General features: G+C 39.8%; 1 protein-coding gene and 1 pseudogene across 1 annotated transcript; both read right to left on the minus strand.

Annotated features, from left to right (window-relative positions):
• Positions 1 to 29,180: 29,180 nt before the first annotated feature.
• Positions 29,181 to 30,239, minus strand: LOC119056407 (magnesium transporter NIPA2-like; annotated as a pseudogene).
• A 13,618-nt stretch (positions 30,240 to 43,857) lies between these two features.
• LOC119056408 (60S ribosomal protein L29-like) lies at positions 43,858 to 45,090 on the minus strand. The gene is made up of 2 exons (XM_053663510.1): positions 44,813 to 45,090; positions 43,858 to 43,987 (listed from the first exon to the last, which is right to left on the minus strand). Exons 1-2 carry the CDS (start codon positions 45,088 to 45,090, stop codon positions 43,858 to 43,860), a joined length of 408 nt encoding a protein of 135 aa, XP_053519485.1.
• Between the last annotated feature and the right edge of the window lie 26,999 nt (positions 45,091 to 72,089).

Genomic DNA, 72,089 nt, shown 5'->3' on the forward strand with positions numbered 1-72,089 from the left:
ATGACATTGACCATACATATGCCTATTGGCCGTCTGTATTTCCTCTTTGGAGAAGTTTCTGTTCATGTCCTTTGTGTATTTTTAATTGGATTGTTTATATTTTTGGTGTTGAATTTTAGAAGTTGTTTATAAATTTTGGATATCAACTCCTAATCAGATGTATTGGTGAATATGTTCACCCACTGAGAGAGTTGTCTTTTTATTTTGTTTTTGTTTTCTTTCCTGTGCAAAACCTATTTGGTTTGATGTAGTATTTCTACTTGTTTATTTTTTCTTTAGTTTCCCTGGGGAGATGTATCTGATAAAATATTGCCACGAGCATTGTCTGAGATTTTACCATCTCTACTTTCTTCTAGGATTTTTATGATTTTGGGTCTAATATATAAGTATTTAATCTATTTTGAATTTATTCTTGTGAGTGGTATTAAAAGGGGGTAAATGCAGACAATTGTACTTGAACAACAATAAAATAATTAAAATAAAAAAGAAAACTCTAGTTTTATTTTTTAAAATATATCAGCCCTATTTTCCTATAACCAATTATTGAATTAACTATCTTTGGCCCATTGTATGTTCTTGCTTCCTCTGTGGAATATTAATTGATTGTAAAGTTGTGGGTTTATTTCTGGGTTCTCTATTGTGTTCCATTGATCTAAGCGTCTCCTTTTATGACAGTACCATGCTGTTTGGTTCCTATGGCCTTATAATATAGTTTGTTATTAGGTAGGATGATTTTCCCAACTTTGTTCTTTTTTCTCAAGATTGCTGTTGCTATTTAGGGCCTTTTATGGTTCCATATAAAATTTTTGAAATATTTGTTCTAGTTCTGTGAAACACACCATCATTGGTATCCTGATAGCAATTGAGTTGAATTAATAGATTGCTTTGGATAGCATGGACATTTATGATGTTAATTTGTCCTATCCATGCTTTCACTTATTTGTATTTTGTTCAATTTCTTTCTTCAGTGTCTAATATTTTTCCAAGTTCAGGTCTTTTATATTCCTAGTTAGATTTATTCCTAGGCACTTTATTCATTTTTAAGCAACTATGAATTTGATTGTTTCTTACTTTTCCTTCCTGATAGTCATTATTGGCATAAATGCAACTGGTTTTTGAGTATTAATTTTGTATTTTGATACTTTACTGAGTTCACTTATCAGTTGTATTTGGTTTGCTAATATTTTGTTAAAGACTTTAGCATTTATCTTCATTAGTGATATTGGCCTATATATTTTTTCTTTGTAGTGTCTTTATCTGGTTTGAAATTAAGATAATGCTGGCCTCATAAAATGAGCCAGGGAGTCTTCCCTCCTTTTCAATTTTTTTGGAATGCTTTGTGGAGGGGATGTGTTAATTCTTGTCGGATGTGTGGTAAAATTCACCTATGAGGTCATCCAGTCCTGGTATTTTTACAATTTTTCTTATTGTTGTTCAAGTACAGTTGTCTCCATTTCCCCCACCACTTCTACCTGTCCCACCCATCCCCACCTCCCACCCTTGATTCTACCCCCCTTTGACTTTGTTCATGTGTTCTTTATACATGTTCCTGACAACCCTTTCCCCTTCCCCTGCCATTATCCCTTTGCTACTCCCCTCTGGTTACTGTCAGTTTGTTCTTTATTTCAATGTCACTGATTATATTTTGCTTGTTTATTTGTTTTGTTGGTTAGGTTCCACTTATAGGTGAGATCATATGGTATTTGTCTTTCACTGGCTGTATTATTTCTCTTAGCATAGTGATCTCCAGATCCATTTATATGGAACCATAAATAACCTAGAATATCTGCTGCAATTTTGAGAAAGAAGAACAAAGTAGGAGGTATCATAATACCTGACATCAAACTACATTGCTAGGCCACTGTAATCAAAACAGTCTGGTACTGGTATGAGAACAGACAAATAGAACAATGGAATAGAATAGAGAGCCCAGAAGTAAACCTATGTCTCTATGGTCAATTAATATTCAACAAAGTGAGCAGAAGCATGAAATGGAGTAAAAATACCCTCTTCAAAAAATGGTGTTTGGAAATAGGGAATTTTTTTTAATTGAGAAGTTTTTTATCACTCCAATTCTACTATGTATAATCTGTCTATTCCGATTCCCTAATTCTTCCTGATTTAGTTTTGGAAGATGGTTTATTTTTAGAAATGTATCCATTTTGTCCAGTTTGTCCAATTTGTTGGCATACATTGTTCATAATATTTTCTTAACAATCCTTTGTTTTTCTTTGGTATCAGTTGTTATTTTTCCTCTTTCAGTTCTGATATTATTTATTTGGGTCCCTTTTTTTCTTGATGAGATTGGTTAAAGGTTTGTCAAACTTCTTTATATTTTCAAAGAACCAGCCATTGGTCTCATGACATTTCCTATTGTTTCTTTAGACTGTATTTTATTTAATTCTGCTACAATTTTTACTATTTCCTTCCTTCTACTCACTTTGAGCTTTGTAGGTTGTGGTTTTTCAAGTTTCTTTAAATGTAAAGTTAGATTGTTTATTTGGGCTTATTCTTGTTTTCTTGAAGTATTCCTGTATTGTTCTTAATTTCCCTCTTACCATTGCTTTCCAAGTGTCCCACAGATTTTGGGTTGTTTTGTTCTCATTTTCGTTTGTTTTAAGGTGTCTTTGGGGCTTTTATTTGATCTCATTGTTGATCCATTCATTGTTTAATAACATATTATTTAGCTTCCATAGCTTTGTGTATTTTTCATTTTGGAGTTGATTTTTAGTTTCATAGCATTAGTGTCAGAGAAGGTACTTGTTATTGCTTCAATCTTTCTAACTTTATTGTGACCTGTTTTGTGTCCTAACATGCCAGTTCTAGAAAACAGCCCATATGCTCTTGAAAAGAATGTACATTCTGTTGCTTTGGGGTGAAATGCTCTGAAGATATCAATTAAATCCATTTGATCTAGGGTGTCATTTGAGGCCTCTGTGTTGATTTTTGGTGTCTGGAAGATCTATTCATTGGAGTAAACAGGGTGTTAAAATCCCCTACAATGACTATATTTCTATTGATCTCTCCCTTTATGTCCATCAGTATTTGTTTTACATATTTAGGTGCTCCTTTGCTTAAATGTTTATTAGGATTGTATCCTCTTGATGGACTGTTCCCTTTATTAATAGGCAGTGCCCTTTTTTGTTTCTTACTATAGCCTTGGTTTTAAAGTCTATTTTGTCAGATTTAAGTATTGCTAACCAGGCTTTTCTTCCCTTTCCATTAATATGAAGTTCTTTCTCTATCCCTTTACTTTTAGTCTCTGTGTGTCTTTCATTCGAGGTGGGTCTCTTGGAGGCAGTATATATGTGTGTGTGTGTGTGTGTGTGTGTGTGTGTGTGTTATTTTCTTACCTATTCAGCTACCTTATAGCTTTTGATTGTAGCATTTAAGCCATTCACATCTGAAGTTATTTTTGATTAATATGTATTTATTGCCATTTTATTTTAAATATTCTCTCTGTTTTTTTTCTTCTTAAAGCAAGCCCTTTAATTTTTATTGCAGTACTGATGTGGAGGTAACAAGCTCCTTTAGCTTGTTCTTTTCTGGGAAGCTCTTTATTTCTCCTCAATTTTAAATGATACCTTTTCTGGGTAAAGTAGCCTTGATTATAGGTCCTTGCTTCTCCTTTTTTAAAGTTGATTATGCTATTATACTTGTCCTGTTTTTTCTCTCCCCTTTATTCCCCTCTGTCCTATACTCCCTCGACCATCATTCCCCCAACTTAGTTCATGTCCATGGGTCATCATATAAGTTCTTTGGCTTCTCCATTTCCCATACTATTCTTAACCTCCCTCTGTCTATTTTCTACCTACCATTTATGCCTCTTATTCCCTGTACATTTTCCCACATTCTCCCCTCTCCACTTCCACTTCACTGTTGATAACCTTCCATGTGATCACTATTTCTGTGAATCTGTTCTTGTTCTAGTTAATCTGTTCTTGTTCTAGTTGTTTGAATACTTCAGGGTTTTTTTTTTTTTTTTAGGTTCCGTTATTGATAGTTGTGAGTATGTTTTCATTTTGCTGTTTGTATTTTTTATCTTCTTTCTTATCTTTGATAAGTTTCTTGAGTATTTCATATAATAAGGGCTTGGTGATGGTGAACTCATTAAGCTTGACCTTATCTGGGAAGCACTTCGTCTCCCCTTTCATTCTAAATGATGGCTTGCTGGATAGAGTAATCTTGGATGTAGGTCCTTGTTTTTCATGACTTTGAATACTTATTTCCAGGTCCTTCTTGCCTGCAAGGTTTCTTTTGAGAAGACAGCTAAAGTCATATGGGAACTACTTTGTATGCAAAACTTCTTTTATCTTGCTGCTTTTAAGATTCTCTCCTTGTCTTTAATTGTGGGCAATTTAATTATAATATATCTTAGTGTGTTCCTCTTTGGGTCCAACTGCTTTGAGACTCCGAGGTTCCTGAGCTGGTATGTTTATTTCCTTCACCAGATTGAAGAGGTTTTCCTTCATTGTTTTTTTTTTTTAATAAGTTTCCAATTCCTTGTTCTTCCCCTACTTCTTCTGGTACTCCTATGATTTTCATGTTGGAATGTCTGAAGTTATCCCAGAAGTTCCTCAACCTTTCTTCATTTTTTTGAATTGTTCTTTCTCCATTTTGTTCCCTTTGAATTGTTTATTTCTTCCTTCTCTTTCAAATTGTACATTTGAGTCCCAGCTTCCTTTTCTTAATTGTTGGTTTCCTGTATATTTTTCTTTATTTCACTTTGTATAGCCTTCACTTCTTCCTTTATTTTTCATCTGTACTCAGTCATTTTTGTGAGCATTCTGATTACCAGTATTTTGAACTCTGCATCTGATAGGTTAACTATCTCCTTGTTGCTTACTTCTTTATTTGGACTTTTAATCTATTCTTTCATTTGGGGTCATATTTTTTTGTCTCAGGTGCACCTGTTACATTGCAAGGGGTAGAGCCTTGAGTATTCTCTGGGTGGGGCACCTGGTGGGGGGGCTCCCTTCTCTGTGTTGTGGTGTTATATGTGGGGGAGGAGTCAGAGAAAGAACAATTCTGCTTGCTTGGCTCTTGTCCTGCTTTTGGTCACTTTCCCATTATTTTCTGGCTAATTGGGCCTTTCTGGTGCTGGGTCCCAGGTTGGTGGGTTTGTGTATGTTCTAGGTCCCTGTGGGTACTCCAATGGACTCTCTTGTGATGCTAGGAGTTTCTCTCTCTGCTGTAACCACTACAGGCTTTCATAGCCAGAAGTTTTGAGGCTTTATTTCCCTATGCTTGAACCCTGGGTTGTGCATTCTGTCTTGGTTGCCATTTGTTCCTCCTGGTTTATCTGCATGTGAATGTGGGACCACCCAGTCTGCCAGCCACCACCTTGCCATGCGTCCTCTTCACCCTGGCTTCCCATCTCCTCCTACCAGTCTGGATGAATATTTATTCTTTAACTTTTTGGTTGTTTGACTTCTATACAGTTTGACTTTGAGGCAGTCCTGTTTATTTTTTGTTTTTAAATTTGTTGTCCTTCATTTGGTTGTGTGAGGAGGCACAGTATATTTACCTATGCCTCCATCTTGGTCTGAATCCTTCTCGTATTTCCATGATGCAAATGTTGTTGTGCTTTATGTTGTTCCAAAGTTTTCTTAAAGTCTCCTTAGTTTTTAAAAAGATTTTTTATTTGCTACTCTGCTCATGTGTTTTTTCTACCTTGTCTTTCAAATTACTTATTTGATCTTATGCTTTATCTAACCTGCTATTTATTCCTTCCAGTGTATTATTCATTTTAGATAGCACATTTTTATTTCTGATTTTTCTTTTTTTATAGTTTCTATGTCTTTTTTCCATGATATCGAACATCTTTGTAATTATTACTCTAAATTCTACATCTGATAAATTCCTTGTCTTCATTTGATTTAGCTCTTCTTCTGGGGAATTGTCTTGTTCTTTCATTTGACACCTGTTTCTTTGTCTTCCTATTTTGTCTGCTTCTTTGTGTTTGTTCCTATGTATTTGGTACATCTGCAAAGACTCTGGTGCAGTCCTAAGTCAGACAGTGCCTGTGACTGGCTCTGGGCAACTTGTTTGGAGATATCAGCAATCCACAGCTTGTGGCTTCCTCTCCTGGTTTTGGATGTGTGCAGAAAGAACCAAGTTGTGCTCAAGGCTGGTTTTATCCAGCACTGGTCCTGGGGAAGGTCAGTTTCAAATCTTCCAGATACCTGCTTTTGCCTGCAGGCTTTCTGTTAGGTTTAACGATGAAATTGCCTCCAATTGTACTCCTTAGCAGCCCAGGTAAACCTCCAAATGGTGGTATAAGAGGATTCTGGTGAGTGGAGCTATTCCTTCCCCCCAGGCTGATCCTGCATCTAGGGTAATGCTCTGCTTGGGGGCAGATGGCCTCTGCTGTATAGGGGAATGACTCAGCATGGGGATCCTGGTGCTGACCCTTCAGATCTCTTTCCAAAGCCACCAACTCCAGACTCTCTTCATGTGGCTTTAGTCTTCTCTGCCCTCCCTCTGCTAGAGCCCATTTGTGGATACAAATGAATTTTTGTGTGCTGGCACTTAAGCGGCTCTCGGCATCTCTAGCCATCTCCCTCTCACAGAGAGAAACACCATTTCTTTTCACATCTGGTTGTGTTTTGGGTGTCTTTCCTCATTCTGGTACTCTAGACATATTGGAGTTTAGATCCTACACATATTCTCAGTGGGATCCTCCTCTTCCCCTGGCCACTGATGTATCCCTTTAAAACTTCAGTTGCAGCCTGTGAAAGCCCAGCCAGCCCTCTCACATCACCACACTTTCTACTAGTCTCTGTGGTCTTTTTCATAAGTCCTTGTTTATAAGGCCTCTCTCCAGATAGTCTTCAGTTGGTTATTTAGGATAATTTTTCTATTATTTAGTTGTAATTCCACTTTGGTCTTGAGAGGAGGTTAGTGTGGCTTCTATCTACTCTGCCACCATCTTGGAGCCTCTTCTTTTTAATGGTTTGCCAAATAACCTACATATTAATGAAAACTCCTAAATTACTACGTGTTCAGAACTGTAGGATGTATACTATGCACAACCGACATCATCACATAATCACTATTACCACCACAATCACAATCATTACTATCACCACTATAATCACCACCATCATGGTAATTACTATAACCACCATAACTACAACTACAACCACCAACAAACATCACCACCATCACTAGCATCATTATCACCACCACCACCATCATCACCAGCCTTACCACTACTTCCATAGCTATCTATAGTAGCACTTTCTGAGCATTAGTGTGCCAGGAACTATACCAAGCACTTAACAGACACATTCTCATTTATTCTTCACAATTAACCTTTAAAGTAGGTACTATTATTATGCTAATTTTGAAAAATGAAAATAGTGATGCCTGGAGAGGTTAAATAATTTATTCAAGGTCATACAGGACATGAGAGAGAGAGAAAAAAAACATGAGCCTTGAACCCTGCCCTGAGGAAGTATATGGTCTGTTGAGAAGAAAATTAAATTTTATGCAACAATAGTGTCCTTGAAAAGACATTCTGTGTAAGTGCCAAATTGCTGCAGATGTTTAGGAAACAGGAACTGATGGGGACCCCTGTTAGTTTATTTTGTTTTATAGATTTAAAAATTATTAAGATTCTTCCAAGCATTGTGTGGGTACATGTGGGAGGTAGAAATCTCAGGCAGTTCCTTAAAGTGCACAAGATTTTCAGAAAAGACAGGTTTTTCAGGGAAAACAGAACTTGAATGAGACTTGTGCCATTGAAACTAGACTTCTGAGGTTGTACTAGATCTAGGGCTGCTCCAGAAACAGGGCAGCAGCAGTAATTCTGGCTTCTCTAAGGCTCTACTGTTAACATAACGACCACTCATGGAGGTTTAGACTCTTGCTCCTGTAAATTCATTCTCTCTCTGTCTCCACTATCTCTTTTCCTCCCCTGTTCAAATTTCCAAGAGAGAGAGAGAGAGAGAGAGAGAGAGAGAGAGAGAATCCTATTGGTATGCCTATACCTTATCATCCTTATTTAAGCAGAGCTTTTGCACCTGGAAAACTCATTGATCACTGGCCAGATTATTGACTGTCAGGCCTATATTAGGAGTTCCCACTAATCCAAATTGCTTTAGCCAAAGGATCTTGATCATACAGAACATGTTCACCTATGCATAAGGAGCCCATTGAGGTTTATGTCCCAGGGGAGTTCTGGGTGTGGCAGGCACCTTGACTGGCCTGCTGACTGTAGCTGGGAAACCTTTATGAAGGAGAGGAACTTGGTGGGCAGGAGTTTTAAAAGGAGAGTTTCAGTTTGGGAGAAAAATATCTTACAGAAACTTACAGAGGGTGGCCTGAAATGAGCTTTTGGTAGCAGAAGAAGTAAGAAAAGGAACAGTGGGAACTAGGGTAAGTTACGTTAACACAATCAAGGGCCTTACAAGTCAGGCAGAATTGTTTGGACAATAGTTGTGAGGCACTAGGGCAGGGATGTCAAACTCATTTTCACTGGGGACCACATCAGCCTTGTGGTTGCCTTCAAAGGGCTGAAATAATTTTAGGACTGTATAAATGTAACTACTCCCTAACTGTTAAGGAGTTGAAATTACATTCGGTCCTTTGAAGGCACCTGCAAGGCTAATGTGGCCCCTGGTAAAAATGAGTTTGACATCCCTGCTCTAGAGACAATTAGGGGTTTTGGAATATGAGAGTGATGTGAAAATTGTACTTGAGAAAAACCTATGTGGCAGATATGAAGCATTGGTTGGAGTGGACAACCAGAGTTGGGGATCCCATCAGGAGGTGGCTATCTTCATCTAGAAGTGTGACCAGGACACAGAAAATCTGAACTCCTTCTCAGAGAGATGTTCATTTCCTGTACTTAGGCCCATTTCAGGGTTTCTAGCCCTCCTGCAGACTCAGGCAATTAACATGTTCACATGATACTTTGTTTATTACACAACTCACATAATCTGGTTTGACAACAAAATACCTATTTGAATAAGCTCAAATCATGGAGTAGGTTGGTAATGAGTTACAGGTTGTTTTAAAAGTAGCTATTTTGTTTACTGAATTTACCTGCTTGCTAAGTTTCTGAACTGAACTTATACAGCTCTTGCTGTCATATATTCCCTCCTATATCTTGTTTTATTTCTTACCTTTTTTAATAACTCCTGATCTTTTATTCTTTTTTTTGTGTGTGTTATGCGCAACTACTGAAACACTACCAACCCTTTGAGGTTCTCCCAGAGACACTGCACTAAACACCCAAGTGAGTTTAATTAGCTTTTCTTCAAGAAAGCACTTCATTGTCTCTAACAGCTTCCTTAAGATACAAGATTTTAAAATCTAACAACACACATGATGGTTTTGCTTCCTCTGAACTGATACAAATTATTTGATTTCCTATTGTGTTTTGAATGCATTCACCATGTTACATAAAATATTAGGCACTGGGAGGAGGCAAGATGGCGACGGAGTAGGACAGAGCAGATTCCAGTTCTTTGTACACATGGGAGAGATTCCTGTCCAATTGGTGGAGGAGAAGCCAGGCAGCCAGCAGTTGCTCAGCATATATGAAAATAAGGGACTAGAAATCTTGATGGTCATGGAGGAACCAGACGAGACACAAACAACTTGGAAATACAAAAAGACCAGAGCTGGACCCATAAAAGAGGCTTCCCAACAGTAGAGTCAGAGAGACAAATTTCAATTTGCTGTAGGAGAGAAGCCACAAGTTGCTGCATATTTGAGTAGGTGGAAGCAAAGAACGACAGGATAACTGAAAGAGACTGCACCACTGAATTTCACAGGCATTCCATCACAGAAGTTCACACCATAAACCCAGGGAGTCAGAACAGATCAATCTAAGAAGCTGAGGCTAACAAGAAGAGTCTCACAAACAAGGGGAAGACAAAGAAACAATCCCCAAATGAAAGGAAAGGAGGAACCCTCAGAAAGAATGTTAGATGAAATAGAGGCAAGTCAACTATCAGATATTGAATTCAAAGCACTGGTTATCACACAGTTCAAAGAGCTCACAATGAGCTACCACAAACTACAGGGGAGCTACAACCATCTCACCACAAACTATATCAACATGAAAAAGGAAATGGAAACTTAGCAAGGGCCAAGAGGAAATGAAGAATACAATTTCTGAATTGAAGAATAGAGTAGAAAGTATTAAAAGTAGAGTCGATGAGACAGAAGATCTGACTAGTGACTTGGAGGACAAAATAGAAAACATCTCACGGAAAGAGCAGGAAAAGAAAAAGAGGCTCAGAAAGAATAAAGAGGGATAAAGAGAAATGCAAGACAATATGAAATGTAATAATATCCGAATAATACAAATACCAGAAGGAAAAGAATAAGAACAAGGGATGCAAAAACTATTTGAAAGAGTAATGAGAGAAAATTTCCCTAATTTGATGAGAGAAAAAGTCATACAGATCCAGGATCACAGAGAGTCCCAATCAAGAGGAACCCAAGGAGGCCCACTTCAAGACACATCATCATCAAAATGGCAAAATTCCAAGACAAAGAGAGGATCTCAAAGGCAGCAAGAGAGAAAAAAGAAATAACATACAAGGGAGCCCCAATAAGGGAAGCTACTGACTTCTCAATGGAAACACTCCAAGCAAGAAGAGAATGGCAAGAAATATTCCAAGTAATGAGAACCAGAGGCCTACAACCAAGGCTACTTTACCCAGCAAGGCTCTCAATCAAGATAGAAGGCCAAATAAAGAGCTTCCAAGACAAAAGAAGTCTAAAAGAATATGCCTCCACCAAACCAGCTCTACAAGAAATATTAAAAGGACTGCTTTAAGGAAGGGAAGGAAAAGAGGAAGACAGAGAGGAACACAGGTACAAAAATGGCAATGAATAAGTACCTATCAATAATAACCTTAAATGTAAATGGATTAAATGCTCCAATCAAAAGACACAGAATAGCTGAACGGATAAGAAAGCATGACCCACACATATGCTGCCTACAAGAGACCCACCTCAGGATGAAATACCATCACAGACTAAAAGTGAAAGTCTGGAAACAAGTTTTCCAAGCAAACAGACAAGAAAATAAAAGCTGGGGTAGCAATTCTCATATCAGACAAAATAGACTTCAAAAAGAGGGTCATAAGGAGAGACCCAGAAGGTCACTTCATTATACTCAAGGGAAGAATCTACCAAGAAGACATTAATATCGTAAATATATATGCACCCAACATAGGAGCACCCAAATATATCAAGAAAATCTTAGAGGACATCAAGAAAGATATTGACAGCAACACAATTATAGTAGGGGATTTTAACACCCCACTGTCAAAAATGGACTGATATTCCAAATGAAATAACAAGGGTATTGTGGCATTAAACAACACCCTAGATGAAATTAACTTAACTGATATTTATAGAGCCGTTCATCCCAAAGAAGCTAAATATACATTCTTTTCAAATGCACATGGAACATTTTCAAAGATAGACCACATGATAGGACAAAAAACAAGCCTAAAAAATTTCAAGAATATTGAAATCATACCAAGCATCTACTCTGACCACAAGGGACTGAAATTGGAAACAAACCCCAAAGGAAAAAACCCAAAGCACCCAAAATCATGGAGAATGAATGGTATGCTATTAAACAACAAATGGGTCAAGAATGAAACTAGGGAAGAAATCAAAACATTTCTGGAAACAAATGAAAATGAACTCACAACAACCCAAAACTTATGGGACACAGCCAAGGCAGTCCCGAGAGGGAAGTTTATAGCAATACAGGCCTACCTAAAGAAGATAGAAACATTTCAAACAAGCAACCTAACCCCACGCCTGCAAGAACTGGTGGAACAACAAAAAAGACAGCCCAGAGCAAGCAGAATGAAGGAAATAACCCAGATTAGAGCAGAATTAAATGACTTAGAAACTAAAAGCACAATTCTAAGGATCAATGAATCCAGGAGTTGGTTCTTTGAGAAGATAAACAAAATAGACAAGCCTTTAATCAGGCTCATCAAGAAAAGAAGGGAGCAGACACACATAAACACAATCAGAAATGAAACAGGAGAGATTACAACTGATACCACAGAAATAGAAAGGGTTGTAAGAAATTACTATGAAGAACTGTATGCCAAGAAATTTGAAAATCTAGAGGAAATGGACAAATTTCTAGAAAAATATAATCTCCCAAAACTCAATGAAAAAGAAGTAAAAAAACTGAATAGACCAATAACAGCAAAAGAAATTGAAGCAGTAATCAAAAAACTCCCATCACACAAAAGCCCTGGACCAGATGGGTTCACAGGAGAATTCTACAAAGCATTTAAGGAAGAGCTAACCCCTATTCTTCACAGACTATTCCAAAAAATCCAAAAGAATAAAAAACTCCCAAACTTCTTTTATGAAGCCAGCATCATCCTACTTCCAAAACCAGATAGAGATACAACAAAGAAAGAAAACTTCAGGCCAATATCACTGATGAACATAGATGCTTAAATTCTCAACAAAATATTGGCAAATCGCATCCAACAATATATCTAAAAGATTATACACCATGACCAAGTGGGATTCATCCCAGGGATGCAAGGATGGTTCAATATTCGCAAATCAGTAAATGTAATTCATCACATAAACAAAAGCAAAAACAAAAACCACATGATCATATCAAAAGACCCGGAAAAAGCTTTTGATAAGGTACAAACCAATTTATGATAAAACAGCAAAGTGGGAATAGAGGGAGCATTCCTCAAAATAATAAAGGCCATATATGAGAGACATCCAACATCCAACATCATACTCAATGGGCAAAAACTAAAATCTTTTCTACTATGATCAGGGACAAGACAAGGATGTCCACTTTCACCACTTCTATTCAATATAGTATTGGAAATTTTAGCTACAGCTATCAAGAAAAGGAAATAAAAGGCATCCAAACTGGAAAGGGGGAAACAATACTGTCATTGTTTATGGATGGCATAATAGTGTATGTGGAAAATCCTATAGGTTCTACTCATAAACTGCTTGAACTAATAAATGAATTTGGTAAAACAGCGGTTTAGAAAGTCAATATCCAGAAATCAAAGGCATTTTTGTGTACTAACAATGAATCAGCAGAAGCTGAAATCAAGAAAAAAAACACCATTTGATATAGCAAAAACAAAAAATAAAATATCTGGGAATAAACCTAACTAAGGAGGTAAAAAACCTGTATGCAGAAAACTACACAGCACTGAAGAAAGAAGACAGGGAAGACACAAACAAATGGAAACTTATACCGTGTTCATGGATTGGAAGAATTAACATCATCAAAATGTCCATACTACCCAAAGCAATATACAGATTCAATGCAATACCTATTAATGTACCAATAGCATATTTCACAGACATAGAACAAACCTTCAAAAATTTATATGGAACCATAAACAACCCCGAATAGCAGCTGCTCTTTTGAGAAAGAAGAACAAAGTAGGAGGAATCACAATATCTGATATCAAATTGTATTACAAGGCCATGGTAATCAAAACAGCCTGGTACTGGCATGAAAATAGGCACGTAGACCAATGGAACAGAAAAGAGAGCCCAGAAATAAACCCAACTCTCTACGGTCAATTAATATTCAACAAAGGGGACAGTAACACAAAATGGACTAAAAATAGCCTCTTCAACAAATGGAGTTGGGAGAACTGGACAGTTATGTGCAAAAAAAAAAAAAAAAGAAAAGAAACTTGAGCACCAACTTACACCACACACCAAAATAAATTCAAGGTGGATAAAAGACTCAAATATCAGCCATGAAACCATTAAAATCCTAGAGGAAAACATTGCCAAGAAAATCTCAGATATTTCATGCAGCAACTTTTTTACTGACATGTCCCCTAGAGCAAGGGACATAAAGGAAAGAATAAACAAATGGGATCTCATCAAAATAAAAAGCTTCTGCATGGCTAAAGAAAATAGTATTAAGATGAAAAAACAACCAACTGTATGGGAATACATAATTGCCAATGATACCTCAGGCAAGGGTTTAATCTCCAAAATATACAAAGAACTTACACGACTACACTCTAAGAAGACAAATAACCCAATTAAAAATGCGAAAAGGACTTGAACAGACACTTCTCCAAGGAGGACATACAGAGGATTCAGAGACACGTGAAAGATTCTCAATATTGATAGCTATCAGAGAGATGCAAATTAAAACCACAATGGTACCCTGGCTGGTGTAGCTCAGTAGATTGAGCATGGTCCTGTGGAGCAAAGGGTTGCCGGTTCAATTCCCAGTCAGGGCACATGCTTGGGTTGCAAGCCAGGTCCCCAGTGGGGGACACATGAGAGGCAACCACACATTGCTGTTTCTCTCCCACTCTTTATCCTTCCCTTCCCCTCTCTCTAAAAATAAATAAATAAAATATTTTTAAAAAAACCACAATGAGATACCACCTTACACCAGTCAGAATGGCTATCATAAACAAAGCAACAAACAGCAAATGTTGGAGAGGTTGTGAGGAAAAGGGGTCCCTAGTTCACTGTTGGTGGGAATGCAGACTGGTGCAACCATTATGGAAAACAGTATAGAATTTTCTAAGAAAACTAAAAATGGACCTGCCTTATGACCCAGCAATTCCATTGCTGGGACTATATCCTAAAAACCCTAAAACACCAATCCAAAAGAACCTATGTATCCCAGTGTTCATAGCGGCACAATTTACAATAGCCAAGAGCTGGAAGCAACCTAGGTGCCAATCAGTAAATGAATGGATCAAAAAATTAAGGTACATATACACAATGGAATTCTATGCAGCAGAAAGAAAGGAGCTTTTACCCTTTGCAACAGCTTGGATGGAACTGGAAAGCATTATGCTGAGTGAAATAAGCCATACAGTGAAAGACAAATACCATATGATCTCACCTTTAACATGAAGCTAAACAATAAAACAAGCAAGCAAAATAAAAACTACGACACTGAAATAGAGAACAGGAGGACAGCGACCGGAGGGGAGAGGGGAGGGAATTTCAGGGGAAAAATGGAAAGGATTTACAGGAACTAGTATAAAGGACACATGGACAACAACTAAGGGGGGTAGATATGGGAGGGAGGTGGGGGGCATGGAGGGGTGGGCTGGGATGGGAGAAAAAGACAGAATACTGTGGTTGAAATATAATTAAATTAAAAAAAGACAAATACAATATGATCTCACCTGTGAGTTTAACCTAGTCAACAAAAACAAACATGCAAGCCAAATATAACGAGAGACATTAAAATAAGGAACAAAGTGACAGTAACCCAAAAGGAGTTGGGAGGGGATAATGGAGGGAAAAGGGGGAAGGTTTTCCAGGAACATGTTTAAAGGACATATAGACAAAACCAAAGAGAGTAGGATCAAGTGTAAGACGTGGGGATGGCTGTGGTGAGGCTGGGAGTGGTGGGGAGAAAATGGAGACAACTATACTTGAACAACAATAAAAAAATATGAAGAAAAAAAGAGTTAAAAATGTTGGATGCTATTGATCAGAAAATCTACCCTTATTTAATGTATTGTCATTGCTATGAATAAATATACTGCCAGTTAAAGTAAGACACACAGACATCTTTAAGACACTTCTTAAATTTACAGTTATGAAAAAGAAATGTGTAAAAAATAGATGTGAAAAATAATGTGTTAGAATTGCTGAGTTAGTATAATGAGTTATGAGAATCTTTTGAATTACATTTTCAAATGGGAAGTAAATCAATGGAAGTAAACCAGTGATATCCTGCATCCTGGGACAAACCCTAATCTTAACTCTAACTCAAATGCTACTAAACCCTATGACTACCCCTTCTTAACCCTAACTAATTCTTTCTTCTTCTCACTGTTGCTGTGCAACTAATCACTCAATTCATTTGTTATTAGGGTAGAAAGTGTTCATATTTGATGATTTCCAACTGTCTTAGTTTGTGTTGCTATAACAAAACTCTATGAACCGAAATGCTTGTACAACACACACTTATTTTTCACAGTTCTGGAGGCTGGGAAATCCCAGATCAAGGTGCTGGAAGATGGGTGTCTGTGAGAATCCTCTACCTGGTTTTCAGATGACCATCTTCTCACATGGCATATTCTCACATGGCAGAGAGGGTGGAGAGAGCAGAGAGGAAGCAAGCTCTTTAGTTCCTCTTTTTTTTATTGTTGTTCAAGTACAGTTGTCTCCATTTTCCCCCACCATGCTCCCTACCCCACCCGTCCCTGCCTCCCACCCTCAAACCTACTCCCTTTGGCTTTGTCCATGGGTCCTTTATACATGATCCCTGATGGACCTTCACCTATTTTCCTCCATCATCCCTCTCCCTCTGCCCCTCTGGTTACTGTCAGTTTGTTCATTATTTCAGTGTTTCTGGTTATATTTTGCTTGCTTGTTTGTTTTGTTCATTAGGTTCCACTTATAGATGAGATCATATGGTATTTGTCTTTCACTTTGTGGCTTATTTCACTTGGAATAATGCTCTCCAGTTCCATCCCTGCTGTGGCAGAGTAGGAGCTCCTTCCCGTTGTATAGTATTCCATTATGTGAACGTACCACAGTTTTTTTTTTATCCACTCATTAGTGGTGGTCATTTAGGTTTCTTCCAGCACTTGGATAGTGTAAATTGTGCTGCTAAGAACATTGGGGTACATAGACTCTTTTGAATTGGTGTTTCCAGATTCTTAGTATTATACTCTAGTGCCTCTTCTTATAAGGGCACTAATCTAATTTATGAGGGCTCCACCCTCATAACCTATTACCTTTCAAAAAGCCTTCTAATACCATCACATTGGGGGTAACATTTTAACATATGAATCTTGGGAAGAAACAAACATAGAGTTCATAACAACAGCTCTACCACCTCTCCCTTTACTGGGTTCTTCATCCTGATTTGCTTCTTGTAATACATTGTCTTGTCTTTGTCTTTGGTCTCACCCTCTTCTAGTCCTCCACTATATAGCCATTTCCCTTTCTAAAATTAAAATCTTAGCATGCCAGTTTTCTACTTAGTAATTTCTTTCCTCTAGTTGGAGTGTACTTTTTTTCCATCTTTGCCCAGCAAAGATCCAGCTCACATGTCACTTTTGTGACTTCTTTTTTGACACTGCTGATACATTTTATAGCCATGTCATTTTATGCTACCATTATTATTTTGTCCAGAAATAAGACATAGTTTAGCATTGGGTAGAGATGAATACTAGGACATGTGTTAGGTTAGTGCTAGTAACAGGTGAGAATGAAAAAATGTTTGTGGTCTGATTAGTAGGGTTCTGTGTGATTAATGAAGATCAAAAAATATACTTACTAGAGACTCAAATTTGAGCTGAGAGGTTCCATAAGTCTTAGAAGGTCAGAAACAGGAATGTGTCCCTGGTTGAATGGCTGATGAGATGAGTTTCTTCGTTTTCTCCCTTCCGGGGTTCTCCATGTTGCATCAGCTCTGTGTCTAAGTTGGGAGTTGGCATATGACAGCCCACACTGCTTGTTGACTGTTTTTGTAAATAAAGTGTTATTGGGACCAGAGATGCTCATTTGTTTATATATTATCCATGACTACTTTTACACTACAACAACTACAGCAAGTGGTTGTGATAGAGACCACATGGATGGCAAAGTCCAAGCACATTTACTCTCTGGACCTTTGCAGAAAATGTTTGCTGACTGATCCCTTCCCCCTCAGTCAAAGACATTTTAGAGGCACCATTATATAGTGCCTGATGGTATAAATAGTTGCTTCTTGCCTCTGCACAGACAAAATAAGTGAAAGATAAAATGATAAGTTAATAGTAAAGAATAAATTAAAAGTAACACAAAAATAAAAGTTAAAAAAAGTAAAAACAAAAGACCAGTTAAAAAACAACAAAGTCAATGTCTAAGCTAAGGTTTTGGCCCAAATAATCTCTTTGAAAGTGCCTTGAAGATCGCTATGTGTGTCTGTGATGACAATGGACTTAATGGCTAGCATCAGAGGGGGAACCACAAAACAACATGTGGTGTCTTGAGGGAGGTTTGTTTTTTAACTTACAGAGCCCAAGTCCTCACCATTCTCTCCTTCCTGTCCCCTGTCCCTTCCTTCCTGTTCACCCCTGTTCTCCCCGTGCAGAAATCTCTTGCATCTAGCCTGGGATGTAGACTGCTTTTCCTTCTTCCTGTCTTTGGTCATCCTCAGAACTAAATTGTGCTTAGGAAATCTAAGACATGCATTTTGCGGGGCAGAGGCCGAGGTAAGAAAGCTGTTTTTTTAGAGATGATGCAAATTTTCTGCCCATCCAACTGAAGAGCTCTGTGGTGCCCAAAAGAACATATGCCACTCTGGAGAAAGCAAGTGGGTTCATTTGGAAGTGAGCAGCTGACTCCCTACTCAGTCTCAGAGTGGTCTGGAACCTGAAGAGAGGGAATATTTCTATCTTCTCTCCCAACTCCTTTCTTTGCTATTTATATTCAAATGTCATCTTTTGTCACAGGTCTCTGGTGAGCAGGTAATGGGGGTTCTCAAGTATGCACTCAGCTCATAGGCACAAGGACAGGGTTCTTCGGTAATCTGACAGTGTGGTTTGCATCCAACAGGGCCATATGTCATGTAATCCTAACCTGGACTCTCTGCCAAGCCAAGCTATTCTTACTGTCATTCAGAGACAGGTTCCAAAAGAAACTCTAAAAGAGTCTGTGGCACATAGGTGCTGTAGAGGGTATGTCCAAGTCAGAAGTTTTAAAATATAATTCTGATAAAGTATAAAGTAAAATGGACCATTGGCCACATGGGTAATGGCAAGGCTGTCCTTGACCAGGTGTTGGTTGGAAAGGAACAGGGCAAAGGGAAAGATACAGACAAAGTGTAGCAATTTGATGTAATTGCTTGGTCCCTAGATTTGGGGGTGACATCTTTCTAAGAAGTGACATAGAGATGGATCTGCCAGCTGGTGCCTCAAACAACAGTTCAGTGCAGATGTATAGAACCTTTCCACAAAAGCACTCTGTCCCCATCCTCCCCACATTCCTCAGCCATTTGGTCTTCTCTTGTGGTGTTTTTTCCCCTCAATTCAATCAAATAGGTTGTATCATGGGCCCACTCTGTTCAGTATGCATAGGGTCAGCAATGTTGGGGCATAAAGCTGGCACTGTGTATGCATGCACATGTGTGCATGCATGTATTTGTATGCACATGTTGTGTACATATGTGTGGGCATGTGCATGTGTGTTATAATAAATATATGAAGAATAAATGAAATATTGATGAGATTTAGAGAGGTGTGCTGTTTGGGTGATAAAGAAAGATTTTATGAAGATGAAATATGAGAATTGAGATGGGTCTAGAGAGAGTGATAGAATTTCAACAAGAGCAAATTCATCTGGGTACAGTGTGAAAAAATGTGGAAAGTTGGGAGGTAGATGTGTGTTAGGAAATAATTCGTAGTTTAAGTGGTGGATATGGTTAGGGGCTTGGGAAGGGTTATGGTAAATGGGATCTGTATTAATGAAGATTATGTTTGGCTAAGAGTGGCAGAAAACCAAAGGTAACAATAGCTTAAGCAAGATATAATATGCATAGTCCAGTGGTCTTCAGGGTTGCTGTAGAACCCCTGTGTCAGGAACTCATGTTCCTTCTCTCTTGTTACTCCACAATGTGGGCCTTTAATTGATGGTCCAACATTGTACCATCATGTTCTACGCATTGGGATGGACAACAAGATAAAGGAGGAGGGAGTGGGGAAAGAGCATGTGTGCTCTGTCTCTTAAGAAGAATCTTAGCAACTACTGCTAGAGCTTATATTCATTACATTGGCTGGACTTAGTCACATGGTCACACCCTGGACTATCCAGCTGCATTGGATCCTGAGAAATGTACAAGTTAGGCTAGATGTCCACATTCCAGCAAATCACAGAAGGAGGAAAGAATGGGTATTAAAAGACATCTGGTGGTATCTGCTCTAGGTTGTCTGGGACCTTGAATGACAGGTTGAGAAGGACACACTAAACTTCAGAGCTTATAGGAAGCTGTGAAGCTTTGAGAAAGAAGTTATGTGAAAGGAGGATTTTAGAGAGATGAGTCAATCAGTTGTATGTAGATGTATTAACTTGGGGAGACCAGTAGGTTGACTGCAGCTTTGTGGTTGAGAATTAATGGTGACAGTGGGAATAGAAAGTGGGATGTAGATAGATCTGAGACTCATTGCACAGATGACATAGCAGAGCCAGTCCACTGAAAGAAAAGTGAAGAAAATGTTGGAAATGATGTGAAAATTTCAAACCTGGGTGTTTGGGAGAACAGGTTTGGCAATATTTGAATTTCCAGTAAGAGGAGCTGATTTAGGGAAGATGATGGTGAGTTTTGAGTACGTTATATTTGAGGCTTAAAATGAGCAGTTGGACTTGTGGGTCAAGAATAATATGGTGAATTAATTGCTCCCAGAAAACAGTTGGGTTTCAGGTACATTTTGTTTGCTACAAATGGGACAATTTAAAAATTAAATTAGTTGTTAATGAATTGCTTATAAAAATTTGCATATATGACTTTAGTAAACTTATAAGTTTTGGAACCACTGGGCTCTCATTCTTGCAAGGTAACAGTTGGCTATATTTGAGAGTGAAGTATGTGCTTTCCACTTTGTCACAGTCACCACTCCTCCCTATTACCTCTACCTGCTCAGCCTGTGTAGGTATTTGGGTGTTGAACCCCATTCCAGAATTTGGAAAAGATGCCAGGGCCACAGATACAGACTTGGGGGCCATGATTTTAGAAGACAGAGTTGTTGACATTGAAATGAATCATACTGTTGAAGGGAGAGAATACAAAGAAAACAGAAGAGGTCTAGGAATGTTGGGTATCTCATTTCAGGGAACAGAAGGACAAGTTGAGCTCATGACATAGACTTGGAGGGGAAGCATCAAGGAGGCAAGAGAAATCCAGAGCCACATCCCAGTATGTAAATAAAAGGAGAAAAAGTATTTCAAACTGGAAATCAGCCTGTCAAATACTGCAGAAAAGGGAGGAGAATGAATCATGGCCAAAGGTCATTTGCTGTGAATATTAGGGAGTTGCGTAGAATTTCAGTTAGAATGGTGAGGGCAGAAGTTAGATTCAAACAACACTTTGTTATTCCCAATAATCTGAGTTCATTGGTCTGAAAATACTGTGATGCAGAGGAGGCAGGCTTACCTGTGATTGTGCTTTAATTTCTCACTCATCTGGTGGGAACCAGCAGGGAGGCAGCAGAGTTTTATCCAGCAGGAGGGGACGGGTGGGAAGCACTTTGGTATTTCACATTGATTAAGTGCCAGCTTCTTTAAATATGTTACTCATTTAATTGCCACAGAAACCTTAACTTTAGTTTTTATTTCTCCATGTTTTTACAGATAAACAAACTGAAGCTTTCAGAGATTATACAGTTTGCTCAAAGTGTTTCACACAGAAACACAGATGAAGAGTTAGGAGTGGCAGGTGGCTTCCACCTTCCCTGTTCTTTTTATATGCAAACCAATTCCACCATCCTATAGGAGCTTGGGAAACCTGGGTCCTCTGTTCCTTTGAGTTCAGGAGATTAGGCCACAATCCTGCAGACTGTTAGCAAAGGACCTCCACATACTTTTCAGCACTATTTTGTTCAATTGCTATGTCTTGTTCTAGGTATGCCTTGAATAATTAAAAGACACTAATTTTTAAGGTGAAAAATGTTTTGATTCTGTTCATATTATTTAATACATGAAATACCTTTGCTTTGTCCCAATTACACTACCATGTCTGAAAACTATGGGCCATAAATAACACCCACATTATAACCATGAAAAATGGGAATGATATATAGAAATATAATCAGTCATAGACTGAATTTATTTCACTATAAGCTTCCACTACACTGCTCATAAAATACTTAGAGCTTAGGAGGCACTCAGTTCATATGGGAATGAGTGAATGGTTGTCTCAGTGGCAATGAGCAGGATAACTCTGCACTTCCATCTATGCTGCACCCTGTAGCTGTGAGGAGTAAGGCAGAGTTGAGCAGTCAGTCCAATTTGCCCTATTTCTATTGTTTTCCCTCCTTCGGGGAATCATCAGTGTTTAGCATAATAATTCCTAACATTGCTTGAGCACTTACTATGTGCTAGATTTCAGAGTTAGTGCCCTGACCAGCATGTCCTGCTTTTATCTTCATAACACCTCCTGGCAGATGTTCTGATTACCTGTGTTTGACACCTGAGGAAACACGGTTTGAGAGCTGGAAGATTTTTGCTTAAGACCCCTTGGTCAGGAGTTGAGCTAGAATTGGGGTTACTCATGTCCAAGTTGCTGTGTGTCTACTGCAGACCCAGTAGTCATAGTAGGGGCCAGGACTGTCTAGTGTAAAGATAGTCAGTCCTCCTTCCCAGAAGACACAGTGCCTGGCCAAACTGCTTGATGTGAGACCCAAGAACTTCTCACAGCAAGTAGGCTGGCTTACTCTCCTCATTGGAGATTTCCATTCATTTTTATTTTCAAAATGGGGGTGTCCCAAACAACTGATAGATCCTAATTTCTGACCCTAGTCCAATGGATAATTTTTCTCCTACTGGTGCCATTACTTATATGGGAAATTTTGCCAAGGAGTAAATGTGAATTCTCATTTGCTTCTATATTTAGTAATTCTGCTATGAAAAAAAAAACAAAATAAAAATTGAGGTTTCCCCTGGAAACCCGAGGAGCCTGTTTGCTGAGAAGGCTATTCCATCACTGTAAATCTAAGAATGGCTTGTCAGGTTGGAAGGGGCCCAGAGTGCCTGACTTCTTTGTTCAGATGGTTTCTCCTTTGGGAAGGAGCCATGCTCCTGGACCCCCTATGTTAATAAGAAACATAAGGTGGGGATGGGCAGGGGGCTTAAGCAGGTATTTATCACAGTGATTGTGCCCAGGATTTCTTGCAGTGACTGATTCATAAATTTTAGTAATGTTTCCTTCTCTGATAGGTGTGGCTTTTTAAAAAGGGCATTATTCGCAGTACATTAATGTGAATGCTAAATATAGCTGAAGAAGCCCAGCCCCTGGTGCTCTGTTGCCCATGGAAGGCTGGCATCTGCCAGTCCATAACCTAGTTTTGTTCCAGTCTTCCTTGCTAGAATATACCCTGCTGTAGAGGCTATTTATAACCAGAATACATTCTGAAAGTTGTAGAAATGCTTTCTGCTGCAGTATGCTGCCTTCCCAGGAGCTGCTGGCATGTGAATGTGCAGCCAGGCGTCCTTCCCTGCAGCGCCTGGACTAGGTGACCTTGATGCACGACATCCTTCCCTTGAAAACAAAATCACCAACTTGGAGTTTTAATTAAAAGGCAGTAAGTGGGCTATCAAGCTTGCAGCATTGGCTAAGCTGCTATTAATAGCAGTGTGGATTTGAGGTCACCATTGTGAAGCCTGAAACATTAACTTACCAGTGAAGATGCATCAGCGGAATTTATTTCCAGGTTCACCTAGGGGGAGAGGCCCCAAAGAACTTTTTTTTTTGGCTGTATGTAACTTTCTACTGATGTTTTTTGGCACAATTTAATGTCAACAGGAACGCCCAATTTGGGGGGCGATAAAGAAGGAAACTTTATTCAGTGTAAAAGGGCTAAATTGTTTTTCTGGAAAAATAGATTTGGAGGAGAGAGGGAGAGAGAAAGAGAGACAGACAAACAGACATTGATTTATTGTTCCCCTGATTCATTCATTGATTAAATCTTGCATGTGTCCTGACTAGAGATGGAACTCACAACCATGGCATATCAGGATGATGCTCTAACCAATCAAGTTATCAGCCAGGGAAAACAGCTCAACTGTGATACAGCATGGTTGTGAAAACAACACTGCTGTGAGGTCATCCCTTTCCAGCTAGACTGTTCTACTCTGTTCCTTGCTGGTCTGCTCTGTTCAATTCTAGTCTGCTCCACTCTGTTCTGATGAGACATCTTTAAGTGTTTCAGCTCAGTTAGGGAATGCAATCTTCAATCTTTGGTGGAAAGTGCACTCCTCAAGCCAAATGATAAAAGGCTTATATACATAGAAGTACCTGCCTCTGGTTCCTGATTGGTCTGTCTTCATGCAAATGGAGATTCCAAATTTTCACAGTTTGGTCCAAAAGGCACTGTCCTGGTTGGTCAGAACAGAACCACTCTGGTTGGTTGGAGCTTTGTAGCTCCAGTTGGATTGAGAAAGCCTCAGTCCTATTGGTTGCAACAGGATTCCTGGAACTCCCTCATAAGGCTGGTTCAGATGGCAGGAATACAGTGCAGGTACCACAGTTCGGTGAAGGCCTCTCCCTGAACTGCAGGTTGCATGAGAGGCCTCTGTGTAGAAATGGCTGTCAGGATCTATTTTTTAAAGACAATATTTGAGCCCAGTTAGCCACCATAAGCCATTCTTAGTAGGTTTTTTCTTTCTTAGGGCCCACAAACTGGACTTGATTAAGAACACAGAGAATTCTATTAGGACAATTCCAGCTGCCATCCCAAAGTACAGACATGAAGGAAAACACATGAACACCATCCTGTTGGTCAGGACTGTGTAGACCCTATGGGTCTACTCATCCATGTGAGAGCAGGCAACATAGCTTCGTTTCATGGCTCAGTATGACTCCCAGGGCACTATTGGTTCAGCTGGCTCATAAAGTGAATTACATCTGCTCCAGCAGGTTATTTTACATTAAAAAAGTTATTTAAGCCTTTTAAAAACAGCATTATTGGAGTCTGTTATTGGTTTACATAACTTTGTGTGGAGGCACAAAGTTGTTTATTGCAAAGATATCCTGAGTCCCAGATTTAAAAAAAAAAAACAAAACCCCTAAATAAAGAGATCATCTCCACCTAGGACCCCCTTGAGTGGTGTAAATTTTGCCTGAGCCTGGTGCATGAGGTCAGTGGCGGAGTCCCCTGGGTTTTTCCTGAGTAGATGCGGTCCTGGCTTGCCAAAGTGTCCTCCCTCAGGGTGACTTTGGCTATGTTTTAAAGGCTTTCCCAGAAGATTCTGATGTTTGAGATGGTTTGGGAGCTTTTGATTACGGAACTTTCAGAAGTCCAGACTCATTGTGGGCTAAAAATAACTCGTATTTTCAGAGAAGAGGAATGGAAGACACAAAAGAGCCTTCTGTGACTTACTTCTGCTTTTCTCATGAGAACTACCTTTGTGGTGGTGGTTGTGATGCTCCAGACATTATATTGTTTAGACTTAACAGAGGCACAGAGGCTGATGGGCTCACTCTCTTTTCTACCTCTCACTGTTTCCTTGTGGGCTCTGATGAAGCAGCCCTGCCCTTGTAGCCATGTCTTATTCACCATTCATAGTAACTTCTATGGCTGACAGTAGAGGGGAAGAAAGCTAGAAGAAGCCCCCACATCCCAATCATCTGCACTTTACAGCACCAAGCTCTGAATCTAATCCCAGGATTAGCACAGATTCTGCCAACCTACATTGTTGTTTGAGCTGATGTCCTTGTCCTATATTGTCCCTCTGGACCCCAGGACAAGAGGAGAGGAGATGGGGGTGGGGCTGTCGTGCTTCCCACTGTGCCTACTGTTGTCAAGGAGGTAGATGAAGTGAAGGGTAGGGACACCTGGTGTGCAGAACTTGCCAAATTCCATGGTGTAAACATTCTCATCATGACTACTGATTTCAAACTACTTATGAAAGTTTCTGAATGTATAACCATCGAGAATTAAATGTCACCAATTGAAATGTACCTGGTGCCTGTGAGATGATGTTTGTGCCATGCTGGTCTCCTCTGCTCACCAGTGCCTTTGCTGCCACAAATCACACATTCCTGTGTGGTGGCCTTGGTCCAACCATCCATATGGTCCAATGCTCCTCTGTGCATCCTGTACACAGTTTGCCGATGTGACAACTAGCACACAGTAGGTGTTGCTTGAGGAAATGGACCTGATCATTAGGCTCTACTCCAGCTGTACCAACAACTAGGGCTACACACTTCAGCAGAGCACAAGGACCCCACATGCCTGTTATGAGTAGGGGTTACCATCTGGAGTCTCAATTATTTGGGTCTATGTATGTGGACTGGTGGCAGAAGTCATTGATGCAGGATAGAACAGGGACTGAAATAAGGAGCTCTAGGTGAGGCAGGTGGAGGATCAGCCTCCGGACCTTCTGGCTCTCAGGTCCAGGATATGGGCGGGAAGATAGATGTTTACCTTTTGGGCAGCCAGAGCAAGCCTAGTTGGAAGGGACCCTATATGGGGCAGGGTGACAAACAGAGCCAGGTGCTGGAAGGAGCAGTGGCAGCTGCACAGCAGAGAACAATGTTTATATGTGCTCTGTGTGGGCAACACTGGGAGTGTACACTGAAATTTTTAAGCCATTTCTTCCTCCCTCTCACACAACATAACCAGAATCTCCTTAAAGCAGTAACATAGTGATGTGGATGTGGTCACCTCTTGCTTAAACATTATTTAGTCATCTTTAAACGCCCAGTGCTCAGTGTAATGCTCACTCGATATGCAGCTGGTCTCTAGGAGCTCATATAAGTTTCTTAAAAATTCAGCCCTCATGTCTCCATCTTGTGGCCTCTCAGTCCCATCCTTTGTGATGCTCCTCAGGAGGAGGCCTGTGCCTTCTGTTCAGTCTTCCTCCTCTGTTCTTGCACATCTGTAGCTTGCTTTTCAGCCCTAGGGGATTTTCTATAATGAAAATGTGATCAATGTGCTGATGAAAAAACATCTACTGTCTTTAGGATCAAGTCTATACTTCTTGGGAGGCATCTGAGCCCCACTCTGCTCTGGCCTTGAATGCTCTTTTAGGTTGATCTCCAACTACATGTACACTTATTCTGAGCTCCTGCCCTGGATTGGACACTGTGCTGCTTGCCCTCCTCAGGAGCTGTTATGGCCTGCACATGGTTGCACTTGCCACCCTCAGGGTCTCGGCTCTAGCTCTGTCTTTTTTCCCACACCTGTGCGTCCCCCTTTTCTAATTCCTCTGTGCTCTGACACTCCCTCTCTCACTTATTCTAGTACACTTTGGAGCAACAGTGGCAGCTCTTTGTTCACTCTGATGCCCATAACTCAACAACATTAATACCTAACATGTAGCAGCACAAAAAATATGCTCTTAAGGGGATTTACTCAAATGCATGATTTATCTTTTGCATGTTTGTCTGAGTTGTAACAAATTGGAAGTCAGTCTCAATAGTCCTCCTTGAGATGAATGGGTGGGAAGAGGGTGGGAAGCAGAGAGGTCCAGGAAGCAGGAGTAGGGTGTACTGACATCACAAGGATACTCAGCACCTGTGCCCCGTTTTCTCTCTCTAAAACCAAAATTGATAATTGACTGCACATGTGAGCATATACAGGCTTCTGGGATAAGCTCTAAAGGGCAGAGAACACAAATACCTGATTTGCTTTGCCTGCATCACAGCACGGGCCATGGTTGAAGAGAGCTTGGTAAACACCTGAGGGCCCTAGAGCCTGATGCATGTCTGGCTTACCCCTGGTGCTGAGCTTATATCTCTGGCGGTAGAGTGTCAGCATCCATGCCAGCCTCGCAGGACACTATTTCAATAAGGGACACTATTTTGAGCAAACATTTACCAGGGAAATAAACATCTGTGGTGTTGTGTAATGGGGCTTTCATCTTACCCCAATAGAAAGTGGGTCATTGAAATGTGGGCAGGAAACAGCTAAAGTGATGCCTGTGCCTGGGAAAGACAGGATTTTAGTCCTGTTGTGTTGTTCTGATACCAGAGGCCATAGTAGTGTGACGTGGATGGCAGACTTAAAAGGACATGGCACAGGCCTTCTGGGAGGCCTTGGCCCTTTGTCTGATGAGTCAGTTTTGATTTTTATGATTAATGGTGCACTGAGTCAACACAACAATTCCATCCCAGCAGCCTCTGTGGAAACTGTGCTGAGGAACCATGTGGATTCCATTCTCTATGAATTTCACAGACATCTGACACATGTGACTTTTTCATAGTGAAAAAAAATAAAGCATACAAACCCCATGATTTGGTCACTACTGGCAATTTCCTGTTTTAATCTTTTTACCTTGGAAATGTGCTCATTGGATTCTACTTTCTCTTTTTTACTTTATTTTATTTTTGTTTCAATTTGTCTTTTTATTATAACACGAACTAAATTTTAAAAAATTACCTCAGTCTTCTGACTTTATTTTCCAGAGTTGTTAGAAAATCTAAATGACAATATAACTCATTATGAAAATGTATTGGGAAGTACAAGAGCTGATGTAAAATGGTCATCAAGTTTCTGAGTATTAAGGGATAAGAGTAAGTGAAGGATAGCAGCTGACACAGATGCAGGATGTACTGGTTTAACAAGGTGCCATCGAGGAAGGCCCTTAAATGTGCTGGGGACAAGTCACACCCACAGGCCAGCAGTATTCTGTGGGGTGATTTCCTACCCTTTTGCTTTGTAAATGAGTTGCCTTTACTAATTTAGGATTTTCTTTAACATTTTAAAATTAAAGTAACTTATCAAACAGCAGTCATTTTTGTGGGTAAGTCACAGGATAATATATTGGGATGATTTTGTTCTTTTTTTTTTAGTTCAAAAAGCCTTAATATGTTTTTTATCAAGATGTTTCTTTTTCTTAATTATTGCTCAAGTACAGTTTTCTGTCTTTTACTCCCATCCCAGTCCCCCCTCCCAGTGCTCCCCACCTCCCTCCCATTTCCACCCCTGTTAGTTTTTGTCCGTGTGTCCTCCATACTCGTTCCTGTGAATCCCTCCCCTTTTCCCCTGAAATTCCCTCCCCTCTTCCTTCTGGTCCCTTTCAGCCTGTTCTCTATTTCAGTGTCTTTGGTTATATTTTGCTTGCTTGTTTGTTTTGTTCTTTCGGTTCCTGTTAAAGGTGAGATCATATGGTGTTTGTCTTAATATGGTTATTTTAATTGATGTGAATAGGGATGACAAATGTACACTTTAGACTTTCATCACCAATGAAAAAAGTAAAGCATTTTTCTAGACTTAAGACTGTCATTAGTAAATTTAGATTTTGGCGAAAGAGAATTTTAAATACCATTAAAATAATATAGTGTTAAAAATTGGCCAGGTATTGATGTCATTTTAGTGAGCTACCATCATTTAAATATAAGAAAAGTAACTTCTTGGTCTGAATTAGTGAAACCTTAGCATAGATTGTCTCTAGAGAACATTATTTAAGAATACTTTTTCAGACACATTCTGATACTCAAATTCACTTTATAACAATTATAGTTTAACCTTTTGATTACCTTTTTCTTAAAAAGCTGTCAGGTTTTCATTTCTTTGGAAGATATTTCCCCCAGTGTGATGTTCAATTCCACAGGTTAAACTTTCTTTATTATTATTAAGAACTTTATACATATTAGCAAGATTGCCATTCACTGCTTTTTCATCTCTTTGAAACAACATAGGAGGACTTGCTAGGCTAAAGCTGATGTCTTTAAAGGCATGCAAAAATAGTATTCCCACAATGATTGTACAGAAACCACTCATAGTATAAATGACATCATCAACAGGCATGTCCTGCCACTCTTTAAAAAGAATAGCAGAACAAATCAGGACTGGTGTGAAGAAGATGTAGTAGATAGGAGTCCAGGGGGACATGTTGAATATGTCCAAGGCCCTGTTCAAGTAGTTGACCTGCATCCTCACACAGACGTTGAGGCTGAACAGCAGGTCCCAGGTCAGGAGGTGCTGCAGCACAGGCTTCCTAGCAAACAGCCCCTTGATAAGCAATGCCAGGCCTTTTACACAGGAGACGGAAAATGCTCTAATCACAGAGCAGATCATGATGTACACAAGAGTGTTCATCCATCCATGGGGAGTCCCACCATAAAGATTAATATCAAGGACACAATGACCATAATGTATCAAAGACCATAAAACCTGGATCCATAAGCTGGTGAGACATTTCGAGTCTTGATCTCCCTTTTTTGGTGTATAACTATGGATCTTCGAGTACGTAACAACACCCAATTTTCCTATAAAGATTAAGTCTTTCATTTAGAAGGTATGAAGAAGGAAAGGAACTTACTAGGATGTTGAGGGCTCCTAATGAAGTGTAGCTGATGCAAGGGCATATGAAGTGAAGTTGACCACCTCGCTGGCTCCCATTGAGAGGAGTCCAGCCCACCACAACCATTCTTGAAGATATGCCTGGCCACCTTGACCTGCCCTCATGAAGCCTTTCCTGGAAAGTTGAAGAAGGGTTTCTTTTTTCTTTTCCAAAATGAAACTTCCTCCAGTGAAAATACTGGAGCTCCTAGCCAATCCCAGACCAATATAGAAGTCATATTTTCCATGACCCTGGCTCATTTGTTTGTGACTTAAAAAGTTCCTATGATTCATATTGATCACAGGACTTAAAAATCCTGTTGCTGAAAGCATGATAATGCAAACTTCAAACATGTAAATTTTAATATGGTCTCTCTTATGAAAAAAAAGAAGGGCTAGAAGAAGTAGAGATGAGTTATTCACTCTTGTTTCCTCATAAATAATATCCTTTATTCTTATAAACCCTGGCAGAGTAGATCTGGCCCCAGGCGATAGTCAGATGCGCTGCTTTTCCTCCATTATCCAGCTCTGGCCACCTCCTCTCATACCCTCACACAGGCCACACAGGCTTATCTCTCCTATGCTTCCAGGGACAGTGCCTTTGTCCACCATCCAGTGTGAGGGGCAAGCATCCAGGATTGCAGGCCACGCACCATCTTTACCACTGGGGAGCCCCAAGGGCAACTTGCCCTGGACAACCTCCAGCCCCTCTGGCCTCTGGTACTGAGGACAGCTGCAAGAACTTTCTTTTCAAAAAGCAATATTGTGGAGTTCCAGCCAAGATGGAGGTGTAGGTAGAAATGCTTTGCTTCCTCATACAACCACGAGAAGGATAACATCCAATTTATACACAATAAACAACCAGAGCTGCTAGAATAGCAAACTGCATGGAACTCTGACAATCAAGGAGTTAAAGAAGACTGGTACATCTAGACAAAGAAATATGGCCCAAATGAAAGAATAGATCAAAACTCCAGGAAAAGAGCTAAGTGATGAAGTAATAGACAACCTATCCAAGGCAGAGTTCAAAACACTGGGAATCAGGATGCTCACAGAATTGATGGAGCTTGGTCACAAATTAGAGGAAAAAATGAAGGCTATGCAAAGTGAAATAAAGCAAAAATATACAGGGAACCAACAGTGAAGGGAAGGAAACCAGGATTCAAATCAATGACTTGGAACAAAAGGAAGAAATAAACATCTCCCTGGAACAGAATGAAGAAACAAAAAAAGAAAATGAGAAGTGGCTTAGTAATTTCCAGGACAACTTTAAACATTCCAAAATCCAAATCATAGGGGTGCCAGAAGGAGAAGAGGCAGAGCAAGAAATGGAAAACTTATTTGGACAAATAATGAAGAAGAATGTAGGGTAAGTAAAGGCAGTATGGCTTCCTAATGCTAAGGGGAGCCGTGTTCCCATAGCCTTGGAGGGGCCTGATAACTAGTGTTCTCATAGTCTCGACACTGGGCCCAATAAATTGTTCCCATAACATGAAGTGGGCTCCCATGCACAGAATTATATTATGTTATATAATTTCTGGCATTTTGCCGGCTTTGTTCCCCTCTAGTATGTAAACAGGCAGGGACTCCATGTTGGGGGCAATGATGTTGAGAGACACACAAGGGCAGAAGTACCATAATGGGTGCCATGCTGGGGAGAGAGGGCCATGACATGAGACATACACATAGACATGCAGCATGAATATTTATCCATCTACATGAATACCATGAACCTGGCCTTGAAGGGTGGCAATACAAAGAACTTCCCCAATATGGCAAAGGAAATAGACTTCCAGGAAGTCCCAGAGAAGGTGGACTCAAGGAAGCACACACCAAGGCATATCATAATCACATTCCACAAGATTAAAGGTAAGGAGAGAATCTTAAAAGCAAAAAGAGACATGGAGACTCCTTCATTACCTATGAAGGAGTGCCCATTAGACTATCAGCTAATTTCTCATAAGAAACCTTGCTGGCAATAAGGGGCTGGAAAAAAGTATTCAAAGTCATGAAAGGCAAGGACTGACATCCAGGATTACTCTATCCAGCAAAGCTATCACTTAGAATGGAAGGGCAGATAAAATGCTTCCCAGATAAGGTCAAGTTAAAGGAGTTCATCATCACCAAGCCCTTATTATATGAAATGTTAAAGGGACTTATCTAAGAAATAGAAGAAGATAAAAGACTATGAACAGTACAATGACAACAAACTCACAACTACCAACAACTGAACCTAAAAAACAAAAACAAAAACTAGGCAAACAACTAGAGCAGGAACAGGATCACAGAAATAGAGATCATATGGAGAGTTATCAGTGGGGAGGAAGATGGAGAGAATTTGGGGGAAGATGCAGGGAATAAGAAGCATAACTGGTAGGCATAAAATACACAGGGGAAGGTTAAGAATAGTATAGGAAATAGAGAAGCCAAAGAACTTTATGTACAACCCATGGACATGAACTATAGAAAGGGGGAAGCTGGAGGGTGGGGGGGGTGCAGTGTAGAGGAGAGGTAAAAGGCATAAAAATGTTGGGACAACTGTAGTAGCATAATCAATAAAATATACTTAAAATAAAAAGCAATATTGCTATTTTATGGTAATATATATGAATAAATCATATTATATTTTGTTGGGGCATCTAATGAAACTTTTCAATAAATAGCAATTTTAAGTAGGTGATTGAGAGTAAAATGGGAATGTGTCCCAATACTCTGCCATTCCTCTGTAGTCCCCATGGAAACATATTAGTGCTTTGGTTGATCAGGAAGTTGTCTCCAAAACACATCTCATAGCTGCAAGATTGTTTTGACTTGATTAACTGATATTAGAGGAAAGTTTTGGCTCATACATTTGTTAGGTTTCAAGCCATGTGGTCATATGAGGAAATGGTTCCAAGTGCTGGTGTTCAAAGATGCAAGTTTATATAAATGTGACAACAGCAACCATGGTGGTGACAGCCATAGAAAAAGTAATTCATGTGGAATATTGATAGTGTGACAAGAGCTTTCCGTGTCCTGCTCTGGATGGGTGGCTCAGTTTGTTGGAGCACTGTCTGGTACACTAAAAGATTATGCGTTTAATCCTCATTGTGTATGCATATGGTAGGAAACTGATAGAAGTTTTTCTCTCACATCAATGTTTTTCTGTCACATTGATGTTACTTTCTTTTTCTCTCTTTCTTCCTCTCTCTCTGAAATTAATAAACATATCCTTGGGCTCATTTAACTCATTAGGTGGTTACTGTTTTTATGCCCATTGCATGAGGAAATGGAGGCTTATGCATATTGTCCAAGATCACTTACTTGCAACTAAGCTTGCAAAATGTACTCATGTCCTGAAAATATTGTCATGCCCTGCCTACAGAAAATCAAATTCTTCATGCTGCTGGAAAGCGAGGTAGCTTGATGTATAAGGTAAAGCAGTAACCCTTGTATATGTTCCCCAGAGAGTTCCAATTGGTTTACATCTGCCCACACCTGCCTCTTCCCATCGTCACACTAGGTAAGTAGAACCCCATCCTATCAGGTACTATGTAGCTGTGGGGGACTTGTGTCTTAAATGGGCCATTAATAGGACCTGCCATCAAGGTTCCCAGAGGGTGAACTAGATCATGCCCATCACCTTCAGAATCAAAACTAAAGAATGTTTTGTAAGTTAATTTCATAAAAAAAATGATGATTATTTGTTACTACAAATGACAGGTAAAAATAAAAAGTACATGCTACTGGCTTTTTAAGATAGGGTGTAAAAGGGAAGTATCTTGACCCTGTGTTATAGATTAGGCCTTGCTATCTGAACACCTGTCTGGGCTCAGAGGTGAGTATTCAGGTTCACACCTTGTCTTATCTTTATTACTTCCTTTATTTTTTAACATTTTTATGTTTGTCCAAAGGGGAACCATTGTTTTGAACCAAAAGGTACAATCCAGTGGAGCTACAAATATATTTTTTGACACAACTCCAATGTGATTGTATTAGGTGATGTGATTAAATCTAAATGAGGCCTTGAGGATGGAACTGCCATGGTGGGATTAGTGCCCTTATAAGAAGAGAGAGACAGAGAGCCCAGGCTGGGTGCCTCAGTTGGTAGGAGCATTGTCTCTATACACCAAAAGGTTGCAGGTTTGATTCCCCAGTCAGTGCACATACCTAGGTTGCACGTTTCATCCTAGGTTGGAAAGTGTATGGGAGGCAAGTGATCTATGTTTCTCTCCCATATCATACCTCTCTCTCTCCCCCTTTCTCTTTAAAATCAATAAACATCCCATATACTCAGTGAGGATTAGAAAAAAAGAGAGAGAAATCAGAGCTTCCTCTCTCTGCCATGTTACTCTGTGGCCTGGAAGAGTTCTCTCACCAGAACCTAGCATTGTGGGCACTCTCATCTTGGACTTCTTATCCTCCAGAACTGTGAGAAGCAGTGTCTGCTGTTTAAGTCCCCTGTCTGTGGTATTTGTTATAGAAGCCTGAGCTGAATTTGACATTATGTTTGTTTGAAGGCCAGGGAAAATGTTTTGCCCCAACACCTAAAACACTGTCTGACATACAAGCGGAGTCTAATAGAAGTTTTTGAGTTGATGGCAGTGAGACACATGTTCTCAGCTCTATAGTTCAGTGTCTACTCCCAATCTCTTGTAAGCCCCAGAGGCCAGCTTCTCCTATCTATCTGCTCCTGTGCCCCATCCACCTGCAGAGCCATCAGTGGCCAGGCGACACTTTGTTATTTAGCACTTTCTCATTCAGCATTATTGTACTTCTGACTCTTATGCCTCCCTCTTCCACTTTGTTTTTTAAATTGTGATAAAAAACATAGTACAAAATGTATCATCTTTTAAAAAATATTTTATTTCTTTTTAGAGAGAGTGGAAGGGAAAGAGAAAGAGTGGGAGAGAAACAGCAATGTGTGGTTGCCTCTCATGTGTCCCCTATGGGGACCAGGCCTGCAACCCAGGCATGTGCCCTGACTGGGAATCAAACCAGCAACCCTTTGCTTCACAGGCCCATGCTAATCCATTGAGCTACACCAGCCAGGGCAAAATGTATCATCTTAATCATTTTAAATGTACAGTTCAGTAGTGTTAAATATATTCATGTCGTAAAACAGATCTCCAAAACTTTTTCATCTTGTAAAACTGAAACTTTATATTTGTTAAACTCCCTTTCCATCTCCTTCCAGTCCCTAATAACCACTACTGTACTTTCTGTTTCTATGAATTTAACTATTTTAATTACTCTTATAAGTGAAATTACAGTGTTTAGGTTTTTTTGTGTCTGGCTTATTTCACTTAGAATAATATCCTTCAGGTTCATCCATACTGTCACTTGTGACAATGTTTCCTCATTTTTAGGCAGAATAACACTCCACTGTATGTATGTAATACATTTTGTTTATCCATTCATCTGTCAGACATTTGGGTTGCTTCCATCCTATGGCTATTGTGAATAATGCTGCAATGAACATGGGTGGGCAAATATCTCTTTGAGTCCTTTCTTTCTTTTTTTTTAAATCACACCTAAGCATTTTTATTTTTTCTTCTTTTCTTATTTTTAAAAAAAATTTATTTAGTTATTTTTCAAGTACAGTTTTTTGTCTATTTCTCCCATCCCAGCCCCCCTGCCCCGGGCTCCCCACCTCCTTCCCATTTCCTCCCCCCCCCCAGTCCTCATCCCTGTGTCTTTCATACTTGTTCCTCAAAATCCCTCCCCTTTCCCCCCCTTAAATTCCCTTCCCTCTCCCCTCTGGTCACTGCCCACTTGTTCTCTATTTCAGTGTTTTTGTTTTTATTCTGCTTGCTTGTTTGTTTTGTTGTTTAGCTTCCTGTTAAAGGTGAGATCATATGGCATTTGTCCTTCAATGCCTGGCCTACTTCACTCAGTATAATGCTTTCCAGTTCCATCCATGTTGTTGCAAAGGGTAGGAGCTCCTTCTTTCTATCTGCTGCATAGAATTCCATTGTGTATATGTACCACAATTTTTTAAAAGAATTTTTTAATTTTAATTTTATTTTTTTTTGATTATGCCATTACAGTTGTTCTATTCCTGCCCTTCATTTCCCTCCACCCTACCCCCCGTCCCCACCCTTATCTCCCCTTTAGTTTATGATCACATGTCTCAAGTTCTTTAGATTCTATATTTCCCATACTATTCTTGCCCCCCCATCTATTTTCTATCTACCATCTATGCTACTTATTTTCTATACCTTCTCCTCCCTTCTCCTCCTCCCACTCGCCTGTTGCTAACCCTCCTTGAGATATTCATTTCTATGTTTCCACTCCTGATCTAGCTGTCCTTTTAGTTTGCTTTTGTTTTAGGTGTGGTTGTTAATAACTGTGAGTTTGCTGTCCTTTTACTGTTCATGTTTTTCAACTTCTTTTTTCTTAGATAAGTCCCCTTAACATTTCATATAATAAGGGCTTGGTGATGATGAACTCCTTGAATTTGATCTTATCTGAGAAGCACTTTATCTGCCCTTCCATTCTAAATGAAAGTTTTGCTGGATAGAGCAATCTTGGTTGTAGGTCTTTGGATTTCATGACTTGGAATACCTCTTTCCAGCCCCTTCTTGCCTGTAAGGTATCTTTTGAGAAATCAGCTGACAGTCTGATGGGAACTCCTTTGTAGGTGACTGTCCCCTTATCTCTTGCTGCTTCTAGGATTCTCTCCTTCATTTTAATCTTGGTTAATATAATGATGATGTGCCTTGGTGTGTTTCTTCTTGGGACTCTCTGAGCTTCCTGGATTTCCTGGAAGTCTATTTCCTTTGCCAGATTGGGGAAATTCTCCTTTATTATTTGTTCAAATAAGTTTTCCACTGGTGGCTATTCTTTTCCCCCTTCTGGTACCCCTATAATTTGGATGTTGGAGCATTTAAAGATGTCCTGGAGGTTCCTAAGCCTCTCCTCATTTTGTTGAATTCTTGTTTCTTCACTCTTTTCTGTTTGGCCATTATTTACTTTCTTCTGGTCCACTCCATTGATTTGAGTCCCAGTTTCCTTTTCATTGCTATTGGTTTCCTGTGCAATTCCATTCATTTCAATTAGTTTTGCCTTCATATATTTGTCTAATTTGTGGCTATAATCAACCAGATCTGTGAGCATCTTGATCACCAGTGTTTTAAACTGTGCGTCTGAGAGTTTTGCTATTTCTTCATCACTTAGATTTATAGGCTCTGGGGCTTTGAGATCTTCTTGAGCCATTTTTGGTCTGTTCGCACATATTAAGTATGAGGAGCGGAGCCTTGGACTCCCAGGTTGCTGGGTTGTGACGCTGTATGAGGGGGCGTGGTCAGAGTGGGAAATGGCGACCCCATCTGCTGTTTCCTGCTGCTGGGTGAGGAGCGGCACCTTAGGTGGTTCACCAGGGGCAGGCCACTCAGAGTCACTGGGTTATGACGCTGTATGTGGAGGCAGGGTCAGAGCGGGGGAAATGGCGGAGCCCTCTGCTGCCTTTCGCTGCTGGGGACTACTGGGTCCCATCTAACCGCCCACTCTCTCGCTGGTCTATCTGCACACGAATGCACGACCTCAGTCAAATCTTGGCCCTGCTCCCTCGCTGTTTCCCCAAGGTCGCTCACTGGGTCGCTCCCTAGGTCCACCCATTGCAACCCCATGCCTGTGTTCCGCGCGCCTGAGTTCGTCTGACTGAGTTTTCCTGTGCAACCCCGCTCCACCAGCTGCTGGTTTCGCCCCTCTTACCGGTCAGACTGAAGAATTTGTTGTTATCAGACTTCCGAAAAGTTCAATTTTCTGTGTTCTGGCTCTGTTTTCTGTTACTAATATTTAGTTGACTCTAAACTTGGTTGTGTGAGAAAGCACAGTGTCTCCATCTGCCTCCATCTTGGCAAAGTCTGTACCACAATTTTTTGATCCATTCATTTATTGATGGGCACCTAGGTTGCTTCTAGCTCTTGTCTATAGTAAATCATGCTGCTATGGACATTGTGGTGCATAGGTTCTTTGATATTGATGTTTTAGGATTCTTAGAATATAATCCTAGCAGTGGAATTGCTGGGTCAAAAGGCAGGTCAATTTTTATTTTTCTGAGAAAATTTCATACTGTTTTCCATAATGGTTGTACCAGTCTGCAATCCCACCAACAGTGAACTAAGGACCCCTTTTCCTCACACCCTCTCCAACATTTGTTGTTTGTTGCTTTGTTTATGATAACCATCCTGACTGGTGTAAAGTGATATCTCATTGTGGTTTTAATTTGCATCTCTCTGATAGATAATGATATTGAGCATCTCTTCATGTGTCTCTGGATCCTCTGTATGTCCTCCTTGGAGAAGTGTCTATTCAAGTCCTTTTCCCATTTTTTAAATTGGGTTAGATGTCTTCTTAGAGTGGAGTCATGTAAGTTCTTTGTATATTTTGGAGATTAAACCTTTGTCTGAGGTATCATTGGCAATTATGTTTTCCCATACAGTTGGTTGTCTTTTTAATTTAATACTGTTTTCTTTGGCCATGCAGAAGCTTTTTATTTTGATGAGATCCCATTTGTTTATTCTTTCCTTTACATTCCTTGCTCTAGGGGACATATCAGTAAAAAAGTTGCTGCGTGAAATATCTGAGATTTTCTTGCCAATGTTCTCCTCTAGGACTTTAATGGTGTCACAGCTTACATTTAAGCCTTTTATCCATCTTGAATTTATTTTGGTGTATGGTGTAAGTCTGTGCTCAAGTTTCAGTTTTTTTGCACGTAGCTGTCCAGTTCTCCCAACACCATTTGTTGAAGAGGCTATCTTTACTCCACTTTATGTTACTGCCCCTTTTGTTGAATATTAATTGACTGTAGAGAGTTGGGTTGATTTCTGGGCTCTCTGTTCTGATCCATTGGTCTATGTGCCTGTTTTTATGCCAGTACCAGGCTGTTTTGATTACAGTGGCCTTGTAATACAGTTTGATATCAGGTATTGTGATCCCCCCTACTTTGTTCTTTCTCAAAAGAGCAGCTGCTATTCGGGGTCATTTATGGTTCCATATAAATTTTTGAAGTGTCTGTTCTATGTCTGTGAAATATGCCATTGGTACTTTAATGGGTATTGCATTGAATCTGTAAATTGCTTTGGGTAGTATGGACATTTTGATGATGTTAATTCTTCCAATCCATGAACAAGGTATATGTTTCCATTTGTTTGTGTCTTCCTTGATTTCTTTCTTCAGGGCTGTGTAGTTTTCTGCATATAGGTTTTTTACCTCCTTGGTTAGGTTTATTCCCAGATATTTTATTTTTCTTTTTGCTATATCGAATGGGATTTTTTCCTTGATTCCTGCTTCTGCTGATTCACTCTTGGTATACAAAAATGCCTTTGATTTCTGGATATTGACTTTGTAACCAGCTGTTTTGCCAAATTCATTAATTAGTTCGAGCAGTTTTTTGGTAGAGTCTATAGAATTTTCCATGTACACTATCATGTCATCTGCAAACAGTGACAGTTTTGTTTCCTCCTTCCCTATTTGGATGCCTTTTCTTGCCTGATCGCTGTGGCTAAAACTTCCAATACTATATTGAATAGAAGTGGTGAAAGTGGACATCCTTGTCTTGTTCCTGTTCTTAGTGGAAAAGCTTTTAGTTTTTTCCCATTGAGTATGATATTGGCTGTAGGTCTCTCATATATGGCCTTTATTATTTTGAGAAATGCTCCCTGTATTTCCACTTTGATGAGTGTTTTTATCATAAATGGGTGTTGTACCTTATCGAAAACTTTTACCACATCTATTGATATGATCATGTGGTTTTTGTCTTTGCTTTTGTTTATGTGATGAATTACATTTACTGATTTGTGAATATTGAACCATCCTTGCATCCCTGGGATGAATCCCACTTAGTCATGGTGTATGATCTTTTTGAAATATTGTTGGATGCGATTTGCCAATATTTTGTTGAGGATTTTAGCATCTATGTTCATCAGAGATATTGGCCTGAAGTTTTCTTTCTTTGTTGTGTCTCTATCTGGTTTTGGAATTAAGATGATGCTGGCTTCATAACAAGAATTTGGGAGTTTTCCATCCTTCTGGATTTTTTGGAATAGTCTGTGGAGAATAGGGGTTAGCTTTTCCTTAAATGCTTTGTAGAATTCTCCTGTGAAACCATCTGGTCCAGGGCTTTTTGTGATGGGAGTTTTTTGATTACTGCTTCAATTTCTTTTGCTGTTATTGGTGTATTTAGATTTTCTGCTTCTTTTTCACTGAGTTTTGGAAGATTGTATTTTTCTAGAAATGTGTCCATTTCCCCTAGGTTTTCAAGTTTCTTGGCATACAGTTCTTCATAGATATTTCTTACAATCCCTTCTATTTCTGTGGTATCAGTTGTAATCTCTCCTGTTTCATTTCTGATTGTGTTTATTTGTGTCCTCTCTCCTCTTTTCTTGATGAGCCTACTTAAAGGCTTGTCTATTTTGTTTATCTTCTCAAAGAACCGACTCCTGGATTTATTGATCCTTAAAATTGTGCTTTTAGTTTCTATGTCATTTAATTCTGCTCTAATCTTGGTTATTTCCTTCCTTCTGCTTGCTGTGGGCTGTCTTTGTTGTTGTTCCTCAAGTTCTTGCAGGCGTAGGGTTAGGTTGTTTGTTTGAAATATTTCTATCTTCTTTAGGTAGGCCTGTATTGCTATAAACTTCCCTCTCAGGACTGCCTTCGCTGTGTCCCATAAGTTTTGGGTTGTTGTGAGATCATTTTCATTTGTTTCCAGAAATGTTTTGCTTTCTTCCCTAATTTCATTCTTGACCCATTTGTTGTTTAATAGCATACCATTCAGTCTCCATGATTTTGGGTGCTTTGGGTTTTTTCCTTTGGGATTGGTTTCCAATTTCAGTCCCTTGTGGTGAGAGAAGATGCTTGGTATGATTTCAATTTTCTTGGACTTGTTGAGGTTCGTTTTGTGTCCTATCATGTGGTCTATCTTTGAAAATGTTCCATGTGCATTTGAAAAGAATGTGTATTTAGCTTCTTTGGGATGAAGGGATCTATATATATCAGTTAAGTCCATTTCATCTAGGGTGTTGTTTAATGCCACAATATCTTTTTTGATAATTTGTTTGGAAGATCTGTCCATTTTTGATCGTGGGGTGTTAAAATCCCCCACTATAATTGTTTTGCTGTCAATATCTTTCTTGAAGTCCTCCAAGATTTTCTTGATATATTTGGGTGCTCCTATGTTTGGTGCATATATGTTTACAATGTTAATGTTTTCTTGGTGGATTCTTCCCTTGAGTATAATGAAGTGACCTTCTGGGTCTCTATGGCCTTTTTTTTGAAGTCTATTTTGTCCAATATGAGAATTGCTACCCCAGCTTCTTTTTCTTGTCCGATTGCTTGGAAAACTTGTTTCCAGCCTTTCACTTTTAGTCTGTGATGGTCCTTTGTCCTGAGGTGGGTCTCTTGTAGGCAGCATATGTGTGGGTCATGCTTTCTTATCCATTGAGTTATTGTGTGTATTTTGATTGGAGCATTTAATCCATTTACATTTAAGGTTATTATTGATAGGTATTTATTCATTGCCATTTTTGTACTTGTGTTCCTCTCTGTCTCCCTCTTATCCTTCCTTCCTTTAAAGCAGTCCTTTTAGTATTTCTTGTAGAGCTGGTTTGGTGGAGGCATATTCTTTTAGGCTTCATTTGTCTTGGAAGCTCTTTATTTAGCCTCCTATCTTGATTGAGAGCCTTGCTGGGTAAAGTAGTGTTGGTTGTAGGCCTCTGATTCTCATTACTTGGAATATTTCTTGCCATTCTCTTCTTGCTTGAAGTGTTTCCATTGAGAAGTCAGTAGCTTCCCTTATTGGGGCTCCCTTTTATGCTATTTCTTTTTTCTCCCTTGCTGCCTTTAAGAGTCTCTCTTTGTCTTGGAATTTTGCCATTTTGACGATAATGTGTCTTGAAGTGGGCCTCCTTGCGTTCCTCTTGATTGGGACTTTCTTTGATTCCTGGATTTGTGAGACTTTTTCTCTTATCAAATTAGGGAAATTTTCTCTCATTACTCGTTCAAATACATTTTCTATCCCTTGTTCTTCTTCTCCTTCTGGTATTCCTATTATTCAGATATTATTACGTTTCATATTGTCTTGCATTTCTTTTAATCCCTTCTCATTCTTTCTGAGCCTCTTTTCATTTTCTTGCTCTTTCTGTGAGATGCTTTCTACCTTGTCCTCCAACTCACTAATCCTATCCTCTACTTTATCTATCCTACTTTGGAAACTTTCTACTGTGTACTTCAATTCAGAAATTGTGTTTTTCATTTCCTCTTGTCTCTTGCTGATAGTTTCCATTTCCTTTTTGATGTTGCTGTAGTTTGCAGAGAGATCATTATAGTTCCCCTGTAGTTTCTGGTAGTTCACTGTGAGCTCTTTGAACTTCTTAATAACCAGTGCTTTGAATTCACTGTCTGATAGTTGATCAGCCTCTATTTCATCTAACATTCTTTCTGAAGTTTCTGCTTTTTCTTTCATTTGGGGATTGTTTCTTTGTCTTCCCATTGTTTGAGACTCTTCTTGTTAGTCTCTGCTTCTAAAATTGATCTGTTCTGAAACCCTGGTTTTATGGTGTAAACTTCTGTGGTATGATCCTTGTGAAGTTCAGTGGTGCAGACTCCTTGAAGTTTCTTGATGTTCTTCGTCTCCACCTACTCTCACGCTGGTCTCCCACTGGTCCCTGCATTGTTCGCCTACCACTGCTGAATGTCTCGGCTCTAGTAGCTGCCTCCTCAAGCACCCAGGCCCGTTACTACTGCAGCAGCACAGAGGCTGGGAATGTCCCGTGTCCCTTATCTGGCTCCTCTGCCGCCCACGTCCGTCACAGATGTTTGGAGTGTCCTGGCTTCTGTACCTGACTCCGCAGCCAGTCCCATCGCTATGGCAGCAGCACAGGGACGGAGAATGTCCCAGCTCCCGTAGCTGGCTCCTCCGTGCTCAGGCTCGTCTCTATGGTGGCTTCACAGGGGCCTCGGGTGTCCCAGCTCCTACAACTGACCCCTCCGTTGCCCAGGCCGGTAACTATGGCATCAGCACAGGGGCCGAGAAGGTCCCAGCTCCGGTTCCTGACTCCTCTGTTTCCCAGGACCATCACAGGGGCTTTGAGTGTCCGGCTCCCATACCTGACTCCCCAGCTCCCAGGCCTGTTGCTCTGGCGGCAGCACAGGGGCCGCGTGAGATCCAGCTCCAGTAGCTGACTCTGCCGTCGTCTGGTGTTTCAGCGTTGGTCACAATCTCTGGTCTTTTAATTTCATAAATGCTGGGTAACTGATGGTTTATTGTGCTGTTTCTCTATAGATCTGTCAGGATTTTCACACATGAGTACAGGAGCTAGCATCAGCTCCGTCTTTCTCCGTCGCCATCTTCCCAGCACCTCCTTTTGCTCATTTTTAAATTAGGTTATTTGATTTGTTGTTGATTTGTAGCAGTCTTTATATATTCTAGATATGAATCCCTTATCAGACATATGATTTGCAAATATATACTCCCATTCTGGGAGGCTTGTGATGACTGATTCAATATCTTTACTAGTAATTGGTGTGTTCAGATTTTCTATTTCTTTATGATTCAGTCTTTCTAGGTTGTATGCTTCTAGGAATTTATCCATTTCTTGTAGGTTCTGATTTGTTTGCATATAATTGTTAATAGTGGTCTCTTATAATTCTTAGTATTTTTGTGTTATCAATGTAATGTCTTCTCTTAAATTTATTTATTTTTGATGCACAGACCCTGCCTTTGGTTTATTTGCACAAATGGCACAGGAGGACCCCAGCCCCGGGGGCACACCAGTGTTTCTGTCTTCACGTCAGCAGACAGAGGCCTCTACTGTAGAGCCTTCGCAGGGGCCTGGGCAGCTCTGGGAGCCTGGGACTGAGCCTGAGCTGGAGCCTGAGCCACAGCTGCATCTGAAGCCTAGAGCTTGGTTTGGGCCTTGGCCTTGGCCTTTGGTGGACAGAGACAGAAACCCTTGGCCATGCAGGCATGAGTACTCTTTGTGAGCTTGGGGTTAGCAGTGTAAGCAAGTTGACTGAGCTTGTGGCTGCTTGTTTGGAACCACCCTGTGTGGTTTCAGGAGCTGTAACCCACCCCATGGCTAAGGCTGAGTGAGCGACCTTTGGACCATAAGCCATTAAGGTGACAAAGTTTATCTCCCTGGCAGGAGCAGCACTGCCTCTGCTCCTTTTTCTTCATTCTGCCTGGCCCCCAGTGCTAGATCAGTTAGCCAAAGATGAATAACATTCCCCAAGGGGGGAATGACCTAAGACAGGCATGATCATGGGGAGGCTCCAGGGAAGGACTTGGGAGGCTATAGCAAAAAGGGGTGATGGACTCTCGCCCCTTAGCTTTGACATAGCCTGAGTCCTCATTCTGTCTGCAAGAAATCTCCTAATCTCTTGGCTACCTTACTTCCCCTGCCTGACTTAAACCTGAAACAATGACAGAGGGCGGTGCAGCCCCGTGCTGGAAAGGGCAGGTTCCCTAGGGCAATCAGGCCTAAGAAAGAATACATGAACTCCTATGAAACCTGCTTTGCTAAGAATGTTCTCAATTAAATGATAAGGATCTGAGCAGGAAATGAATGTTTCCCCAAATTTTGTAGCCCTTTAGCTAACAAACCCTGACTCAGAATAGGCCCTCAGAGTTCTTTATATGTTATCTATTTATTGTTTGATCCTTACTGCCTGACAATGATTAATGAGCTTTACCTGGATTCTGGTGCAAAATCAACCCCATAAAAGCCCATTGAATAAAAGGCTCTTGGCCCTTCTCCTTTGAGAGATCAGCCACCTTTCCTTCTCAAGCAGATCATGTCTTTGTAGACTTATTCTCATCTGTGGTGGCCAGAGAGGCCCTGCGGGTGGAGCACCCCCCCCCCAAAGCTGCTGCCTTTGGGATCTTGGGCTTGAGCTCCTTGGTCTTGACTAGGGCCATGATAGCCTCAGCATATGCACTCATGGCCTTGGTGCTGTTGGCCTGCATCTTCTTCAGGTCCTTCTTGTGCTTCTTGGCAAAGTGCATGTTCCTCAGCAACTTGGGGTCTACCCCCTTCAGAGATTTGTATCTTTGTGATTGGGGTTTCTTAATGCCATTTTGGGGACATTTTGGGGACTGGTTGTGCATAGTGTGGTTCTTGGACTTGGCCATCTCTGCACCCGAGCCTGCAGCTCTAGAGTGCCTGGGACTGGAAGAGAAAGAGTTCCTCTTAAATTTCTGATTTAATTTAATTGAGTCTTCTCTTTTTCCATTTGTTAGTGAGTTTAGCAAAAAGTTTAAGTTTTATAACTATGTTCATAAAAGTAGCTCTTAGTTTCACTGATTTTTTAAACTTTTTTTAGTTTCCATTTTACTTATTTCTGTTCTGATCTCTATTTCCTTCCTTTCAGTAACTTTGGGCTTTGTTTCTTTTTCTTTTTCTAGTTCTATGAGGTATATAAAGTTAGGTTATTTGAGATCTTTCATATTTCTTTTTTTGGTATATTTTATTGATTATTCTAGTATAGTTGTCCCATTTTTTTTATCCCTTTTATCCCCCTACCTGCTGCATTCCTCTCATCCTTCTGTATCCTCCCCTCCTTAGTTCATGTCCATGAGTTGTACATATAACTCTTGGCTTTTCCATTTTCTAGACTATTTTAACTTCCTCCTGTCTATTTTGTGCCTACCTATTATGCACCTTTCCTCCTCATGCTCTCCATCTCCCTCCCCACTGATGACCTCCCATATGATTTCCATTTCTGTGAATCTGTTCCTGTTCTAATTGTTTGCCTAGTTTTTTTTGTTGTTGTTTTTTAGGTTCAGTTGTTGGTAGTTGTGAGTTTGTTGTCATTGTACTGTTCATAATTTTTTTATCTTCTTCTATTTCTTAGATAAGTCCCTTTAACATTTCATATAATAAGGGCTTGGTGATGATGAACTTCTTTAACTTGACCTTATCTGGGAAGCATTTTATCTGCCCTTCCATTCTAAGTGATAGCTTTGCTGGATAGAGTAATCCTGGATGTCAGTCCTTGCCTTTCATGACTTTGAATACTTTTTTCCAGCCCCTTATTGCCAGCAAGGTTTCTTATGAGAAATTAGCTGATAGTCTAATGGGCACTCCTTCATAGGTAATGAAGGAGTCCCTTCATTACCTATGAAGGAGTCTCCATGTCTCTTTTTGCTTTTAAGATTCTCTCCTTACCTTTAATCTTGTGGAATGTGATTATGATATGCCTTGGTGTGTGCTTCCTTGAGTCCACCTTCTCTGGGACTTCTTGGAAGTCTATTTCCTTTGCCAGATTGGGGAAGTTCTACTTCACTATGTTTTCAATTTCTTGCTCTTCCTCTTGTCCATCTGGCACCCTTATGATTTGGATGTTGGAACATTTAAAGTTGTCCCAGAGGTTCCTAAGCCTCTCATTTTTTGAGTTGTTTTTTCTTCATTCTGTTTTGGTTGTAAGTCTTATTCTATCTTTTCTTTTAAATTGTTGATTTGAACCCCAGTTTTCTTCCTTTCACTGTTGGTTCCCTGTATGTTTTGCTTTATTTCACTCCATGTAGCCTTCATTTCTTCCTGCATTTTGTGACCAAGCTCAATCATTTCTGTGAGCATCTTGATTCCCAGTGTTTTGAACTGTGCTTCAGATAGGTTGTCTATCTCCTCATCACTTAGTTCTTTTTCTGGAGTTTTGACTGTTTTTTCATTTGGGCCTTCTTTTTTTCAGCACACCAGTTATATAGAAAGGGGCAGAGACTTAGGTATATGCTAAGGTGGGGTAACCCTTTTGGCTGGGTTGTCGTGCTGTCTGTGAGGAAGGGGTGAGAGAGGGAACAATGCCGATTGCTAGGCTCTCACCCCACTTTCCATCACTTTCCTTGATTCCCACAAGCAGATTTTGCCCTGTCAGGTGCTGATTCAAAGGTGGGTGGATTTGCGTATGTCCTAGGATCCTGTGGGTTTTTCCAACAGACTCTGTTGTGAGACTGGGAGTTTCTCTTGCTGCCATAATTTCCACATATTTTTACAGCCAGAGGTTTTGAGTCTTTAGTTTCCCACACTGAAACCTTGGGTTTTGTTTTTCAATTGTTCTTCCCAGCTTATCCACACACAAATGTGGGACCATGTGTTCAGCCATTCCCCACCTCACCTGAGTGGTCTGCCACCTTGCCTTGCCCCACGTTGTCTCTGGCCCTATTGCCACCCTTCCTACCAGTCTTGGTGAATGATTCTTTAACTCCTTGGCTGTCAGACTTCCATGCAGTTTGATTTTCTGGCAGTTCTGGTTGTTTTTATTTTGAAATTGGTTGTTATCCTTCTTTTGGTTGTGTGAGGAAGTAAAACATTTCACCAATGCTTCCATTTAGCCTAATCTTTTTTATTTCTTGATGGTAGGTATTTATCACTATCAACTTTCCTTTGTGAACTGTTTTTGCTGCATTTGTAGGTTTGGCATATTGTACTTCCAGTTTTATTTGTCTCAAGATATTTTACAAGTTTTCTTTTGATTTCTTCTTTGGCTTGTAGGTTATTCAGAAGCATGTTGTTGAATCTCCATATATTTGTAAAATTCTCAGTTTTCTTTTTGTTATTTATGTCTAGTTTCATACTATAATGGTTAAAAGAGATACTTGATATCATTTTAATCTTATATTTATTGAGACTCATTTTATGGCTTAACATGAGATCTCTCCTGGAGAATGTTCCATGTGCACTTGAGTAGAATGTGTGTCTTGTTGCTCTTTGATGGAGTGTTCTGCACATGCCAACTAACTCAATTTGGTCTAACATGTAACTTAAGTCAATATTTCCTTATTGATTTTCTATCTGGATGATATATCTATTTTTTAATGTGTTTTATTGATTATGCCATTTACAGTTGTCCCATTTCCCCCCCTTCATTCCCCTCCACCCTACACACCCATTCCCCCCATTCTCCCCCTTTTGGTTCATGTCCATGTGTCATTAGGTTCTTTAGCTTCTACATTTCCCATACTATTCTTGTCCTTCCCCCTGTCTAATTTCTACCTACCATCTATGCTACCTAGTCTCTGTACCTTCTCCCCCCACCCTCCTCCCACTCCTCTGTTGCTAACCCTCCATGTGATCTCCATTTTTATGGTTCTACTCCTGATCTAGCTGTCCTCTTAGTTTGCTTTTGTTTTAGGTGTGGTTGTTAATAACTGTGAGTTTGCTGTCATTTCACTGTCCATATCTTTTATCTCCTTCTTAGATAAGTCCTTTTAATATTTCATATAATAAGAGCTTGGTGATGATGAACTCCTTGAACTTGATCTTAACTGAGAAGCACTTTATCTGCTCTTCAATTCTAAATGAAAGCTTTGCTGGATAAAGCAATTTTATATGTAGGTCTTTAGATTTCATGACTTGGGATACTTTTTTCCAGCCCCTTCTTGCCTGAAAGGTCTCTTCTGAGAAATCAGTTGAACAGTCTGATGGACACTCCTTTGTAGGTGACTGTCCTCCTATCTCTTGCTGCTTCTAGGATTCTCTCCTTCATTTTAATCTTGGCTAATGTAATGATGATGTGCCTTGGTGTGTTCTTCCTTGGGTCCAACTTCTATGGGACTCTCTGAGCTTCCTGGACTTCCTGGAAATCTATTTCCTTTGCCAGATAGAGGAAGTTCTTCTTTATTAGTTGTTCAAATAAGTTTTCCACTCATTGCTCTTCCTCTTCCCCTTCTGGTACCCCTATAATTCGGATGTTGGAACGTTTAAAGATGTCCTGGAGGTTCCTAAGCTCTCCTAATTTTTTTGAATTCTTGTTTCTTCATCTTTCTGTTCAGTTGTTTCTTTCTTCGTTCTGGTCCACTCCATTGATATGAGTCCCAGTTTCCTTCCCAGGAAGGAAATTGGTTCCCTGTGCTTTTTGCTTCATTGCACTTAGTGAAGCCTTCATATTTTCATCTAATTTGTGACTAGAATCAATCAGTTCTGTGAGTATCCTGATCACCAGTGTTTTGGACTGTGCATCTGATAGGTTGGCTATCTCTTGGTTGCTTAGAAGTATTGGCTCTGGGCTTTGAGCTGCTCTTCTTGAGCCATAATGTTTTGGTCTGTTTGTGCCTGTTATGTGTGAGGTGTGGAGCCTTAGGTGTTCACCAGGGTGGGGCAACCCAGGTGGCTGGGTTGTGATGCTGTATGTGGGGGCAGGGTCAGAGAGGGCAAATGGTGCTTTTTCTGCTCTCTCTCAGATTTGTGTCCTCTCTGCTGCTTCCAGCACGCAAATTGGGCCCTTCTGGTGCTGGTTCCTGGATGTGTGGGATTGTGCACCCTCCAGAACCCTGTGGGTCTCTCCAACAAACTCTCTGTGATCCTGCGAGCCTCTCCAAGCACCTTGACTCCCGAAATTTTTTCTAATTAGTGCTTTTCAGCTTTATTTCCCTCCACTGGGGCCCTGGGTTGTGTGGTCTATCTCACTGCTTGCTCCTTTGCCTGGTTTATCTGTGCGGGAATGTGTGACCGCAGTCAACCAGCTACCTTGCACCCTTACTGGGTCTGTCCATTGCCACCCCATGCCTGGGATCTGCCAACTGCCACTTGTGGGCCTGGGTCAGTCCAGCCACTTTTTCCTGCATGACCCCTCTCCACCAGCTGCTGACTCTGCCCCTCTTACCAGTCTGGATGAATGGTTCGTTGTTGTTCGACTTCAGTACAGTTTAATTTTTCTCTCTATTTTGGTTGCATTCTGGTTTTTAAATATTTGTTGTTCATAAACTAGGTTGTACAAGGAGGTACAGTGTTTCCCTCTATGCCCCCATCTTGGCCAGAAGTCTTATGATTTTCTTAATTTCTTGTAAAGCTTGATCCTATAGGTTAGAGCTCTGGCACACCAATAGTCTCACACACTTGTCCTCCTGGAGGCAAAGCCTGGATGATATATCTATTGATTAAAGTGGAATATTGAATTCTCATAGTATTAAGTATAGTTACCTCTTCTTCTTTTTGGTTTGTGGTTGCATGGATATAATTTCCTATTCTTTCTTTTAGACTTTGTGTGTTCTTAGAGCTACATAATTGACACTACAACAGCAGACTTCCTTGGGCCTAGCGAGAAACTCTACCTGTGACAATAGACAATTTCAAGTTTTCACTGGGTGCTACCAAAACACACAGAGCTCTGTGAGATTGATATTGACTGATTTTTCCAGTTGTGCTCCAGGATGTTGCAATATACTGTGGATGAGGCATCTATCTCCCTGATATGCTTGAGTACTCTTATTACCTGGGACAGTCAGAGCCAGGGACAGATACCTCTGTAAACCACATCACTCCTAGAAGTAGAGTTATCATTGGTCTTACCTTGACATGCCATAAGGTGCTGGATTTGCCTCTCAATTCTCTGAAATGTCTTCCCTAGAGGCCTATAATTTTATCATTGAAATACATTTGTTCATGTTTTGAAAGCTTATTGTAACCTCACACATTATGTTAGTCTTCTTAAGCCAGGGAGGAAAACATCTTGGGATATGACTCTTTTAAATGCAGCTGCAAGGGCTCTGTGTTTGAAAACAATAAAGTATGGCAGAGAAAGCACACAGAAATATGGCTTTAGATGTTATACATCACATAAACAAAAGGAAAGACAAAGATCACATGATCATATCAATAGATGTGAAAAAGCATTTGTTAATGTAGAAACACTCAGCAAAGTGGGAGTAAAAGGAGCATTCTTCAACATGATAAAGGCCATATACCAGAAACCTACAGCCAACCTCATATTCAATGGCCAAAAACTAAAAGCTTTCCCACTAAGATCAGGAACAAGACAGGGACGTCTGCGTTCACTCCTTCTATTCAGTATAGTATTAGAATTCCTAGCCACAGAGATCAGAAAAGAAAGAGAAATAAAAGGCATCCAAATAGGAAAGGAGGAAGTAAAACTGTCATTGTTTGCAGCTTATATGATAATATATATAAAAAACCCTATAGACTCCATCAAAAAACTGGTTGATCTAATAAGTGAATTTGGCAAAACAGCATGGTTCAAAGTCAATATTCAGAAACCAAAGGAGTGTTTATAGATCAGCAATTAAAGATAAGAATCAGAAATCAGGAGAAAAAAATTCCCATTTGATATAGCAACAAAGAAAATAAAATATCTAGGAATAAGCCTAAACAAGGAGGTAAAAGACCTGTACTCAGAAAACTACACAACAGTGAAAAAGAAATTAAGGAACACACAAAACAAATGGAAGCATACATAATATTAAGGGATTAGAAGAATCAACATCATCAAAATATCCATATTACCCAAAGCAATTTATAGATTCAATACAATCCCTATTAAAATACCAATGACATATTTCACAGATACAGAACAAACATTTCAAAAATGTATATGGATACACAAATGACCCCAAATAGCTGCAGCAATTTTGAGAAAGAAGAAAAAAATAGGAGAGAATCACAATCACAATACAGATATCAAACTATATTACAAGGCCACAGCAATCAAAACAGTGTGGTACTGGCATAAGAAAAGACATATAGACCAATGGAACAAAATAGAGAATTCAGGAATAAATCCAAGTCTCTATGGCCAATTAATATTTGACAAAGGAGGCAGAAGCATAAAATAAAGTAAACATAGACTCTTCAAAAAATGGTGTTGGTTAGCTAAACAACAAAACAAACAAGCAAGCAGAATAAAAACAAAGACACTGAAATAGAAAACAAGGGGACAGTGACCAGAGGGGAGAGGGAAGGGAATTTAAGGGAAAAAAAAAGGAGAGGGATTTGGAGGCACAAATAGGAAGGACACAGGGACAAGAACTAAGGGGGGTGGAAATGGCAGGGAGGTGGGGAGCACGGGGCGGGGGGGGGCTCGGATGGGAGAAATAGACAAAAAACTGTACTTGAAAAATAAATAAAAATTAAAAAAAAACAAAGGGAAAAATGGTGTTGGGAGATCTGGACAGCTACATGCAAAAAAAGGAAACTTCATCACCAACTTACACCATACACAAAACTAAATTCAAGGTGTATGAAATACTAAATATAGGTCATGACACCATGAAAGTCCTAGAGAAGAACATAGGCAGGAAATTCTCAGCTATCCCATGCAGCAATATTTTCACCAATATGTCCCCTACAGCAAGAGACATAAAGGAAAGAATAAACAAATGGGACCTCATCAAAATAAAAATTTCTGAAGGGCTAAAGAGAATAGCATGAAAATAAAAAGAGAACTAACTATATGGGAAAACATGTTTGTCAATGATACCTTGGACCAGGGTTTGACTTCCAAAATATATAAAGAACTCACATAGCTTCACTCCAGGAAGACAAACAGCACAATTAAAATATGTGGAAAGGACTTCAACAGACATTTCTCCAAGGAGAACATACAGAGGGCCCAGAGACATATGAAAAGATGCTCAGCATCACTAGCTATCAGAGAGATGCACATTAAAACCACAATGAGATAGCACTTCACACCAGTCAGAATGGCTATCAGAAACAATTCAACAAGTGTTAGAGAGGTTGTGAAGAAAAGGGAACCCTAGTGCACTGTTGGTGGGAATGCAGACTGGTACAGCCAGTGTGGAAAACTATGGAATTTCCTCAGAAAACTAAAAATGGAACTGCCTTTTGCACTGATCATTCCACTTCTGGGAGTATACCCTAAGAATCCTGAAACACTAATCCATAAGAAGCTATGCACCCCAATGTTCATAGCAGCACAATTCACAATAGCCAAGTGCTGGAAGTAACCTAAGTGCCCATGAGTAAATGAGTGGTTCAAACAACCATGGTACATTTACAAAATGGAATACTATGCAGCAGAAATAAAGAAGGAGCTCCTACCCTTCAAAACAGCATGAATGGATTTGGAGAGCATTATACTAAGTGAAATAAGCCAGTTGATGAAGACAAATATACGATCTCACCTATAAGTGAACCCTAATCAACAAAACAAACAAGCAAGCAAAATACAACCAGAGACATTGAATTAAAGGCCAAACTGACAGTAACCAAAAGGGAGAGGGAAGAGTGGTAACAGTAGATAATAGAGGAGGCCATCAAGTGTATAAAGGACACATAGACAAAGCCAAAAGGGTTAGGTTCAAGGGTGGGAGGTGGAGATGTGTGGGGCATGAAGGTGTGGTGGGGTGAAAATGGGGAAAACTGCACTTGAACAACAATTGAAAAAAAAAGAAATATGGGTTTAGAGCCAATCCATAGAAATATGGATTCTAATTCTTGGTCTATTGCTAATATGTTGTGTGACCCACAAAAGTAATTAAACTTTTCTGGGTATCTATTTTTCTTATTTAAAGAAAAAATTAATTATGAGAAATACTGACATCTTTTATTTGTTGTATGTTCACTCTGTGCCAGAATCTATATTAAGTATTTTATATGCATTTCTTTTGATTTTCACAGAAACTCTTTCTTGAAGATTAGTTGTATTTCTTGTGAGTGAAGAAATCGAAGGTCTGAGAGTTAAGTAATATGCTTAACTAATAAATGACAGAGCTGGGATTGGAACTCAGATTTATCCATTAAGTTATATGATTACATCACCTCTGAGTTTCTTTCCATTTATACCATTCCATGGATATGCCAGATTGTAGAAGACCTCCTAAATCATTGAAGTCTTGCAGTTATTAGTATTTGAGCTTCAGAGTTACATAATTGTAACTACAAACAAAAGCATACTATGTATTGGGGGACTAATGCTTTTTTTTAAAAATACCAGTCTTCATTCCTTCTGGAATTCTAGTTACATGTTTGACAGTTTTATTTTATCCTGAATGTATTTAAATACCCTTTACTCTTCCTGTGCTGCATTCTGTGTAGTAGTATCCTCAGCTTTATCTTCACTTTACTAATTCTTCTTTTATTTTTGTCTAATAGTCTATTAAACTCAACCACCAAGGTGTTTTAATATCATCAATCATATTTTTGTTGCTGTAAGTCTATTCCTTTTTAAAAATAGCATCTTGTCTGTTTCTTACATTTTTATTATTTTTATCTTAAACTATTTTAAATTTTTATTTTTTTTAGTCTTTATACAATAGTTCTAAAGAATTGAATCCTGATGTTTATTTGTCTGCTGACTCCCATTGGTAATGGTCTCCTTCTTCACTGTGGTGTGTCTGTGGACTTTGGAGAGTTCCTTTTTTGAGAACCCAAATAGATGTTTAAAAGGAATCTCATGTTTTACTTAGTATTTTAAATTATATTGTAGTGGGAACGCTTCCTGGTTATTAAATCCTTTATATTGTTGGAAATAAAGTTGTCTCTCTTTTTAAAAAGATTTTATTTATTTATTTTTAGAGAGGAAGGGAAGAAGAGAAGGAGAGAAACATCAATGTATGGTTGCCTCTCGTGCATCTCCTTCTGGGAACTGGCCTGCAACCCAGGCATGTGCCCTGACTGGGAATCAAACCATGATTGTGTGGTTCGCAGGCCTGCACTCAATCCACTGAACTACGTCAGCCAGGGCATAAAGTTGTCTCTTTATTAAATATCATGATAGTTTTTCAAGGTAAGCATAGTTACCTGTAGTTTGCAAATAATAAGGTGCTTCACAGAGGTTTAATAACTTGCCCACTGGTAGATGAAGGAGTCTAGACCTATCCTCGCCCATGTTCTTTCCAATACACATAGGCCAGGTGTTGGGGTAAGGATCAAGCCCTGAGTAAGAAGAAAGTGGTCAAGAAGAATTGTCTGCAGTTCCAGTTCTCACATGGATGGAACTGGAGAGTATTATGCTAAATGAAATAAACCAGGCGTTTGCCCTGGCTGGTGTAGCTCAGTGGATTGAGTGTGGGCCTGCGAACCAGAGGATCACGGTTCGATTCCCAGTCAGGGCACATGCGTGGGTTGCAGGCCGGTTCCCTGCAGGCCACTTCCCAGCAGGGGATGCACGAAAGGCAACCGTACATTGATGTTTCTCTCCCTCTCTCCTTCCCTTCCCCTCTAAGGATAAGTAAATAAAATCTTAAAAAAAAAAAAAGGAAAATTCTATGTGATCTCAACTATAAGTGGAACCTAAAGAGCAAATAAAACAAACAAGCAAAGTAGAACCAGATACATGGAAATAAAGAACAAACTAACAGTGACCAGAGGGGAGGGGAGAGGGGAGCAATGTGGAAAAGAAGGGGAAGGGTCTAGTTAAGGAACCTGTATAAAGGACCCATGAACAAAGACAACAGGAGGGTATTGACTGTGGGAGTGGGTGACCGGTTGGACAGGGAGAACAATGGAAGGAAATTGGGAGAACTGTAATTGAACAACAATAAAACAAAATAAAAAAAAGAATTGTCTGTGGCACTCTGCCTACTTCACAGGTCTCCTAGGACCCCTATCTGGAGCCCTAGCCTTTTTAAGGCTATAGAATTGGGGCACCAAAAATATGTCATGGGTGATAAACATGACATGCTTGGGAAAGCAGTTGCATGGGAGAGGTGGAGAGTAATGGTTATTAATGAGCTTTTATGAGGTACTTTCCCTGTCCTTTGAGAAAGAGGACACAGGTACCTGTAGAAGTACCCCAAGGAATGCCATACCACAGAAGAGTGTGAAAGGTGACCTCAGAGACAGGTGGTGGCCAAAGGCAAAGATGCAAGGTCAGTGCTGTCTGTCAGGTGGTACCCACATCTCCTGTGAGCATGGCTTTCTTCCTCCAGACTGAGGCTGATGCCCACAAGACCCTTCAGATTAATCCATAGTTCAGGTTAGGAAATTTAAAACCAGGGGCATTGAAAACAAATCCCTCATCTCTGCTTTCAGCATTTTCTTTTCTTTGTCCTTGTATTTCAGTTTCCCAAGGGCCTTCACCTTGATTAAGCTGTCAATTGGTAAAAATATTAGGTTTGGGGATCATTATTTGTGGACTTCCAGGCAGGAATTGCAGAGTGAACACCCACCCTTGGCTCTCCTCCTTTCCAGTAGCACTGTTAAATGGACAATAAGATGATGATGTTAAAAAGGCATAAGCCACCAGGTCAAAGGAAAAGGAGAGGATATAGCATGTGTCTGCATTTGAATATACTGTGAGGATGTTTACAGAAGTAGAGGAGAGTTTTCAATTGAATCAAGAGTATGGAAATGAAGTAAAGGAAAAAAAATATGAACTCCAGGAAACTGAATTATCATGTCAGCCATGAGGCAAATAGCTACTGAATAACACGAATAATCTGTGAATTGCACTTACACAGATATACTACTGTGATCTTTGAGCAGTGGTGAAACAAATTATAATATAACTAAATTGGAAAGATGGTGGAAAGAAAATATATGCTTTTGTGTATAGGGATTGGCTAAGAATCAATGGATAGTACCTAAAATGGAAAAATTCAGAAGACAGAATAGTGTAAGTTATTTAGAGATGTGGATACAAATGCATATATAATTAGCTAAAAGATTTGAAAGTGGTTGCCTTGGGGAGCGAAAAGTGGGGCACAAGCTGTTACTGTTGTTTTTTTCTTGTTGACTTGATACTGGTTTGAGCACATGTGTAATTTTGTTCAAAATCAAACACCTCCCCAATATACAGCTTCATAATAGAAAGTATTTTAGTTTTAAAAAGAAAATAAAAATAGTAAGTGACTGAGCCTAACCAGAAATCAGAGTAACTAATAAAAATCCTGGTGGGAAGCCTCAAAGAGACATGAACACAGGGCATTAGTCCTACTTTGCCCTGCCCCCAGCCAGGTCTGCTGGGCTCACTGTCTATTTCCACATGTGGACCTTGGACTAATTATGTCTTGAGATTGGTTTCTGGACAGACCTGGTTTTTGGACTGTCCTTGAACTGCTTTGTTTTCTCTGCCCTGCTCTTGCTTCTAGAGTCCCCACGTTCTGGACCTGTTGCCTCGTCTTTTGACTGTAGCCTTTTCTTGCTTTACAGCAATCAGGCCCTAGTTTTGCATTTAGCTGGTTCATTTTTAACCCAGTACATACCTGGAATCTACAGTAGAGGTGGCAGAGAGCTGCCAGGGACTCAAGTCCTGCCTGAAGATGGTTTTTTAAAAACCTTGACCCTGAATGCATGAGGCCAGGTATGTGCTCCCTAATTGTTCCACAAATTCTCTTTCTGTTGTTCCACTGATCCTAAGTTCACAGTTACCTGTTTTCTTTTTGGCTGCCAAAGGCCTTTGAAGTTATCTCCATTCTAGATTGGGCTGTGCAAACCTCTGTAGGCTCTGGTTTTAATTCATCCTGTGCCAGCTTAGAAGCAAATGCAAATTATCTCTTTTCCTGTTATTTTTCATGGCCCATCAAAAATTATGTGTATCAATTCCCTAAAATCTAGACATTATCTAGCATTTTCATTAGAAATGACTTACAAAAAAGGTGAGAGCTAGACTTCCTGTCACTAAGAACTCATGCTGGTGGTGTGGTGTGAAGGACACACTCTAGCCTCCTCTTCCATACACTCTAATGTGGCTCAAGTCTACCCATGATTACAGCTCTGCAGTGCTTTGTATAACTCTTTACTTAACCATTCAGCTAACTTCAAAGGCATGTATACCTAACAGTTTTGTGTACCTCTACCAGAAAACTCACCTCCTTGAGACCCAGTGGACGGCCATTCTCCATAGTGAGGATCTATTCTCCTGAATACTTCTTGGTACACCATCTTAATAATATTTTCTGGTTGTCTCAAAATATCAGCATGTTTTGTTTTTCCAGAGGGATGGTCAAGTCCTCCAGCATAGATTTTTCTCTGAATTCTTTCTTCTTCATAGAATACAGTCCTATTTTAGGCTCACATTGGGATCTGGAGAAAATGGATACTTTATAGTAGACTTCGATCTTTACTAAAAACTTCATAAAATAAAGGTGTCAACTTTTGGCATAGTGAAGTCCTGAGCTTGACACTTATTTGGAAGTTCAGGTGTTATATATCATCCTCATCACCATTTAGCATTTAATACTGTTATCAAAATTTGGGATCTCTCTCTTGCAGGCCAGAGAAACTGAGAGCAGCTCATTCACTGTTAATTACACCTGGCAAAGAAGGGAAGCAGTAAAAATAATAGCTCAGACCTGGAACTCAAAACTGGAAGATCTAAGATGATGGGCCATTTTTCCTCTTTAGAATATAGTTTAAAATTTTTTTTTAAATTAATTAATTAATTTTTAAAATTATTTTTTCAAATACAGTATTCTTTCTTTTACTCCCCTCCAAGCCCGCCCCACCGTGTCCCCCACCTCCCTCCCCTTTCCACCCCCCTTAGTTTTTGTCCATGTGTCCTTTATGCTAGTTCCTGTAAATCCTTCCCCTTTTCCCCCCGAAATTCCCTCCCCTTTCCCCTACGGTCGTGTCCCCCTGTTCTCGATTTCAGTGTCGTTGTTTTTATTTTGCTTGCTTGTTTGTTTTGTTGTTTAGCTTCATGTTAAAGGTGAGATCATATGGTATTTGTCTTTCAATGCTTGGCTTATTTCACCCAGCGTAATGCTTTCCAGTTCCATCCAAGCTGTTGCAAAGGGTAGGAGCTCCTTCTTTCTTTCTGCTGCATAGAATTCCATTGAGTATATGTACCACAATTTTTTGATCCATTCATTTACTGATGGGCACCTGGGTTGCTTCCAGCTCTTGGCTATTGTAAATTGTGCTGCTATGAACACTGGGGTGCATAGGTTCTTTTGGATTGGTATTTTAGGGTTCTTAGGATATAGTTCCAGCAATGGAATTGCTGGGTCATAAGGCGGGTTCATTTTTACTTTCCTTAGAAAATTCCATACTGTTTTCCATAATGGTTGTACCAGTCTGCATTCCCACCAACAGTGAACTAGGAACCCCTTTTCCCCACAACCTCTCCAACATTTGTTGTTTGTTGCTTGTTTTTGAAAGCCATTCTGACTGGTGTAAGGTGATATCTCACTGTGGTTTTAATTTGCATCTCTCTGATAGCTAGCAATATTGACATCTTTTCATGTGTCTCTGGATCCTCTGTATGTCCTCCTTGGAGAAGTGTCTATTCAAGTCCCTTTCCCATTTTTTTAAATTGGGTTAGATGTCTTCTTAGAGTAGAGTCGTGTAAGTTCTTTGTATATTTTGGAGATTAAACCTTTGTCTGAGGTATCATTGGCAAGTATGTTTTCCCATACAGTTGGTTGTCTTTTTATCTTGATACTATTTTCTTTAGCCATGCAGAAGCTTTTTATTTTGATGAGATCCCATTTGTTTATTCTTTCCTTTATATTCCTTGCTCTAGGGGAGATATCAGTAAAAAAGTTGCTGCGTGAAATATCTGAGATGTTCTTGCCAATGTTCTCCTCTAGGATTTTAATGGTGTCATGGCTTATATTTAAGTCTTTTATCCACCTTGAATTTATTTTGGTGTATGGTGTATTGGTGCTCAAGTTTCATTTTTTTGCACGTAGCTGTCCAGTTCTCCCAACACCATTTGTTGAAGAGGCTATCTTTACTCCATTTTATGTTACTGTCCCCTTTGTCAAATATTAATTGACTGTAGAGAGTTGGGTTGATTTATGGGCTCTCTGTTCTGTTCCATTGGTCGATGTGCCTGTTTTATGCCACTACCAGGCTGTTTTGATTACAGTGGTTTTGTAATACAGTTTGATATCAGGTATTGTGATCCCTCCTCCTTTTTCTTCTTTCTCAAAAGAGCAGCTGCTATTTGGGGTCATTTATGGTTCCATATAAATTTTTGAAGTGTCTGTTCTATGTCTGTGAAATATGCCATTGGTACTTTAATAGGTATTGCATTGAATCTGTAAATTGCTTTGGGTAGTATGGACATTTTGATGATGTTAATTCTTCCAATCCATGAACAAGGTATATGTTTCCATTTGTTTGTGTCTTCCCTGATTTCTTTCTTCAGGGCTGTGTAGTTTTCTGCATACAGGTCTTTTACCTCCTTGGTTAGGTTTATTCCCAGATATTTTATTTTTTGTTTTTGCTATATCGAATGGGATTTTTTCCTTGATTTCTGCTTCTGCTGATTTATTGTTAGTATATAAAATGCCTTTGATTTCTAGATATTGACTTTGTAACCTGCTGTTTTACCAAATTCATTTATTAGTTCAAGCAGTTTTTGAGTAGAATCTATAGAATTTTCCATATACACTATCATGTCATCTGCAAACAAAGACAGTTTTGTTTCCTCCTTTCCAATTTGGATGCCTTTTATTTCCTTTTCTTGTCTGACAGATGTAGCCAAAACTTCCAGTACTATATTGAATAGAAGTGGTGAAAGTGGACATCCTTGTCTTGTCCCTGATCTTAATGGAAAAAAATTTAGTTTTTGCCCATTGAATATGATATTGGCTGTAGGTCTCTCATATATGGCCTTTATTATAATGAGGTATGCTCCCTCTATTCCCACTTTGCTGAGTGTTTTTATCATAAATTAGTGTTGTACCTTATCAAAAGCTTTTTCCGAGTCTATTGATATGATCATGTGGTTTTTGTCTTTGCTTTTTGTTTATGTGATGAATTACTGATTTGCAAATATTGAACCATCCTTGCATCCCTGGGATGAATCCCACTTGGTCATGGTGTATAATCTTTTGGATATATTGTTGGATGCGATGTGCCAATATTTTGTTGAGGATTTTAGCATCTATGTTCATCAGTGATATTGGCCTGAAGTTGTCTTTCTTTGTTGTGTCTCTGTCTGGTTTTGGAATTAGGATGATGCTGACTTCATAAAAGGAGTTTGGGAGTTTTCCATCCTTTTGGATTTTTTTTGGAATAGTCTGTGAAGAACAGGGGTTAGCTTTTCCTTAAATGCTTTGTAGAATTCTCCTGTGAAACCATCTGGTCTAGGGCTTTTGTGTGATGGGAGTTTTTTGATTACTGCTTCAATTTCTTTTGCTGTTATTGGTCTATTCAGGTTTTCTGCTTCTTTTTCGTTGAGTTTTGAGGGATTATATTTTTCTAGAAATGTGTCCATTTCCCCTAGGCTTTCAAATTTCTTGGCATACAGTTCTTCATAGTAGTTTCTTACAACCCTTTCTATTTTTGTGGTATCAGTTGTAATCTCTCCTCTTTCATTTCTTTTTTAAAAATTTTATTTAGTTATTTTTCAAGTACAGTTTTTTTGGTCTATTTCTCCCATCTTTCATTTCTGATTGTGTTTATTTGTGTCCACTCTCTTCTTTACTTCTTTACTTAAAGGCTTGTCCATTTTGTTTATCTTTTCAAAGAACCAACTCCTGGATTCATTGATCCTTATAATTGTGCTTTTAGTTTCTATGTCATTTAGTTCTGCTCTGATCTTGGTTATTTCCTTCCTTTTACTTGCTCTGGGATGTTTTTGTTGTTGTTCCTGGAGTTCTTGCAGGCACAGGTAAGGTTTTTTGTTTGAAATGTTTCTATCTTCTTTAGGTAGGCCTGTATTGCTATAAACTTCCCTCTCAGGACTGCCTTCACTGTGTCCCATAAGTTTTGGGTTGTTGTGAAATCATTTTCATTTGTTTCCAGAAACTTTTTGATTTCTTCCCTAATTTCATTCTTGACCCATTCATTGTTTAATAGCATACCATTCAGTCTCCATGATTTTGGGTGTTTTGGGTTTTTTCCTTTGGGGTTGGTTTTCAATTTCAGTCCCTTGTGGTCAGAGAAAATGCTTGGTATGATTTTAATATTCTTGAATTTGTTGAGGCTCATTTTGTGTCCTATCATGTGGTCTATCTTTGAGAATGTTCCATGTGCATTTGAAAAGAATGTGTATTTAGAGGTTTTTCAAGATGGCGGTAGACTAGGACGGAGCAGATACCAGTTCCTAGTACAAAAGAGAGAGAAACCTATCTGATCGGAGGAGGTGAGGCCAGCACGCCAGCAGTTGCCAAGCATATATGAAAATAAAAGACCAGAAACCTCATCGGTCACGGATGAACCAGATGGTAGAGAGACAGCAGCGGTACAGTAGTCTCTGGGATGGAGCAGGGAGAAACAGCCAGTGCAGGGTAGGGGAACCAGAGCCCAGTGGTGAGAGCCCAGCGGTGCTTGGGACAGCCTTCAGTGCCCAGACAGCTCCCTCCCTAGGATTTTTGGGCTGGGGGCCTGCCAAGTGGCCCAACCAGAAGGGAGCAGAGGTGATTTCAGTCTGTGCATAGCTCGGAGGTCCAGCACCTGGTGGGAACTGTGTCTGGGCAAGTGCCTGAGGGCGCCTAGGCCAACGTTCAGCGCCTGGAAAGCTCCCTCCCTAGGATTTTTGGACCTGGACCTGCCAAGAGACCCAACCAGAGGGAAGCAGAGGAGATTTCAGCCTGTACACAGTTCTGGGTCCAGCGCCCGGCGTGCTGCTGCTCCATCCCTAGGTGTTTTTTTTTTTGGCAGAGGTTGGCCAGGGGACCCAGACAAACACAGGAGCAGAAGGGATACACACCATGCAGCGTGCCATGACGTGTGCACAGAGTTTCTAGGTTGGCGCCCAGTCCTCAGATCTGCTCCCGGCTTCCAGTCCACCCTCCTCAGACTATCTGGAAGCCCCGGGTGCTGAGGGGTCCTGGGAAAAGAGCTGAGACGCTCAACCCCCTCCCTTTCTGGCCAAGCAAGGTGGGGTGCCAGGAGAGACTTTTTTGATAGCGTTTGCGGAGAGGGTGCGGAGGACAAAGGGCCCCAACCAAGGACTCTGTGGTTGCCAGCCCAGAAGAACTCAGAGGTGCAGCCTGGGGCTCTGAATCCAGTCGACATGGTAGCCTGGTCTGCTTCACACCCAGCTTGGCAGCGAACCCAGGATTGGGCAGAGGGCCTGGGGCTTCCCAACTGAATGGGGGCAGGTCTGTGCTCAATCCCGAGGGAACTAGGCAACTAAGCCGGTGCAGGTGCCTGCAAACACAGCAAACCAGCCTATGGTGGTAACCCCTGGGATGGGAGCGCTGTGAGGAAGTCCTAGTTCCTCATTGTAGGGAGCTGGGGAGAGGCGCCAAGTGTCTGGATCCTGAGAGGGGCTGGCTGAAAAAATCACAACAATTGACCCTCAGCCAACTGCAACCAGAAAAACCGGTTCTGCTAGTTTGAAGCCAACAAGTGACATTTCCTTTTCTGATGTTGTTTTTGAGAGATTATTTTTGTTTGTGCATTTTTTTGTTTTTTAGTGTTTTTTTACTTTATTTTATTTTTATTCTTTCTTTTTTTACCTTTCTTCCTTCTCCATTCCCTTTATTTATCTTTTTGCTTTTTTAAAGTAATCTGTTATTCCTTTTAAATTTTATTACTGTTTCATCTTTCCATACTTTTGTCCTCTTTTCCAGGATTTTCTGTTTTATTTCTTTTTCTTTTCTTTCTAAACTTACTGTTCTTTCTTCCATTCCCCTACCATTTTTCCTTCTTCCTTTTATTTCTTTCCTTGACATTTCTTTCTTTTACCCACAAGAGTCACAATCAACTTGAAAATATGAAAAGACCTGAGTTGGACCCATAGAAGAGGCCTCCCAATAGTAGACTCAGAGAGACAAATTGCACATTGTTGTAGGAGAGAAGCCAAAAGTTGCAGCATATTTGAGTAGGTGGAAGAAGAGAACAACAGGATAACCAAAAGAGGCTGCACCACAGAATTTCACAGGCATTCCATCACAGAAGTTCACACCATAAACCCAGGGAGTCAGAACAGATCAATCTAAGAAGCTGAGGCTAACAAGAAGAGTCTCACAAACAATAGGAAGACAAAGAAACAATCCCCAAATGAAAGGAAAGGAGGAATCCTCAGAAAGAATGTTAGATGAAATAGAGGCAAGTCAACTATCAGATACTGAATTCAAAGCACTGGTTATCAGGAAGTTCAAAGAGCTCATAATCAGCTACCAGAAACTACAGGGGAGCTACAATGATCTCACCACGAACTATATCAACATGAAAAAGGAAATGGAAATTATTAGCAAGGGCCAAGAGGAAATGAAGAATACAATTTCTGAATTAAAAAACACAGTGGAAAGCATTAAAAATAGGGTAGATGACACAGAAGATCGGATTAGTGAATTGGAGGACAAAGTAGAAAGTATCTCACAGAAAGAACAGGAAAGGGAAAAGAGGCTCAGAAAGAATGAAGAGAGATTAAGAGAAATGCAAGACAATATGAAACATAATAATATGTGAATAATAGGAATACCAGAAGGAGGAGAAGAAGAACAAGGGATAGAAAACATATTTGAAAGAGTAATGAGAGAAAATTTCCCTAATTTGATAAAAGAAAAAGTCACACAAATACAGGAATCACACAGAGTCCCATTCAAGAGGAACCGAAAGAGGCCCACTTCAAGACACATCATCATTAAAATGGCAAAATTCCAAGACAAAGAGAGAATCTTAAAGGCAGCAAGGGAGAAAAAAGAAATAACATACAAGGGAGTCCCAATAAGGTTAGCCACTGACTTCTCAGTGGAAACACTCCAAGCAAGAAGAGAATGGCACGAAATATTCCAAGTAATGAGAACCAGAGGCCTACAACCAAGGCTACTTTACCCAGCAAGGCTCTCAATCAAGATAGAGGGCCAAATAAAGAGCTTCCAAGACAAAAGAAGTCTAAAAGAATTTGCTGCCACCAAGCCAGCTCTACAAGAAATACTAAAAGGTCTGCTTTAAGGAAAGGAAGGAAAAGAGACAGAGAGGAACACAGGTACAAAAATGGCAATGAATGAGTACCTATCAATAATAACCTTATATGTAAATGGATTAAATGCTACAATCAAAATACACAGAATAGCGTCATGGATAAGAAAGTATGACCCACACATATGCTGCCTACAAGAGACCCACCTCAGGACAAAAGACCATCACAGACTAAAAGTGAAAGGCTGGAAACAAATTTTCCAAGCAAATGGACAAGAAAAAAAAGCTGGGGTAGCAATTCTCATATCAGACAAAATGGACTTCAAAAAAAGAGCCATAAAGAGTGACCCAGAAGGTCACTTCATAATACTCAAGGGAAGAATCCACCAAAAAGACATTAACATCATAAACATATACGCACCCAACATAGAAGCACCAAAATATATAAAGAAAATCTTAGAGGAATTCAAGAAAGATATAGACAGCAACACAATTATAGTGGGGGATTTTAACACCCCACTATCAAAAATGGACAGATGTTCCAAACAAAATATCAACAAAGACATTGCGGCATTAAACAACACCCTTGATGAAATGGACCTAACTGATATATACAGAGCTCTTTACCCCAAAGAAGCTAAATACACATTCTTTTCAAATGCACATGGAACATTTTCAAAGGTAGACCACATGATAGGACACAAAAGGAGCCTCAACAAATTCAAGAATATTGAAATCATACCAAGCATTTTCTCTGACCACAAGGGACTGAAACTGGAAACCAACCCCAAAGGAAAAAACCCAAAACACCCAAAATCATGGAGACTGAATGGTATGCTATTAAACAATGAATGGGTCAAAAATGAAATTAGGGAAGAAATCAAAAAGTTTCTGGAAACAAATGAAAATGATCTCACAACAACCCAAAACTTATGGGACACAGTGAAGGCAGTCCTGAGAGGGAAGTTTATAGCAATACAGGTCTACCTAAAGAAAACAGAAACATTTCAAACAAAAGACCTTACTCTACGCCTGCAAGAACTCGAGGAACAACAACAAAAAACAGCCCAAAGCAAGTAGAAGGAAGGAAATAACTAAGATCAGAGCAGAACTAAATGAAATAGAGACTAAAAGTACAATTCTAAGGATCAATGAATCCAGGAGTTGGTTCTTTGAAAAGATAAACAAAAATAGACAAGCCTTTAAGTAGGCTCATCAAGAAAAGAAGGGAACAGACACAAATAAGCACAATCAGAAATGAAAGAGGAGATATTACAACTGATACCACAGGAATAGAAAGGATTGTAAGAAATTACTATGAAGAACTGTATGCCAAGAAATTTGAGAACCTACGGGAAATGGACACATTTCTAGAAAAATATAATCTCCCAAAACTCAATGAAAAAGAAGTAGAACACCTGAATAGACCAATAACAGGAAAAGAAATTGAAGCAGTAATCAAAAAACTCCCATCACACAAAAGCCCTGGACCAGATGGTTTCACAGGAGAATTCTACAAAGCATTTAAGGAAAAGCTAACCCCTGTTCTTCACAGACTATTCCAAAAAATCCAAAAGGATGGAAAACTCCCAAACTCCTTTTATGAAGCCAGCATCATCCTAATTCCAAAACCACATAGAGATACAACAAAGAAAGAAAACTTCAGGCCAATATCACTGATGAACATAGATGCTAAAATCCTCAACAAAATATTGGCACATCGCATCCAACAATATATCCAAAAGATTATACACCATGACCAAGTGGGATTCATCCCAGGGATGCAAGGATGGTTCAATATTTGCAAAACAGTAAATGTAATTCATCACATAAACAAAAAGCAAAGACAAAAACCACATGATCATATTTTTTTCTTGTCCATTTGCTTAGAAAATCTGTTTCTATCCTTTCACTTAGAATATAGTTTTGAATTTAACTATTTGTGTGAGTAAAGTGACTTTTGTCTTTATGACTTACAATATAAACATTGGATCACCTTATCAGTTCAAAGAACTTTATGTCTATTTTCTGTTTTTAGGCAAATATTCTTTCATATTCACACATAGCCACTATCAAAAGACAGTACTTGTTTAACAATTGTCAACTTTGTCTTTGTACTGTTAATTACATTAGTTTAATGTTTCTATGCAGTTGCTGATTTCTTGGAGGGTGGAGAGACTCTGTGACCTGTGGTGTGCCTTACGTTTTTCTTCTCCCTTTTCCTTTCTTTATCAAGCACTTCTCTGAGTTCCTCTTAGCAGCTTTACTAATCATAATTTATTTAATCTTCACAGGCCATATAAGGTAGTTATCCTGAAATATCCTCATTTTACATGTGAGCGAACTGAGGCACAGAGATGTCAAGTAATTTATACAAAGTTACCCAGTTAGTGAGGGATACCATCAGGATTCTGACCAGGGAGGTCTGGTTCTGGAAACTATGCTCTTAACTAGTATGTTACTTTGCAACTCCCAAATCTTTGCTGTTGCTGATTTAAATTGAACAGAAGTTAACATTATGAGCGAGGAGGAAGGAGAAAGTGTTCTCCTCCCATTCTCACATTGGGGCTGGAATATATGTATAGAATTGTACAATGTTTAACTAGAAGACTCATGGAATTTAGCCAACAGTACACTTGCATTTGATTTCCAGCTCCGCAAAATGCAAACAAGCTTTGCCCTTGTTTGTCTCAAGGTCACAGCCTGGCACGGTCTCCCAAATGGTCAGAGGAGAAATTAGAAGTTAAGGAGTAATAGTTTAAATTGAGGGGTTATAATGTTAATAGAGTTATTCTTCAGTGCCTTCTGTCTTCCCTTCTGCCTCTCTCTGGTTGAGTGGGGATCAGAAATTGGACTAATATGAGAAACATGGGAGTCTGAAGTGTTGTATGTGATGCTGGGCACATTGTGCTCTGAATGGTGTTACACAGACTGTGAAATAAAGGGAGGACTTAGGAATGAAAAGGAGGATGAAAAAGAAATGCTCAGGTAAATGGAGGATAGAGTTCATTTGAAATGTAGAAATATTCATGGAGAGCTGTGATTTTTTTTATCCTCTAGAACTTAAGAAACAGAACCACAGTACCAAAACTTAAATGAAACAACTGTGATTCTTTTTTAGTAAAACAGACTCTGAGAATATACATAATTTTTCTTGCATATATTTGAATATTTAGTTGTAGATATAGTAAATGTGATAAAATACTAAATAGAAGGGGACATTATTTGAAATAACTAATTGTTAACATGTTTAATTATAAGGATGATTATATCCTTGAAAATATAAAAAAGGCCACTGACATTTTCTAACCTTCATATGAAAGTTATATAACCAATGTTTTCCCTTTTTGTTTTGGTGGAAGCATTAGAACTAGCAGACTGATATAGGGCGGAACTAGTTTGGACTTTTGGATGTTGAACCAGAGGCTAAACAGTCAGATTCTAATCACTGGGAGAGAATGCAGCCCCAGAATCTGGCCCAAGTATTTGTATTAAAGTGGAAGGAGCCATGAGTAGTGAGATCTTCATTTAGATATCATAAAAGAGTTTTTAAAATTAACTGGGAGCTCCCTTTCTGCTTGGGCAGCAGGAAGATGCCACTGACATGAGTCACAGAGTTTACTTCCCATGTTGTATGAATCTGTAGAGGATTCCAGAGCTGTTCCACGTCAATTCTATGTGATATGGAGGTTTAGTGATGTGACCAGGTGCCAAAGACTTGAAGCAGAGGGACTGCACATTGTGTAGGTAGGAGCTAATGTTCAGGAACAACGGGAAGCACACACCTTACAGGTACAGCAAGGAACCAACTTCTTCTGGAAAAGCTCTGGCACTGTAAAGTGGCATTCCTACTCACTGAATATTCTTCCTTGTTCTTGGGTTTCCCTGGATCACCCCATTCTCCCAACCAACTCTTTCGTCCTGAGGAAAACTTTGGTTCAGTGAAAGAGCAAGGAGTTTGGATCAGGCAGGGGTGAAATACTATCAGCTGTGTGATTTGGTCAAACTGCCCCTTCTGGACATCAATGTTTTCACCTGTAAAGTGTATGCAGAAGACTGTTACACAGAGTGGATGAGAGAATGAATTAGCTGGTGGGTGCATGGATGGTCCTGGTGCCTCCTCTGCTGTCCACTGATGTCCTATGCTTTCCTAGGGACATGCATGCTCTAGCATTGAAGTCCAGGGCTAACTGGACATGAGGAACTGACTTTCTCTCTGAAGTGAGTCTTGTCTCACAGGGATAAAGAATGGTAGTCAAAGGGATTGAGTGTCCTCTGTTCAGGACTGGTTCAGGAGTATCCCTATCCTTTTCAGAATGGCAGTCCTTTCCCTCTTTCATTTCATTTGCCTCTTAAACACAATCCCTTCACCCTTACAAAATCATTGTGTCAAAGGCTAGAACATATTCTATAATGTAATAGGGACAGAATCATGCGAGGAACAAGACTTTTTTTTGCATCTCCAAGCTAGGACCTCTCCACACTGTATTCCGTGTGCAGCAAGGACAACAACTAGATGCCCTGGGCTGACCTGGAAGCCTGGCATGCTGAGTATATCGAGGGCTGTTCTGAGGAAAAACCAAGCAGTGAATGCTCAAGGTAGAGGGGAAACTGACTTTGAAATGATTTGTGGTCTCTTGTTCACAGTATACACTAGCCTGTCCTTGGCTGTGTCTGAGTTCCTGGAGCAATAGGATGGGGACACACATAGGAGGAACTCCCTTGCTAGTCTCTGCCATCGCAGGGTGCAGGAGCACTCACTGAAGAGCTCCATGGGAAAGATACTGCACACAAAGGTGACAGAGGGAGATGGTCCTCCTCTGGCAGGGATAAAAGCTGGAAGGTCCAGTGGTTTCTATTGCCATGGAGGTGATGCCTGTATTTGGTAGCCATGGGGGTGGCCCCTTGGCATTGATGTCTGTGCCATCCACAGGGACAGCTTTTGTGTAGACAGCTGGAAGCATCTCCCCAGGGGCATGGTCTGCTGTGGCAGCAGAGGCAGTGTTCTATGAACTCCCACAGCATGCTGCTTTCTGACCTTTGCAGCTGTGCATGGCAGCACCCCATAGGGACAGGGGCAGAAGCAGAAGTGTAGGAGAGGACAGTATCTGAGATGTCACTGAGATAGACTCTGGTCTTGAATACTTCTGAGACTCCTTGAGAGGGGATGTGTTTGAAGAGCAATTGGGATTCTGAGGTGATGGGTATGGCTGGGAAGGCATAGGGAACCCAGGTTACATTAGTAACTTACAGTGCATTTGTGTACAGGTTTATATTGAGGAAATCATTGACAAAAGGAGTCTGACATGCAGTTGATTAAGATGATAGATGTGAATATATAACCCAGGTACTCATAAAATTGAAGGAAAACCCCACAAAAAACAAAACAAAAAACAAAGATAAGAATGATGTATTTAGTAGAAAAGTGCAAGCCAGACTTCAGAGCCAGAAATTAACTTAGATCTGTGTCATGAGAGAAAAACACTTGTCTGGAGATAAGGTGGGGTGCAGTGGGAATAACTGAGCAGATTAGGACCCATGGAAGCCACAGAAATATGTGTCAGCTGGAGGTATTGTTCATGTCACTGGCCAGAGAAACTCAGGGATGCTTAGAGACTGCTGGGCCTAAAGATTGGATTGTGTGTGGTGTGCAATGTATGCATGAGTGTATATATAGTGTGTTAATGTGTGTATGGTTTATGCATGTAATGCATACATGTGTAGTATTTGCAAATAACTGTATGTATATGTGTGTAGTGCACATATGTGCTCTTGGGCTATGGCACCAATACTAGAAGGTCAGAATAATTTCTTCTGAAACCAAGAGGCTGACTCTGAATGAACCTTCCACCAGCTGTGCTTGCTGTGTGGGAGCCTTCAGAACTAGAAGTATAGAATGAGACATCTTGCAGTTGGATAAAGTGAGGTTTTTGGGGACCTGGTGTCCATCTTTGTGTACATATAGTTGATACTAGGACAACGCTCATCATTCACATCAGGGATAAAGGAAGAGTTTTACAGATTTAACCATTGTGTAGTTGTTTGTGCATAGAATATCTTGAATTTCATGTAAAGAGGTGACCCTGGTTGCATTTGCATGACTTCAAGTACTGAGTCCACTGATTTACTTAAAGCTGACATAAACAATTGGAATGTTTTAATTTTATCCTGATATCCTGAATAGCCTAAATGGGCTGAAATGATTTTGAGGTGTGCTGACAGATACGACCTTTCTCTGAGTGATGTGTGCTCCCCACATAGGACAAGTAAAGCCCATTAAAAAACAGGACCATGAACATTCAATATTGATGGCCAGCCAATCTGAAAAAGGTGGGATCTCTTTCTTATAGAATGTTGGTTGATTGCTTTTTCAATATAAATGCCTCAAATATGTCTCCTTCATATTCCCAAATACCTTAATTTCAACTTGAAGCACATGGAGAGAAACAGGAAGAGGAAAAGAGGGAGAGAGGAACAGGAGTGAGAACGTGAGGGTACGTGGGCACAGGTCTGTGAGGTGGGTTCTCAGCAGCCTCTCTATCAGATAAGCAGCACTGGGTAGTCAGTTCAATTCAATGATCCCTTTGTTTGGGTTTATATTTTCTCCTAAATTTTTACCCACAGTGCATTCGTAATATTCTTGGTTAGATAGTGGGACTTCCCAGACTTTATACCAAGCTCGTAAAACTCTCCTTTACAATGTCCTTTTTCTTTTAAAAAATGTGGAAACAGAGAAACACCTGTAGAATGAGATAAAATTACCAATGCTGTGGCCCAGTGGCCCAGTGTTAGTTGGATGAAGCAGTTTCCCAAATGAATATGTAACATATTAAAGCCCAGTTCTTCAAGGGAAGAAAATAGATGGAAAGGTGATGGCCACATGTTAAGAATTCACACCCTCCTCTGATAACAGCAGAATTTAAAAAGCAATTTTAAACATAGGAGGAAAGAAAAATATGCAAGTGGTACTTGGAGCAGAGCCAAACTCACCATCCCCCAAGCCAAGAATAATTCATTGCTCTGAAGTCACACATACTCCTGCATGCCAGCCTAGTGTGGCAATTCCAGGGAAGGCCTTTTGCACAATTGGCCATTACCTTGGCTCTTACAGTGTATTCTTGACATTTTCTGCAGGATGCACTTTGAAGTGAGTGGATATGCATGTACATCTTTGAGAGGTATATTGTGACCATCTATCCCACTCTCTACTGCCCTTTATTATATTATGTCACCTAACATCATAGTTCCTGAAGTTCAGATCTACAAAGTCACTTAGAAGAAAAACATACCAGAAAAGAGTTTTCCTTTTTTTACTTTCTAAGAAGTAAACTTGGAAAAGAATATTCTTGTATGGAGTTCTGCAATTTCTCATGTGAAGAGCAAAAAAAAAAAAAAAAAAAAGACTTGAACATCCAGAGGAGGTCTGCTTCCCTATCTACCTTCCTTTCACATTGATCCTAGCATTTACTGTGACTTTCTCTTTAGACTTCAGGGAGTACATTGTGGTTGCTAATGTAGGACAAAAGGTGGCCTCTTAAGGTTTATTGAGCATGATGAGGGAATTACTGCCAGTGTACCCTGGGTTTTCACATGTCTTTCCTTCCAATGGTCAAACAGATTTTTAAATTCCAATAGATTAGCAGCCCATCCCCAAATCAGTTTGGTG

This window comes from Artibeus jamaicensis, unplaced genomic scaffold (genome assembly GCF_021234435.1).
Source record: "Artibeus jamaicensis isolate MK-2021 breed Jamaican fruit bat unplaced genomic scaffold, CSHL_Jam_final contig_3188, whole genome shotgun sequence".
Classification (NCBI taxonomy): Eukaryota; Metazoa; Chordata; class Mammalia; order Chiroptera; family Phyllostomidae; genus Artibeus; species Artibeus jamaicensis.

Coding starts and splice junctions, on each gene's coding strand:
- LOC119056408 (XM_053663510.1), bottom strand. CDS start 45,090: ATGGCCAAGTCCAAGAACCACACTATGCACAACCAGTCCCCAAAATGT. Junction 43,988..44,812: donor GCAGCAGCTTTGGGGGGGGG/GTGCTCCACCCG, acceptor GTTCCAAACAAG/CAGCCACAAGCTCAGTCAAC.